The 72089-nt window shown below is 35.8% G+C and overlaps 2 long non-coding RNA genes across 2 annotated transcripts; both read right to left on the minus strand.

The window, feature by feature from the left end:
• Positions 1–8911: 8911 nt before the first annotated feature.
• On the minus strand, positions 8912–37867 carry LOC123572848 (uncharacterized). The gene is made up of 3 exons (XR_006697394.3): positions 37700–37867; positions 30358–30505; positions 8912–9023 (listed from the first exon to the last, which is right to left on the minus strand). It is a non-coding gene; the product is annotated as an uncharacterized lncRNA (long non-coding RNA).
• Positions 37868–40627: 2760 nt separating this feature from the next.
• LOC135970389 (uncharacterized) lies at positions 40628–49011 on the minus strand. Its single transcript, XR_010586066.2, has 4 exons — positions 48955–49011; positions 45420–45517; positions 44667–44770; positions 40628–42318 (listed from the first exon to the last, which is right to left on the minus strand). It is a non-coding gene; the product is annotated as an uncharacterized lncRNA (long non-coding RNA).
• Between the last annotated feature and the right edge of the window lie 23078 nt (positions 49012–72089).

The raw sequence follows: 72089 nt of genomic DNA on the forward strand, positions 1-72089 counted from the left end.
ATTCTTTTTTACTATATATTTTTTTCTTTTCGTTCCTCTAATTAGATAATTTGAAATGTTCTGCTTTAGATCTTACTGATTCTTTTGCTTAAGTCAGTTGTTAAAGCTTTCTAGTGAATTTTCTAGTCAGTTATTATAGTTTAATCTCCATGACTTGTATTTGTTTTTTATTCTATTTCATTTTCAACTTTCTCATTTTTGTTCTAAATTGTTTTCCAAATTTTATTTAATTTTCTATTTGTATTTTCTTATAGTTTCTTAAACTTCTTTAAGAGGATTATTCTAAATTATTTGTCATTTTATAGATCTTCATTTTCTTGGTCCATTACTGGAGATTTATTATTTCCTTTTGGTAGTATTATTTTTCCCTGAGTTTTCATAATCTTCGTGTCCTTAAATTTATGCCTGTACATTTGATAAATGGTTGTCTTTTCTGGCCTTTGCAGATGTTCTTTGGTGGTGATAGGCCTTTACTATTCAGTCTAGCCTGAGATTTTGTATGGGCTGGCTAGTAGCAACCATGAAAAAGTAGACTTTGGTGTCAGGTTTTCTAGTTGGTCTGGATCACTTCTGTGCTCTGAGGTTAAATGGTATTGCTGGTTGTGCTCCATGGTCCAGTGAAACCACTGACTGAACTTTCTTGTCAGATGAGAACGCTGGCTGGTCTCTAATCATCTCTACCTGAGCAGGGTTGCAGGCTGTCTTCCTTGAATAGGTGGCATTGTTGTTTAGAATCTGTACTTGGACATTTCTATGTGATGGATTCTGAGGCTGGATGAGATCTCTGGGTTGCTGCTTGGCCACACAACATGAGCAGGGCCAGAGGCTATACTCCACAGGTACGTGTAGACTTGGGCTTGCCTCCTGGCCTAGGGTATACCCATGCAGAGCACCAAGATTTGGTCAAGCCACCACACTGTGGTTGGCGTTGAGTGGGGCCAGATACTCCCTCTGTGGGTAATTACTGACCTGCAATTGTCCCCATGCTTTGAATACTTAATAGAAACATTTGAACTTAGATGGACCACCCTCTTGAGTTAAGTGGGGTCAGATGTTCCCTTTATGGGTAATTGCTTACCTACAGCTACCTCTTGCTCTAGGGAAGACCTAATGAGAATACCCAGGCTCTGTGGGAAAATTGGTTAGGGGTTTAATCCTAAAAGACCCCTGAACAATGTTTCCTGCAGTGCAGTGCTATTGGCTACTTCTTTGGGGTGGCATTGCTATTGGCTGAAATGTAGAAAAATCACCAAGAACAGTGCATCGGGCACGGTGAGCCCCACTTTCATTTTTTTTCTAATTGACCCCAGGGAGTCTAGCCCCGCTAGTATTTCCAATGCTTCTTTTGGAATGAGACAGGAGTTAGCCTCCTGTGAACAGTCCTAAAACAATGGGGAAGCAGAACGTCTGCCTTCAACTTACTTTTCACCTTGTAGAAACCGTGAGTCCACAGGAATTATCTGGTGCTGTGCCAGCTTGGAAGAGGGGTAGCACAGTCAAAGAGAGCCATTCATTTTATCATTCAAGAGCAGCTTTCTTGGTTTTTTAATTAATTAATTAATTAATTAATTAATTTATTATTATACTTTAAGTTGTAGGGTACATGTGCATAACGTGCAGGTTTGTTACATATGTATACTTGTGCCTTGTTGGTGTGCTGCACCCATCAACTCATCATTTACATCAGGTATAACTCCCAATGCAATCCCTCCCCCCTCCCCCCTCCCCCCTCCCCATGATAGGCCCCGGTGTGTGATGTTCCCCTTCCTGAGTCCAAGTGATCTCATTGTTCAGTTCCCACCTATGAGTGAGAACATGCGGTGTTTGGTTTTCTGTTCTTGTGATAGTTTGCTAAGAATGATGGTTTCCAGCTGCATCCATGTCCCTACAAAGGACACGAACTCATCCTTTTTTATGGCTGCATAGTATTCCATGGTGTATATGTGCCACATTTTCTTAATCCAATCTGTCACTGATGGACATTTGGGTTGATTCCAAGTCTTTGCTATTGTGAATAGTGCCGCAATAAACATACGTGTGCATGTGTCTTTATAGCAGCATAATTTATAATCCTTTGGGTATATACCCAGTAATGGGATGGCTGGGTCATATGGTACATCTAGTTCTAGATCCTTGAGGAATCGCCATACTGTTTTCCATAATGGTTGAACTAGTTTACAATCCCACCAACAGTGTAAGAAACTACCATCAGAGTGAACAGGCAACCTACAGAATGGGAGAAAATTTTTGCAATCTACTCATCTGACAAAGGGCTAATATCCAGAACCTACAAAGAACTCAAACAAATTTACAAGAAAAAAACAAACAACCCCATCAAAAAGTGGGCAAAGGATATGAACAGACATTTCTCAAAAGAAGACATTCATACAGCCAACAGACACATGAAAAAATGCTCATCATCACTGGCCATCAGAGAAATGCAAATCAAAACCACAATGAGATACCATCTCACACCAGTTAGAATGGCGATCATTAAAAAGTCAGGAAACAACAGGTGCTGGAGAGGATGTGGAGAAACAGGAACGCTTTCTTGGTTTTATAGTCTAAGAGAGTGTATCAGTCTGATTTCTAAGATCTGGGGTATTTACAATGATAGTCTTGACTGTGGATAGTTGCTAGTTGGATTTCTGTTGTTGCAGGGTGAAGCCAAAGAACTCCTATTCCACCATCTTCTTGGCATCACTAGTAGATGAGATTTCTTTAGAATGGGTTTTGGAGTATGTTACAAAGGTGGCAAAGGATAAAATCTAAGGGAACATTTAAGAGTTAGGTAGAAGAAAAGGAAGCTATAAAATCACTATGCTTCAGTAGGACTCCTTTATTAAGTTAAGAAGGTTTTTATCTGGGAAGTCTTTTTCTTTCTTTCTCTCTCTTTCTCTCTCTCTCTTTCTCTCTCTCTCTTTCTCTCTCTCTCTTTCTCTCTCTCTCTTTCTCTCTCTCTCTTTCTTTCTTTTCTTTCTTTCTTTCTTTCTTTCTTTCTTTCTTTCTTTCTTTCTTTCTTTCTTTCTTTCTTTCTTCTTTCTCTTCCTTCTTTTTTTAATATCAGTAGCTATTGATGCACAAATTAAAAAGTATTCCATCAAGTCATTTAGGGAAAATATTACATCTTGTCTTCTTAGATGTTATTTTACATATTTCTCCAAAGTGACTCAATTTGGGCCTCTATTTGGGCCTCTAGTCCAGCTAATTGTGGAAAGTCTTATATTGACAATTCATAAACCCAATGACTTCCAGGTTAAAAATGAAAATTCAAGTTAAATTAATTTGTACTTTTTCTCTTCCTTTATTTCCCCGCCCCCCTAGAGGTGATATAAATTCTAATGGGGGAGGTACTTAACATATTCTGTTACCCGGGCAGGGTCTTCAACGAGTGCCATCCTCCATTTTTAGTGGCTTCCACCAAGATGTTATTGATCTTGCCTGGTCTTCAGCATCGGCTTGTGTTTTCACTTTCCCAGCCTTAGCCTCTACTAGTCAAATTCCCATGTGCTATGGGTCCCTGTCCTCACTCTCAGTCCCTACAGATTTGTCAGCCAGCTGATTGTTTTAGAGAATGCATTAGAACTCTCAGGTGCTTTTCCACCACTGATTCTGGTGCATGCACCTAGGCACTTCCATCAGCTGTAGTTCTTGACAATTTCAACCTCCTGTGGCACAAGGGGGTTCTCTATAAGGATTTCATTTTCTCCAGGGATGTGGGTCTCTCTGCTTCTCAGAAACCTAGACAGTATCACATTACATTTCCCTCTATCTTCCTCCTTCCCTCTGCAATCATACTTTTTCTCCTTTTAGGTGAGTAAAACTAATGTATTTCACTAATCTCTGATGCATGATTCATAGCCTGTGTCTTGAACCTCACAACTTTGCTCTTGATATGCAAAGGCCAGTTATCTATAATTCTCAGAGTAACATTTTTCACTTAATAAAGGCTGCATATTGCACATCAAAAGCACATTAACTTTAAAACTACTGTCTGCATTTAATTTAAAAAATCTATTTAGCTTGGCTCAAAATCAAGCTTTGTGCTTGAGGCCACCACATATAGAAAGTGAGAGATGTTACCTGAATTATGAGGGAAAGGAAGGACTACATAAAAAGCTGTAAAACAGCTAGCTCTTAATATATATCACCATATTATCCCATTATTATTTGATACCTATTTATGTATTAGCCAAAATAGACTTTCTTCTGTAACAAAGGTTTCAAAAATCTAATGCAATAAAGGTTTATTTCTTGCCCATTCCCAGAGCAATGCAAGAAGTTGGGGGATGGGAGAATAGATGGTAGCGATACTCATTTAGGGACCTATGGTCCTTCCATCTGGTGGGTCCACTCTCTTTCAAGGCCTCAGAAGATTCCACTGGATTTCTGCATCTGCCAGAAGGCAGGAAAGAGAAAGTGAATGGAAGGCCCATGAAATATTTTATGGATTAGTTAGTTTGGTAGGTAGAATTCTGAGATGGTGTCCAAGATTCCCCACTCCCTTCTATACACACTTTTTGATTATGAGATATTTGATTCCTGTGCTTAGGCTATGCTATTTGGCACAGTTGAGTTTTAGAAAGAGAGCTTATCCACGTGGGCCTGATCCAGTTAAATAAGACTTGGTCAGAGACTGGAAATCAGAGACCCAAGACGAGAGACAATTGATGTGAATTAATTCACATCAAGATTTAAGATAAAATAGTTACATGTAAAACCCAAAACTATAAAAACTCTGGAAGACAACGTAGGCAATACCATCCTGGAAATAGGAATGGGCAAAGATTTCATGACAAAGACACCAAAAGCAATTGCAACAAAAGCAGAAAATGACAAATGGGATCTCATTAAATTTAAGAACTTCTGGATAGCTGGAAAAAAAAAAAAAATCAACAGAGTGAATAGACCACCCACAGAATAGGAGAAAATATTTGCAGACTATGCATCTAACAGAGGCATCTAATATCCGACATCTATAAGGAACTTAAATTTATAAGAGTAAAACAAATAACCGTGTTAAATGTGAGCGAAGGACAGGAACAGACACTTTTTCATGAGAAGACATACATGTGGCCAATAAGCATATTTTATAAAGCTCAGGATCACTGCACATTAGAGAAATGCAAATTGAAACCACAGTGAGATGTCATCTCACAGTAGTCAGAATGGCTACTATTAAAAAGTCAAAGAGTAACAGATGCTGGCAAGGTTGCAAAGAAAAGGGAGCACTTATATACTGTTCGTGTGAGTCTAAATTAGTTTAACCATTGTGGAAAGCAGTATGGTGATTCCTCAAAGAGCTAAAAACAGAACTACCATTTGACCCAGCAATCTCATTACTGAGTATATACCCAAAGGACTATAAATCACTCTACTATAAAGACACATGCCCACATATGTTTACTGCAGCACTATTCACAATAGCAAATGCATGGAATCAACCTAAATGCCCATCAATGATAGACTGGATAAAGAAAATGTAGTACATAAATAGCATGGAATACTATGCAGCCACAAAAAAGAATGAGGTCTTGTCTTTTATGGGAACATGGATCGAGCTGGAGGTGATTATCCTTAGCAAACTCACAAGAACAGAAAATCAAATACAATATGTGCTCAATTATAAGTCGGAGCTAAGTGATGAGAACTCATTAAAACAAAGAAGGGAACAACAAACACTAGGGCCTAATTGAGGATGGAGAGGGAAAGGGGCAGAAAAAATAACTATTGAGTATCAGGCTTCATAACTGGTTGATGAAATAATCTGTACAACAAACCCTCATGACAAGAGTTTACCTATATAAGAAACCTTCACATATACCCTGAACCTAAAATTAAGGTTTAAAAAAAAAAAAAAAGAATTAAGGTAGAACAATGAAAATTAAGAATTGAAGCTAGAGGAGCTACATGACAAAGACCTGAGAGCAATCTGAAGCAGACAGACAGCTTGTAGGGAAATTAGGATCTCAACCTACAGCTTCAGGAAATGAATTTTGCCAACAACCAATGAACGTGAAACATCCTGGACCCCCATATAAGAACAATAGACACCACCTCCCTAACCTGTCAATATCCTGTGACAGACATAATGAGCAGAGTACCCAGTCATGCCATATCCCAAAATCTGACCTAAAGAAACTGTGAGATAACTAATTTGTTTTTGTTTTGAGACGGAATCTTGCTGTGTCACCCAAGCTGGAGTGCAATGGCACAATCTTGGCTCACTGCAACCTCTGCCTCCCGGGTTCAAGTGATTCTCCTGTCTCAGCCTCCTGAGTAGCTGGGACTACAGGTATGCACCACTGCATCTGGCTAATTTTTTTATTTTTAGTAGAGATGAGGTTTTACCATATTGGTCAGGCTGGTCTCGAACTCCTGACCTCGTGATCTGTTACAGGCATGAGCCACTGCACCCAGCCTAATTTGTATTTTTTTTGAGACAGAATTTTGTTCTGTCACCAGGCTGGAGTGCAGTGGTGTGAACTCTGCTCACTGCAACCTCCACCTCCCAGGTTCAAGGGATTCTCCTGCCTCACCCTCCCGAGTAGCTGGGACTACAGGTGTGCACGACCATGCTCAGATAATTTTTGTATTTTTAGTAGAGATGGGTTTTCATCATATTGGCCAGGATGGTCTTGATCTCTTGACCTCGTGATCCACCCACCTCGGCCTCCCAAAGTGCTGGGATTACAGGCATGAGCCACCGCGCCTGGAATAATTTGTATTTTTTTAATGTTGTTAAGCTTGTGGCAATTTCTTATGCAGCAACAGGCAACTAATATCACTTGGAAGTGACTTACCTCACTTTCGCCTACACTACATTAAACAAAATTAATCATTCAAGCCCATCTAACTGAAAGAGACACTGGAAAATGTAGATCAATTTGTTCCTAGGAACAAAAGGAAATGAATTGTTGAGCACATAGTAGTGACTTTGCCATTGTTATTTATTTTAGCCAAAGGTAACCAAGTCATATTCTCTGGGGCCTTTAAAATATACATCCTGATACATTGCAGTACTTAATATGATTCACTCATTTTGTTTTCTCACAAAAATGATAAATGTAATGTCAGCTATATTTAATGTTTAGGCTTGATTTTCATCTGAATGTATTAGGTGAACTTCAACAAGTTATTTTGCCACTCCATTTCACTTCTGCTTCTATATAAAATAGCAGATGGGTAATAATCCAAATCACACATAAAAGGACAGATACTGAACCTTTAATAGAACATCTGAAAAGGAGAGCTCAGGTACTGGCTTAACAGACATGGAAATTAAAACTATTCCCTCTTGGGTCGTGTCAATGACCATATCAATGCATTCTGACATTCTCAATAGGAAAATCAATATAACTAATGCTTGGGTTCATTATTCTCTCTCTGCTTTTCTTTTAAGAAATGTTTCTGACATAAATTTAATGTATAGTTGACACATTGAAATGTAATATGTTGGTGGCTTTTTGCTTATTTTGTTCTGAATATTCTCACACAGATCTTATCCACAAAAATATTTTTTATCAATTACAGATGCTCTCCCTCCAACCGAGGTTTTTGTCTTCAGTTCTAGACCTGAATTTTCAGTTTCTTAATCAACATTTTTACCTAGTTATATGAAACTGTTTCAGACCTAATAAGATTTCAAAAATTGTACTCACCATATTTCAACCCAAACTCACTTCCAAATCTTGTATTTCTTATCTTAATGAATCATATCACATTCATTCAGTTCCAAGTTGGAAATTTGAGGGTAATCTTTAACTCTTTTTCTCTTATGTCATTCAATCTGTCACCTAGTCCTATCTTCTCTATGTTCCACAAAGCATTCAGATCTTTACTCTGCTCCCTATTTCAACTAGATTTCATTAGCTCAGACCTGCCTTAATTATCTAGAATACTAGAATAGCTTTTTAATCAATTTCCCCACCCCAATCGAATTATCTGCCACATAGTTGTGAGAGTGATATTTCTAAAATGCAAGTATTATTAACACATGCTTAAAATCATTTAGTGGCTCCTTTTTGCAGTTAGGTAAAAGTCCAAAGTTTTAGATATTTACCAGGATCCTTATTATCTGTACCCTACTTACATTTCCATCTAATCTTTTGCTACAACCTCAAGAGATCACTCTTAACCAGCTTTATAGAAATTCTTGTAGTTTTCTGATGAGGCATACTCTCTGGCACCTTTGAGTCATTTCAGTATCTTTTTCTTAATTTACATTTCAAACTTATTGAATAATAATTGCTATTTTTTTTTTTTTTTTTTTTTTGAGACGGAGTCTCGCGCTGTGTCACCTAGGCTGGAGTGCAGTGGCGCGATCTCGGCTCACTGCAAGCTCCGCCTCCCAGGTTCACGCCATTCTCCTGCCTCAGCCTCCGAGTAGCTGGGACTACAGGCGCCCGCCACCACGCCCGGCTAGTTTTTTGTATTTTTAGTAGAGACGGGGTTTCACCATGTTAGCCAGGATGGTCTCGATCTCCTGACCTCGTGATCCACCGGCCTCGGCCTCCCAAAGTGCTGGGATTACAGGCTTGAGCCACCGCGCCCGGCCAATAATTGCTATTAAAGACTTTAAATAATATCTTTTCTTTGAAGACTTTGTTAACTTTCTTGGATAAAGTGAGGTCCTCTTGAGAAATTTTGTAACTATGGGCCTCTACCATAATCATCTTTCCAATTATGTTCTTATTGCCAATTTTTAAATGTCTCCTACAGTTGCTAGATGTTTTGGGGGGTGAGGCCTACCACTCATTTAATCTCCATGTACTCAGACCACAGCTTAACATATAAAACATGGGAGATACTCAAAATTGTTCTGTGAATGGACAAATAAATGAACCACAGGGAGGGAGTTAATTTGAGAGGAAGTTGTGGGATATAATTCAAAACACATAGTAACGAAATGTTTGAGAGAAAGAATTGTGGTGGTTTATTCCACTTTCCTTTTTTTGGTCTTGACTTTCAGAATGATGTTTTCTTCTTTATACTTCCCCAGAGACAACGTGTAATAGGCGATTCTGTATTGAATAATAACCAGAATGCAAAATTATTATATTACTTTTTAAAAAATTGCTGTTCATAACATAAAAATAACAGACAAAGATTTCAATGAATCTTTTGAAATTTTATGTAATTTCTATTTAGACTGATTTATATATAAAGAAGGGAGTAAGTAATTTTTTTTCATTCAAAATAACTAAATATTTCAAGCAAACAATTTAGGATAAATGATCAACATCTGAAATTCCTTTAAAAAGTGAAATATGTAACGCAATTCTTCAAGAGGGGCTTTTTTTTTTCCTTATATTTAATTTCACTCAGGAAGATATGGTAAATTATTGTCAGGTTTAGTTAAATTTTGTGAAAGACCTTTTTCAGGAAGACAGGCATTATAACAAGCTTGCGTTTCTTCCTTAATTCTGGAAATTGATACACTGAAAGCAGTTCATAACAGTAAAGCTGTATCTAAGTTTATGTTTTCACCAAACTCAACCCTCTGTAACATAGCTCCCTAAACAAAGAATAGGGAAAATAGTTTATAAACAATGAAATATTCAAGACTGAGGCAATCATGGTTTTCACTGGAATTCATGAAAGCTACAGTTTCAATAGTTCTAAGATTCATTATACAGGTTTTAGACATAGACAAAGAGAGAGAGAGAGAGAGAGACAGAGACAGACAGAGAGAGGGGGAGGGGAAGAGAGAGAGAAAGAGAGAGAGAGGAGGGTGGGGAGAGGGAGAGAACGACTAAAATGTGCACTTCTATGTATGTGTTTATGCCTAATTGCCTTATCTTCGGATGAATTATCTATAAAGTCAAGCTTATCATTTCAGTGAGTCCTTAAATCATGTACAATATCACTTAAATAAAAATTTGGCCTTTCCCCTTTCCTTTCCCTTTAGTTTCTATATATAGAATTTGAGCTGTATAAAAGTGAAATTTTACTCAAGGATTAACCAATTAAATATCTATCTTCTTCATTCGAACAGATTCAATATACCAAAATTGGAAGAAGCCTGAAAATCCCTTCATGGCCTTTGTTATTGTTTCAGGCCTTTTGATTTTATAAGCTCTGGATTTTTATCTTAAGTTTGAATACAAAGAGCAACTTAGATTCGTAATGTGCCCTGTGAAATCCCATATGTGTTTTCCTTCTCTGTGCCTCATTTTCCTGCATTCCTAGTATATGATGAATCCTGTTCTCAGTTTACAGGGATGTGGACTATTTTGGGTCATGTCCAAGCATTTAACATTCTGGAAAAGGCAGCAGTGTTTTAAAGGGCCTCTTCATCAGAAGACCTCTGAGATTTCATAGTTACACAAAAATGAAAGTTATTCTCACTCAAAGTAAATTACTTCACATTGAATTTCTCATTTATCTAAAAGTTCCATTCATCTTTAACAATGTTATTTGTTCATTTTGTCCTTTCTTCGAATGTAGAAAAATATATTTATGATCTCTCAGTCAAAAATATATGTTTAAACAAGTATCTCTTAATATATTATATGTGAGCACATGTGAACAAGTTTTAATATTAATTGAAAGTTATTTCTGTTTAGTTAATCTTACATTACGATGACTTAAAATTATCAGTGATAAATTGCTCTTTATTGATAATTTACGTATCAAATTTTTCCAACTCTAGAGTAATGATTTTTGTTTTTTAATAACACCAATAAGTACAATTTTTTGAGGCATATTTTACATAAAGTTTTCATGTTTACATACTATGTAATATGGCATTTGCCTGGAAAAGTGTGTTAAGGGAGTTAGGAAATACCTATATAAATAAAAAATTCTATGATCTTCATGAAGTCTATCTGTAAAGCTAATGATTACTACAAATAATACCATTAATCTTGACTAATACCTAAATAGAAAAATGATTTAAACATTGAGGGGAAGAGAGATTTACTTGCTTTAAATGGACATACTCCAAAGTTACTAAGTTGTTTCATGCTGAAGGATTGGGTAAACGATTATATGCCTCTGGTAACATTCTTGACAAATAATCTTATGAGATAATGGGTATTTAATGAACACCTGTGTCCTTTGCATTGACCTAGGTGCTACAGACTTCACTTTATAGCTTATAGTCTCTGGCCCACATTGGAAATACAGTATTTTGGGTGAGGAAAGACATATCCACAAGGAAACATCATTATATGTGGCAGTTTATTTGATACTCAAATGTAAAAGTGTGATGCATTATTTGGTACAGAAAAATAGATAATGGATCTGCATGTAATAAAATGGTATATGTAGTACAATTACAAAATGCAACAGAAGACAAGCTAAAGGACACTTTCATCATCATCATCATCAATAGGAGTCAACTGTGAAGAAAGAACAATAAACTGGATTTTCAAATAGCTCTGCCTGAAAAAAATGCTATATCCATTAAGATGCAAAATACAGGATATTTTAAAATTAGGGTAAGAGACATTATACTTCAGTTGTAACTTATTGGCCTTCACTATTTCTACTTTAAAAAGCGATAATATTACCTAGATCACTGAATTGTTTTAAGACGTAATGTGGTAATATATTGAAAACTTCTAGCAAAATACCTGATAATGGCTACCACTCAGTAAATGATGAAGTTTATCATTATTTTGTGTTTAATTTAAAAAATAAGGTAGACTAAATATGCATGACTGAGACTTCCTAAGTTTTTCATGACATCTCAAGATAAAACACTTTATGGTTTTTATGTAAGTATAGATTATTTACATGATACTATATTTTTATTTCATCTATGATTATATATGTATATTTATATTTGCATGTATATCCGGACTAATAAAAATATGAATGACTAATTTCAATATAAATTCACATGATGTATTCATGTGCATATATATGTGTGTATGCATACATAAATATGTTTTTGTACTTATACATATAGAGATACTTATTCATTATTCTCTCCCTCAAATTGAAGCAATAGGCAGTGCTTTAAATCCAGTTACTTCTATTCAGGCTCATTTATCAAACTTTCTTTTTTGATGTGAAAGTTCTCTACTTTGTCTTTATTTTAGTATGACTTCTTGACTCATAATGTAAACAAAAACTAGGAGAATCTTATTTTTACAAAGGAAAAAAAAAAACCTTAGCAAAAATAATTTGGAGAAATAAAAGTGGATAAGTATTTTCAAAATAAACGTACTAAACATGATTAATACACTAAAATATAATAGTTTTGTAACTCAAAATATTTCAATTAGTGAAACACTCACAGAACTAGAGGATCATTCTAGGTATGCAGATTGTATTCCCAGTGTAAGGAGCTTCGAGAACAATTAGCATACTAAATGGATGGCGAAAACAATGTCGCCAATAGTGCTAACAAGTGCTGGCTTATCCTTAAAGAATGATGAAGCAGTACCAACATTCTTCTACAGTTTTTTTTTTTAACTAAAAACATTATAATTTTGGAAACAAATTGATACAAATCAGCCCCTTCCAATTGTTAATGCACCTTTTACATAAACAAACCTACATTTTTTTTCCTGAAAATATTTCTCCAAATGGAAATGTCAGTGAGTAACCATCCTCCTTTCTTATCTTGCTTCCTTTCTTTTTCAAATGCCTACATAATGCTAACTATGTAGAAACTGTTTTATAAGCATAAACTTGCCCAATACTCAGAACAAGCCTATGATACAGGTATTACTATCCCTATTTTAGAAATTGCATAGTCATCATTTTTGGTTTTAATTATATTGGATAAAGTGTAGTAACCAAGCTTTTAAAGGATATATACATCGCTTATGATTTTGAGAAGCTCTTTGGTTCCATATAGGCAAATGCGAGCATGCATTTAAGTAATTCACCAAAAAATTGGTAAAAGAAAAGGTTATTTAATTAAGTTAGTACAGACCTTTTTGGCCTTAAAATAATAGACTCATTTACAAAATTTCCTTTCTTTTTTTCCTCTTTTCTTTCTCCTTCTCCCTCCCTTTCTTCATTCCCTTCCTTAATTCCTTCTTCCCTTCTGTCTCTCTTCTCTCACTCTCCTTCTCTCTCTCACTTTTGTGTTTTTTGGTTTTAGAAAATTAGGTGTTTTTTTTTTTTAATTAAAGTTAGTGTAATATAAAGTACTACCAGACAGAATTGTAATTTTAGTCTCTGATTCCATGAATTATGGTATATCCATTCAAACTTACACGCAGCCATGAACATTAGGTCTATGTGACTTTTGCATAAAGCAGAACAATGATATAGCCTTTATTTCAACCTAGTTGAGAAAGGAATAATACGTATAGTTAATACAGATGTCATTTATGCAAGTATTTTTTTGTCAGGGTTGATTTCTAGTTTTTACTACACAAACTCTTTTGTGCATATTTTATTTCTTAAAATTAGTTTGCATTACTTTTGTTGTAAAATTATAATTAATGACTCTGAATATTACATATTTTAAAAATAATTTTAAATAACATTTTACTATATCAAATAATTTTCATGATTAGACAAAAGGGCAGGTTAAAAATTGGATCTATAATTAATGTACAAATACAAGCAAAGAAAATTATCCTATATTTGTTTTGTCAATTCTTCCCCCAAAATAACTCTATACTCTTTCCATCGTTCCCCATATTCACTGCCACACATTTATCTAAGGCATCACTTTGCTTCTCCAGATAATTAAAATATTTTCCTGACCAATATTTCTGTTTTTTAATCTCACTTCATTTCAAAATGATCTTTGAAAAATGCGTACCACATAACTCTTTTAACTAAATCCTTTACTATCTTCCCATTGCTTTTAGATTAAATTTAAATTTATAGCACAGCCTACAAAATTTTCATCATGCATGTCACACCTAGCTTTCTAAAAATCTTTCATAGTCCTTTCTTTGTTATATGCAACAGTGATATTAGGCTCTGGTTTATTTTTCTGTGTCAGAGCTGGAGAGTCAATAAGAATAATGTTGTCTTTCTCAAATATTATTGACTCCAAAAAAATTAAGTTACCTTTTACATTACCCTCATGCACATATTTTACTGAAACAAAAGTTTTACCAAACAATATTTTTTAGCTATAATGCACTCGAATATTTATATCCTTTTCTTTCTACTATATTTACAAAAAAAAAAAAAAAACACTTGACAATTGGTTCACTAAATTGATTTCATGACCTTCTAATGAATCAGAACCCACAGTTTGAAAAACACTGGTGTAGTTAGTGGTTAAGAGTTCATGCTCTAAAGTTGACAAAAATGAATTTATATCTTGAGACAACCATCGACTGACTGTATAATTTTGGCAAACTTGACCTCTGAATCACAGTTTCTTCATTTAAAATGGCAAGTAATAATAGTATTTTCTTTACATCATTGATATAACGGTGAAATTACAAAATGCATATGAAGTACTTAGACCAGTGCCTGAGACTGATAAAAATGATTTTTATTATTGAGACTATTGTGAATATTATTTGCTGTACATATAGGTCTTTTTTTTTTACTAGAATATTATTTTCCAATGTTCCACACCCATATTTTATTGGTAATTCCACCTCAATCTTAAAGTGTTACATCTGCAATATCTTCTTGGACTCACTAGGTCTGGACTCCCAACTCAGCTGCCTTCAGAGGCTGAGTAGGCAACTGAAATTCATGAAGTCATTCTATGTCATATAATGCCATGATCATACCTGGGGCAAAATAGGGACATGGGACAGTATATATATATATACACATACACACACATACCCCCCACATGCATACACAATCACACACTCACACATGACAGCTGATTTGCAGTTTACGCCTGACATTAGATCCTCTCTCTATAGCTTCACATAGCAGCCTATACTTGGCTTTCTACAACATTATCAATACTGTAAATATTTGTTTACCATCTCTCTTCCCGCCAAAAAATATAATTAACTCCATGTGGATAAAGCTATAACTACTTTATTTACTTTGTATTCCTAGCCCCAAGCCCAGTGCTTGGCATATGGTGTTCCTGAGTGGAATACAACAGAATGGAGGGAAATCTACCTTTATTAATGTCCTGGTATGAGCCTAACGTGTGCTTACTTGAGAGGTCCGATAGGTCTTGCCTTTGTTGAAAGACTGCCTGGCATCAAATTGCCTGAACTGGAAAAGAGGCTCAAGGACAGTGGGCCATGCTGGAGGGAAGGGCTACTTCTGTATATAGCACCACTGATGATGACTAGCTTGGTCATCAGTATCATCACCAACACTATTATTCTCAATGCTATTAGCCCTATCTTTATGGATCTGTGCTTAATCTTGGAAGAGGAATGTAGAATCCCAGCCACTTTACTAAAATCCCTCTGGAAGATTCAGAGTGCAAATCAGCATGAGTGGATTCAGCAACGTTGATGCCAGAAACTTTGACAGCAATAGCAGGAAGCATTGTCAGCTATAGGATGATGCTGTATTTTTCTGCTTCAGCTATTGGCAGGCTTGGAACAGGCTCAATGGCAATAGTGTCAACGTGAGAGGGGAATGGTGCATTTCTAAAGCAGCCATCTCACAGACAAGGAACTGTTGTGTCTATGGAATCCCTCCTGGTTACCCAAATTTGGGGATTGAGAATATTTGTAAGACCTCTTGGATGGTTTCAAAGATAAGTTGAGAAGGCTTTAGTAATTTAAGTTGGGCTAAAATTCTAGAACATGTGTATGAGGGCACAGCAGAAAAAATACAGTTTGGAGACATTGAGATCCAAGTTTTAGTCTCAGATTGGAGAAACATAAAAATTATTATAATGGTTGGTCCATGGAAATTATGGGTAATTTTTTAATGTTATCTTTTCTGAAATGTTTATAATGCAGTTTGTTATTTCCAAAATGAAAACTAATACTTCAAAAGAATACTAGTAACACTAATAGTCTAATTTTAAAAAATTATGTATGTTAATAAATTTGCTGTGATATATGGAATGTGTGTGTGTGCAAGCCTGTAACAGAGTTCAAGATATGTAACTTAGCAACTGAGTTGCTAAACTCAATTCATAAAAGAGAAACCTGAAACTTGTGACTTGTTCAGATTTTTCCGTAAAAATAAGAATTAAATATGCATTAGAACCACCAGCTCACATAAATATTATTTAGCCTCCTTTGATTGAATACTTCAAATTAAGTAGTAAAGTAAAATAAAATTCTCAAGATAGGAGGAGGCTGGTATTTGTGTGTGCATGTGTGTGTGTGTGACAGTGAAAGGCTGAAAGTAATTGTTGAGCTCGTTGGGAGGAGCTGAAATAACAGGGTATATAGTAATCTTTATTTTTTCCCTCCTAAATAAATTATTCAAGTATGTTTTACATTTATATTGATTTTTATTTTCTCTAAAATTATTACTTAGTGACAGGCAAACCCTACTAGCATTATTTTATGTATAACTAAATGATAGAAATGAGAGATTTATATGTAGCCCAGAAGCTTCAGGGAGATGAAGCAGATACTATCCACACAAGTGTCATAGACTCGCTTAGCAAATGATTTTGCATTTAAAATGGAATTAAAGTGCTTATTTACCTCAGAGGAGTTAAACCATAAATCCACTAATAGTAATTTTGTGAATATTAAAACTGTGTTCAATTTTGATAAAATATGCTTTAGTGAATCCTCCTGCATTCACTCATTACAGAAGGCATGCATGTGTTCTCCTATGTGCCAACAGAAAAACTTTCACTGCAAGAAGAGAAAAAAAAAACCATGACATTTAAATTCAGCATAAAATTTTTTCTTTTAGTCCTGAGATTGGAAAACTATTAGTGTTGGGTTAATGTACTGACCAGTGTAGAAATAGGATCTGAAAATGGTTCTAATTCTCTCTTTTATTTATGTACTTATGTGCATATACACTTCTATGATAACTATCTGTTTTATAAACTCTCAGAAGAAATGAAAAGCAAATCAAATAAAGCTGGTTTGAATAATTTCAGACTGAAATAATGCAGTAATTATAACTTGTGTATGGATGGAATGTATCTCCCAAATAATAACCTCCAAACCTATGTGGCCAACTATTGGAAAATCACTGTCATGCACCATAAGACATCAGCCATTAGTTCCTGCTCATGTGCCATTTGCCATTCCTTTGGGTTATGCAGTGTAGTAATGCTGAGCATACTCTTTGATGTTATCTCTCTGAATCCTGTTTGTTGCAAGCTCATCACACTTCTGACTGACTCTGAAAAATGGCAGCTAGCTTTGGGGTCGACGGTGGGAGGGAAGGGTGCTTAGCTACTTTTAAGCTACAAAGAATATGCTAAATCATGCTTCAGTGTGGCATGAAATCAGAGTGTTACTGGAGATAACAAAAAACAAAAAAGTAGAAAATAAATAAGCTGTCATAAACTGCTCTAGAATAATTCAATTTTTCTACTTACAAATGCAATCTATAAGAGATAAAATATAAAGTACATAGTAAGCCTTTCATCCTGCATATATTGGTAATGAAGAAAAATGCTATGTTGCGTGTAATGGAGGGCTGGAACATTAATGTTCAAGTGTCAGGCTGCTTTCATTGCTTGCTCCAAAATATAAATGAGTGATATACAAGAGAGTATAGTTAAAAAATACTGTAGTGCTAGTCATGTGAAAATCAAGAATTGCTTTGACTTATTAAATGTAATTTTAATAGCATATTAATTATGTAATTAATAGCATCACTGGGCACTTACACATATATTTATTTGATGCTTTCATCAACCCTATTTTGTAGGCATTACTCTTGTTTTCAGATGAGGAGGTCAATTAGTAGGCTAAATGACTTGCCTAAGATTACACAGACAACAAGCAGGAGCCATGGGTTAAGGATCAGAGCTTTGACTTCAATAACATGACCCTGTGCTTGTAATCGGGTAGTTGAGGCCAGAAGACCAACTGAGTGTGCTCAGTTGTTTAAGACCCTTTGGCCTTTGGAATGCTTCAAATCCATTATTTTATTTATTTGTTTTATTTTTATTTTTAGAGATGGGATCTCACTCTTTTTGTCCAATCTAAAGTGCAGTGGTGCAATCATAGCTTACTGCAGCCACCAGCTCCTGGGCTCAAGAGATCCTCTTGCTTCAGCCTCCAGAGCAGTTGGGACTACAGGTGTGTGCCACCATGCTTGGCTATTTTTTTGTAGAGTTGGGGGTCTCACTTTGTTGGCAAGGGTGGTCTCTGACCTCAAGCAATCCTCCCACCTCGGCCTCCCAAAGTGTTGGAATTACAGGCGTGAGTCATGGCACCAAACCCTGAATCCATTTTATGGTAAGTGGTTGACTTATCCAATTCTAGTGTTAGCATAATGCTCTGGCTGTTTGCACATTATGCCAAACATGCTTGTTCAGAAAGGAATGCCATTTTGGAATAACACGGTTCAATATGTGAATTATTAAAAATAAAATAATATTTTTAAAAATTCACTTTATATATTCAACTGCCCTAAGACTTAACGCAAATCTTCTACTTTTTTCCCTTTTTTTCCATGAGATCCATGAGGTATGATTGCTCATGGATCTTCAAAACATGCCTACCAGCATTCTTTCACAGAGACGTGAGACATACCTTTCTCTTCTTTAAAAGTCCTTATTGAGCACCAATTCCTCCAGAAAGTTTACACCATCTCCTAGTCAAAGCAGCCTTGGACCACGAAGTCTACCATATTCTGCATTTTCCCATAGGTAAATAATTATTTCTGCAAATCAAATATGTTACTAAGTCTCTGTTGCTTCAGTTTTGAGGTATAAAATATCTGGGTCTATTTTTGATGTTTTCTCAAGCCTTCTTGAAAAAATTCCAGCTATGCTGAATTTCTTAGAAATTAGTTTTTCATTTTCAGACACAAAATAATTTTAGCAGCTAGCTTTTACTGTATCTAGATATTTATCTAAATTTTACTAGATTTACATATATCTGCAGGCTTTGAGGATCTGAAACCATAATGTGTCTCTCTTTTTTACTTTTGCTGACCCAGAAATATGAATCTTTTAAGTTCCACTTCAAATGCTATATCTCTTTTTGGAAAACAAACAAAAATCCTAGTTTGAAGGAAGTTTACCTCCCAGGTACCAATATGTTTGGAACACTAAGAAACTAAAAAAATAAATACTATTTTTATATTTTCCATTGTCACCCATATATTAATGTATTTTGTTCACATTTTTTTGGCTTTTCTAGATTAATAAGGAATTTAGCCATCAAAAATTCTCCATGAAAAGAGGGAGATTTCAGACACAAATTCAAGTAAATAAATGAACTCTCAACAATTGGAATTCTCAAGCCATAGTGAAGTGAATATTGCATTGATAAGAATATAAATTCTGGTTCCCAACTCAAGAGAATCTGATTTCAGTAGTGATTGGAACAAAATGTCTATTTTTAAAACACGTACTTCTAACTATCACTCTTCTGTAAATACTGAACTGGAAGAGGAGGTTTATGCCTGGCTTCTTCGTATATTCACAAGGAAATTCTTGTGTCCTAGGAGAATGTTAGGGGGCAAAGATTGGGCAAGTAAATGGAGGTGGTGGTGCTACAGTTGCCTGCAGAAATAGAGGCAGAGTTAGCTGAAGTGTTGCTCAGCCCTGGCCCCGAGTGGCTTGGCCTCCCAGTTCCCTGGTCAGAGCCTGTGTGTAGATGAGAGCTTCCCTGGCCTGAGTGTCATGGAGCTCACTCTCATCATCATGGCTGCCCTCCCTGAAAAAGGGGACACCTATCTCATCCGTACCCCAACCCATCATAGCCCACATTGTCCTATCCCCTGATAAACCTTATTGCTTTGTGGGGAATAATCTCCCCCCAAAAACAAAAAAATCATCCCATGGACTCTCCTGCTTGTCGGCTACTCCCATATCTGACCATCAGCAGGTGAGAAGCCAGAAGAATGAAGATGGAGTCACGAATCTGGACTTTGTATTCAAATGGGAAATTGATGAAAGAGAGACAGATGGAAGTGCAGGTTGAAAACAGATTAAGATGGAAGGCGGTGATGTAGAATACCTTATGTGAAGACAGGGTGTTTACCATAGCACTAGTGTTAAGTACACTCTACATTTTAGAATCATCAATGTAACACAATGAGGTTAGTGTCATAAATTACAAAGTAATTTGTTGAGGTGATATTCAGACTTATTTTACATTTGTATAGATTCTTATTTCAATGATTTGTATTTAAGGAAGATAAAATATAGACTAGTAGTAATTGATATTGGGTATAAATTTCCTCCAGTATATTTGAATTTTATATCCCTGTCCTTGCAATAACGAGCAACATTTTGGAGTACATTACTTCATTAAGTGCATTGTTTTACCCAAAGTTAAAAATATCTATATCTTTATACTGAGCTATATAAATGACTGAATTTAAAAATGTGTTCATTTATAATCAGACTTGTAGATTTTAACTGCTATCTTTATATGTGTATATATACAAAAAAACACAAATAAATGATAAGTGGAATTGCAAAGTCTAAGTAGATTTTATAGTTGATGTGTTATAAATCTATAAATATATTATCTATATTTATAGATTATAGTTATACATAAGTTATAATTACATATTGATATGTAAATATATTAAGATATTTGTATATGATAAATACATATTTATAGATTCTATTATATATAGTATCTAATATATATCTATAAATATATAATCTATAAATTATAGAATATATCAAATATACTCTTGAGTAATAGCTAAGATCAATATATGTCCCATTATGATCCAAGTCCTGCCCATCTCTTCAAACTCCCTCTCACCACTTTTCACTTTATCGTTAACTTTCATAAACCTGGCCAGCTTTCTTTTGTTTACTAGAAGACAACACGCCCTGCATTTTCTCAGCATTTTATGCTTTCTACTCTGTCAGAAGCAGTTCCTCTGCTCTTCTTGTATCTCGTCCTTTCTCTGATCATCCATTCTTAAGTAGATTCTTCTTGCTATACTCTAGGACAGCACATTTTCTTCTTCTTAGCACTTATGACAAACTGTAATGATTTCCATTATTTGTTTCATCACATACCATTTCCCCAATTAGAATGTAAGTTTCTTAAGGATAGTCACCTGGCATGTCTTGTTCACTGTGTATTTAATAAAGTACTGGGTGTACAGTAATAGTTTTTGAATGACTGAAAGAGCACACTTATTTCATAAGTATAGTTTTCTCTTATTTTGTATTCTTGGAAATATGAATACAAATTTCCTGAACCCTCCAGGTCCTAAGTTTGAATTATATACATATTGAGTAATAGGACTATAAACAAAGCTTAGTTTCTTTCTTCTTGGAGCCTTTATTTGCACTTTCTCTACAGTATTTCTGGAGTATTTTAGGTGTTTACTAACACATACTCTAAAAACACCAGAAACACTGTTGATAATGTCCATACTTATGATTAATAGGGTTGTGCTAAGTTTGTTGCTTTAAAAACTGTGAAAATCTACAATTTATGCCAAAAAACTACAAAGTATATTATAAAAACTTTTATGCAATGTGCAGCTGTACAAAATATCTAAACATAAGCAGAGGAATAGAATTCAGAAGGAAATGTGCTATATGTCGAAAGTGTTTATCCAAGGGTAATGGGATAACGGGCAATTTTGATTTTTTTTTTGTATTTTTCAATATTTGCAATCTCTATATTGCATATAGATATATAGAGCTATATCTTACTCTTAAAGGTAATTTGTTTTCCCAACTGCTCAGTGATTTTCAAACATTAAAAAACAAATATCCAGAAAATCATTGAGCAGTTGGGAAAACAAATTACCTTTAAGAGCAAGATATAGCTTCAGAGAGTGGAATGATTCATTCCTTTTATAACTACTTATTTAGAGTTTTATATGTTTGTGGAACTATTGCAGGTTGTGTCATGTTTTCACAAAAGTGAAATCGAGTTTCTACCATTAACTGTGTAATATATGTTTACATTTTACTGTAATTGAAGACAGAATGTTGCAAATTATTACGAAGAATATTAGAGAGATGGGAAGGTTATTTCCTGGGGTATGATTAAAGTACTTCGTGGCATTGGCCATCAGCAAGAAAGTTGACAATGAGAAGAAGACTGTCCAGATCAAGGGACCGACATCCAGAAAGGAGGAGAGACAAGGAGACACACAGTGTTCTGGGAAAAGGAAGTAGATAAATGTGTGTTAAATATGAGATATCGAAAAAAAAGTTCAGTTAAAAAAATAAATAAATAAAGGATTCATGGGCCCAGCTTATGGAATGACTAGAAGGGTAGTCCACTGAGTAAACCAGGAGTCAATGATAGAATTTACATAGGGTAGACTTTTAGATAGAGCAGGTTATCAGGGCATTAGAAGAGTCAGGGAGATATATGTAATTTTAAACAAGTTGGGTTTGTAGTACCTTTGTATATCCTTTGCGAGATATGCATTAAGCAGTGAACTATACGAGTCTGAACCTCAGGAGAGAGATATGGCTTGGACATAAAAAGGGGTGAGTTGTCTTTGTCAAGGTGGTGATTGAAGTCACTGGCCTGGATTAGATCTTCTGAAGAGTCACTCCAGAGTAAGGACTGAGGCTTAGCGACCTGGGTATTTTAACTGCCAAACAGAGAGAATAGAGAAAAGGAAGACAGGAGGCTCCTGTGGAAGTTAGGGCAAGTGCCAGCCAGATGTAGTGTCATGGCAATAGAAATGGGAGGAAGCGGAAAAATATCAGGGATTACTCTGTTGTTCTTTTAGCATTCTGTTTTGATACCAAACAAGATTAGTTAGCGTGACTAGTATTATTTTATACAGGCCAGAGATTCCTAAATCTGGGGGCATATCAGAATTATTTACAGAGTTGTCTAATAATTTAATACACAGAATATACATCAATTGAGTGAATGAATAAATTAATGTTTAACATATGTCTTGATCATCTTTACCAATACCCTTTTTATTTATATTAACATATGAAATTAGAGGGCAAAAATTACTTTGGGTCTAATACAATTCAATATACTCTATGATGCAAAATTAATAAGTTTTTATTGGGGGCGATTGTAACATTCAAAAAGAAAGAATGACATTTAACTCATCAGTAGCTAGGAAGGCTGAAAATTCCCAGATTTGGAAAATTCAAGGTTCTTAATATCCCTTATCTGGTGCTCTCCTTTCCTGTACTGGAAAAATAGTTATTTCTTAGCAATTGTGAAAAAAACCGTAATATGACCATAACGTCATAGTTAGCTAATTGTTGAATTATATTTACCTCTCTTCATATTTCCCCAGTTTTGCACCTAGTCTTGGGTATTTTCATTATACAAAGTGCAAAATCATATTCTCTCCTTATCTTTCTAATCTAGCAAAAGAATGAGTTAGCTTTTTAAAAATTTTCTCTTCTCACCAATGTCACTGAATCCCCCTTTCACTGCTTTCCACTGAATTAATTATTAATGCTTACTTAAAAGAGAATAAAAGCAATGACCTGAAAAAGGTGCCTCCATAGCTCTTGTTAATAATTATTGTTTCAAAATAAATCAGAAAAAAATGTTTCTTTGAAATTAATTAGAAAGGTTGTACCAATAGTAAATAAAAATGTACCAAGTTCAACATCTGTACATTTCCATGAGCATAATCACTCTAAAATCAACCTAGATAAACTGTCGGATGGCTAATATTAAAATGAAAACTATTAAGTTTGTATTTGTTTATTTTTCACCACAACACAAACACACTTTGATATGTAATTAGTAATGGACAGATCCAGATCGTTCCACGTTTGCTAACAGTACCTGATTACAATTTTTTCCCTCTATACTCAGTATTCAAATATACTACAGTGCTCTTATGATATGGTTGTTATTACAATTTTATTCTACTTCCAAAGGATATATATTGTATGATTTAATATGGAATCACTGTCAAATTCTTAAAAGAACAGCTTTAAAACTGTAAAGAGATCTTCAAAGAGAAGAATTTTAAAGTAAGGCCACCTCTTCCATCATGTCTTATCTTCTTCACAGACAATCTGCTTCTCTTTCCATATCAACTCATTCTGTATGGGTTTAATTTAGAAAAATCCCAATATGTTGGAATTTGGAAGAAGTTTAGAGAGCATTTAAATCTGACCCTTTAGCCTATTCATATGTAACGCTATTTTACAATATTGCTGCAAATGGTGACTGAGTTGGGATGTGTCTACACTTTATAGAAGTACTTCTTATTATTTTGGCCATCTGAATTGTCAGGAAGTGGTTTCTCATAAGCAGGTAAATTCCTATCACTGATTTTAATTATACTCTCTAGAATCATGTGGAATAAGATAAAGTATATCTGATCTAACCAATTTTGCTCAAGTATATCCAGTTCGAATAGCAAAAACACAAAAACCATGAAGATTAGTGAATCTTCAGCTTATCTATGACTTACTAACTGTTTTATGCTGGTGTGAACTTTTGAAGTGGTTAGTGTAATTCTTTATATTTTGGCACATAATAAAAATTTATCCTCTAACCAAGTCTATGAAATCATATCAAAGGGTAAGTATATGCAGAACTTTTGCCATCAATATTTTGTGTTTTTTTCAAGATGATATTGTAGAATGCATGCTTTCAGTGAGAATAACATAAAAGTACATTATATAGTAGGGCCAAATAGCTGTATGTGACAGAATAGAACATGGAGCCAGGTTGAAGTAAACTTTCTAAGTGCTGGGTTTTTTCAATGAGAAAAAAAAATACTGGTCCTAGAACAAGAAGGTTGATATCAAAAATAAACTAGACTGTCACTTTTTAACTGGCTGACCTTCTGCAAGTTGATCTCCTTGCACTCATCTATATGATAGGGATATTAATGCCCTTCCTATTTGGCTGCTGTGAGGACCGTAAACGAGTTAAGTAATGGCACCAAATGCTGTCTCGGGCACACAGACACTGTGGCATATTGGTTAAAAGCAGTCTTTGAATCAAAGTTGTTCTCTCATCTAGCCTGTCACTGAATATTCCTGTGCTGGCAAAGTGGCTAATTGTTAGTGTTGAAAGTTGTGGGCAAAAGCTGTAAGATGTGTATGACCATAATGTCACAGTCAGTTAATTGTTAAATTGCATTTAACTCTTTTCATATTTCTCCAGTTTTACACTGCCATGGGATATACCTGTGGTATAAAGGCCTGTGGCCAAGTAATTTGACTTCCCTGAGTCTCAGTTTCTCCATTTATAACATGAAACAACATAGGCTTCATAACTGACTTTTTTTTTTTAGTGTTGAAATAGCACTCTTAGAAACCTTACACAATGCCTTTTCTGTATGTGTGCACAGAGAATATTTAAAATCTACTCTCTTAACAATTTCAAGTACACAGTACAGTAGTACTAGCCATAGTCATCATATTGTGCATTCAATCCCCAGAACATATTCATTTTAAAACTGAAAATTTTTACCCTTTGACCAACATCTCCCCATTTTCTCTCTCTCTCCAGACCCTGGTAATCGCCATTCTGATTCTACTTCACATATTTGTGTTTCTCTGTCTGCCTTGTTTCACTTAGCATAATGTCTTCATGGTTCATCCATGTTGTCACAAATGACAGGATTTTCTTCTTTTTTATGGCTGAATTATATTTTATTATATGAATATACCACAATATTTTTATTAATCTATCCATCTAAAGACACTTGAGTTGCTTCTATGTCTTGGCTCTTGTAAATACTGCTACAATGAGATTAGGTGCTGCGACTCACCTCTATAATCCTAGTAGCACTTTGGGAGGCTGAGATGGGAGGATTGCTTGAGTTCAGGCATTTGAGATCAGCCAGGGAAAAATAGTAAGACCTCATCTAAATTAGTTGGGCATGATGTTGTGTGGCTGTAGTCTCAGCTACTCAGGTGGCTGACATGGGAGGAGCCAAGGAGTTCAAGGCTACAGTGAGCTGTGACTGCACTCCACACTTGGTGACAAAGCAAAGCCCTGTTTCTAAATAAATTTTACCAACAATCTACAATAAACGTTTGACTACAGATATTTCTTTGAGATACTAATTTTGTTTGCCTCAAATATACATCCTGAAGTGAGATTGCTGAATCCTATGATAATTGTATTTTCAATTTTTTGAGGAACCTCCATACTGTCTTCCATAGCAGCTTTGCTAATTTTCATTCCCACCAACAGTGCACAAGAGTTCCCTTTTGTTTACTTATTTCTGCCACTTTTTATCACTTGTCTTTTTGATAATAGCCATCCCAGGTGTGAGGTCTGTTTCATAAACAACTTTGAGAAAACTGGATATCCACATGCAAAATAATAAAATTGAACCCCTATCTTACACCAATCAAAAAAGTTAACTTCAAATGTAAGACTCAAAACCATGAAACTCTTTGAAGAAAACATTGAGAAAATCCTCCATAACACTGATCTTAGCAATGATATTTTGGATGTGACCCCCAAAGCACAAGCAACAAGAAAAATAAATAAGTAAGTGGGACTACATCAAATTAATATGCTTCTGTACAGCAAAGAAAATGATCAACAAAATGACATTGAAACCTATGAAATGGGAGAAAATATTTGCAAATCATAATCTGATAAAATGTTAATATTCAAACTATACAAGGAATTCATGCAATTGAATAGCAATAAAGCAATCTGATTTTAAAATGGCCAAAGGACCTGTATAGTCATATCTCCAAAGAAGACATACAAATGGCCAACAGGTACATGAAAAAGTGTTCAAATTCACTAATTGTTGGGATTTTAAAATTTTTCATAAAAATTTCAAATATTCATAAAGTTAATGATAACAGTGTAATGAACCTCAATATTCCCATCACTCAAATTCAACCATGAGATTTTGCCACACTTACTATCTTTTTCATTTATTATTGTTAATTTTATGAGAACTAAATGAAACTGAATGCATGCAATACTTAGTAGAGTTCCTGATACAGAGCGAATGCATAATATTCAGTTTCCATTTCAAGTTATTCATCCATAAAATGGGATAATATTACCTAATATGGAGTATTTTTTGAAAAATTAAATCCCAAAAAAAGTAGAGGTGACAGTTCTTTTTGAGAAGTGAAATAAGATTGCACAGATAAATAGTATGATTAAAGAGGATCCCTGTTAATCACAGAAATGGAGAAACAAATAATAGTATATCCCTATCCCTGTGACAAAGAGGAGAGTGTTCTACTTACTAGTGCACATAGGGGAAAAGAAAATTGATGTAAACACAGAAAGGTTGGTAGTTGCCAAAGACAAATTACCCAAGGCCTATTGTTGAGTAGAATTGACCCTAAGAGGCAGAACTTAATAAGTGTCCTCTCTTTTAGGATAGGTAAATCTCACCATTGGGACACCTTGGGAAATATACATGGGAGACAAGTGTTCAATGTCCTGACTTCCCCTGATCCTTTTCCTTTACTGTGATACCTGGAGAAGCACAGCCCACTGAAGATTACTGTGCCATTGCCTTTCACAGTTCACCTTACCCAGGTTCCCTGCAGGACATAGCAATGCCAATGGCTTATTTTCTGAAAACCTCACCTTCTTGCCTATCCCAACATAACATTGCCTAGATGGCCCTCCTGCCACTATGGCTTTTCGTTTCAGGCCTTGACCCACTTTTCCTCTTCCCACCCCAAATGAGGGCATCACAGCTCCTCTCTTGGTCTGTCTTTCTCTATTCTCTACATCTTCTCCACTGGCATTATCCATCTATTTTCCAGCTTCCAAAAATTATAACCAAACAAATGATTCTCAAATCTACCTAAGTCTACTCAAGCTTCACTCCTATAGTCCCCAAGGCCACCTAGACTATTCCATTTGGAAATTTCTGTGATACTTCAAATAAACTCCATAACTCTCCATCAGAAATTATTAGTGTTCTTCTCCCAACTTTCTTAAGTGTGAATTCAGATTTTTAAAAATTGTATGCTAAACTCATATTTTAAAATAATAATCCTTTCTAGAAGGTGCTTTAAATGAGATAGATCTAAGTTTAAATCACATTTAACCACTTGTATCAAAAGGCTATGAGGAAGTTCTGGATTTAATGAACCTAAGTTTCTCCACATATAAAGCAGAGGGGATATATATCTGGAAAAGTTGTGAAGACTAGGCATAACATATATAAGCATGTAGAGCAATGTTTGACATATAATGGTACATGATGAATAAATAAATAATTTGAAGCTACTTGTTTAAATTAGTTATAAATTTCAGTTTCATTTTAAGTTACTGGGTAGTTAGAACCATGGTTCTTAAAATAGAATATTCTATTTATAAATGGTTAGTTGATATTTTTCCTCAGTAACCATACTGAATGGTGCTACATGAGTAAACATCTCTGCAGAAATCACGTGAATGTTGCTACACTGAAAAATTTAGCAAAATGCTTGCTGTTGAATCATAGCAAAAATTTATGAGCCTAAGAATTATGTTTTCTCACCCATGACAACTATAACCTTTGTACATCTCCTTGCTGCTCACGCAGATCCATCCAAGATCATTAGAAAAAGTAGTGGAACCACTTGGAAGAAGATAGCATGCACCAATAGTAAGGTGCCAATGAGATGTGTGCTTGACAGGAAAGAAGTTACAAATGTAATTGAACCACTACTCTCTGAAATGCCCTCTTAGAGAAAAAAAAAGTAGGTAATGAAGGGAGTGGTGAGGATGGTGGTGGTGAGGAGGGTAGAAGACGTGGTGGGAGGGATGAGTGGCTAGGGTGGCGAAAGAGGGGGAGATTTGTGGAGGAGGGACAAGTGAGGGAGAGTAAGAAGAGGGAGATGGTGAAGAATAGGGTAGAGGAGGGGGTTTTCAATGAAGGGGAGATTACGGAGGGAGAAGAGATATGGAAGAAAAGAAGGCTATGTAGATTAGTCTGGAGAGGGTGATGGTAGATCTAGAAGGTATCAAAAGCTACAAAAATTAAATAACAGCTTATTTCTTGATAGACACATCAGGTATGGCATTCTATAAATAGATCATCTTTGAAGAAAACACCACCTTAGACCCCTTAATCATACCATTCTTGAACTGGTTAATATGTAAGCACAGTGATTTGTATTATCATTTGTCTTTTAGAGGTGATTTCTCTCCTATCCATATTCTATGCATGGGATGTATTTTTGAACATACTGTATCTTTTAAAGGACAAAACAAATAGCAAACAAAATTGTTTAAATGTAAATATTTATTATGGTTGGAAAATGAAAAGTGTTTAGAATTTTTAGTCCGGATTTTGTGTTTATGGGACAAGTTAGTATTTTAAGTGACTCCTAATCAAGAAGCAGAATATTAGATATTCTTCTTATGCTTGATACTCATGCTGAAAAGGATAGAAAAACTCCGCTCTTGGGGTTTCCTTCGGTTAAAGTTTCCTAACTCCAGAAAACTTCTAATTTATTTTTAGTGTATATATATATATATGTGCTTCAAATATTTTATAGGATGTACCTATACTAAAATATGATTTGCTGTTGATCTCAATTTTAAACTTAACTGCAGTTCTATATTTTATTTGGCAACCCTATTCTGGGCAAGTCACTTAATTTGCATTTCATCGGGCCTTCACTACAAAAGTGATGTGGGAGTTTTCTATTAATCTTTCAAAAGCACAATGCTACATTTTTTTCTGTGAATATGGAAAAAAGAAATAAAAATGGAGCACTTATTTAGAATTTCAGCCCCAAAAATCTGGTATTCAGGTGCTCTCAGGCTCATGGGTTATATTTATATCCCCTCATGAATCATGTAGTATGGATTTAGAAATTTAAATTCTGTATTTTTAAGATTGATACTATGATACATATTCCATTGAGCCAATTTTGGATTATTTTAATTTAATAACAAAAATAGCTGGCATGTATTGAGTATAACCTGTGAAATTCAGTACTTTAAATACATTATCTAATTTGAATCTCAAAACAATCTTATGTGTTAAGTAATATAATTTTATCCCTCAATTTTTTAGGCCAGGAAACTGAGAGACAGAGTAATTGAGTAACTTGCTAGTGGTCACACAACTAGTAACAGATAGGGCTGGGATTTGAATGCAGACTCTCTGACTTAATAGTTTTTTCTCTTGATCACTTCTCTATTATACCTCTAAGCCCTGAGATAAAAAGTCTCACAGACACAAAGATTAGCTTGAACATTTTAGGATATATTATAGAGATTTGCTTATTAGGCCAAAAAAGAAATAGAAATGATGTAACCATAGAGTTAGTCCAGCTGGTTATTGAAGCTCAATATTCCTCCTTATTCTCCTTTACCCATGTTCCCTGACCTGTGAAAGCAAGCAAAGAATTACAATGATCACAAAAGATCCCTACCTCATTTCATGCTACAGATTGAAAATAAGACCTGTGAAGCTGTGGCCAAAAGCAAAAAGTGCTAAATAAGTTCATCTTACTTTAATTGGCATTTGTAGGTGGATACAAGAGTCAGCACAACTCCTTGTCTTCTTTCAGTTCCTTCTAGACTTAGACGATGACTTCCTGTCCTAGGCAGGGACCAGCTCAGTCAGCTCCTGGGACAGTGCCATTTCTCAGGCTATTTCACTGTAAAACCAAATTACAGATCAGCAGAGGAAATGGCAAAGTAATCTCTCTCTGCACAGAGACAGCAGAAAATGCATGAATAAAGTGGTCATTTAGTCTGACTACTTTATGAAAAAAGTAACCATTTTTCTTGATGGACCTTAGTCAAAAGTAATATCAACCCAGAAAACAGTCTTTTTTTAAAGAAAAGAATATATATTATCAGATAAACTCCTTTGTGTTGGTGGGTTAGTCCTTTCTTGGTTGATTTGAAAGAAAATGTTCGAAAGTTTACTGCAAAGCATGAACATGAAGAATTGTTTACCTCGTAGCATCCTGAAAAAGATCTAGACTTTCTATTTTCATTAAATAATAAAAAGAAATTTAAACCTTGTTTAGAAAAAGTTTTACTACAATATTATTTTATTACTCCTTGGTGATATCTAGCATGCATATCCAGTAGAGATGCATCCAGTGCATACCACCAAGGAATAATAAAATAATAGTGTATACATCTCAAGTTATAAACTATAATATTATTATATATTTATAACAAATATATTTTATAACTTAGTTATACATTAGTTATAAACTAATAACAAAATAATAGATTATAACCCTCAAGTTTTATAGTTTATAAATCTCAAGTTACAGGATTAAAGGGATGATGCTATTTCAAAAATCCTTTTCTTAAGAAAGTGATTTATTTCTACAGTACCTACAATTATCCTTGGCCCCTTTAATTGCTGAGTATACAGAATGATTATTTACAACACAAAAGCGAGAGAACAATCATGGAGATTACCACAGAACTTTTTCTTTAATTTGCCGCAGGTCTGTGAAGCATGTTGGAGAAAAGGAAAAGCATAAGAAATGGTTGAGAATGCCATTGTGATCAGTGTTCACAGAGGCTTTCTTTTAAGAAGAAGGAAATTTGGTCTCCTTAGACTTTAGAGAAGTAGTTCCCACTTTACTTAAATAACACCATTCAATATAGTTATTGAGTACACGTATCAAACTACCATTTATAAATAGAGTATTCTATTTTAGGAATCATGATTGAAATAATCACTTAAAGTAGAACTTAAAATTTATGACTAATTTAAACAACTAGCTTCAAATAAATGTATTTATTTATTAATTATGTACCTTCTATTTATCAGAGTCAGCCCTGATGCTTTATATATGTTATATTTAATCTTCACAACAACTTTTCCAGATGTATAATATTAACCTCTCTTTTATATGTGGGAAAATTTAGGCTCATTAAATTGAGAACTTGCTCATTGCCATTTGATACGAGTGGCTCAAGTGGGATTTAAATTCAGTTCTATCTCATTTTAAGTACCTTCTAAAAGGATCATTATTTTAAAATATGAGTTGAACATACAATTTTTAAAATTAAAAAAAAGTCTGAATTTCTATTCAGGGAAGTTGGAAAACGTGCAAGCTTGCAAACAGTTTCCCCCAAATTTAATTTTATACATAGGTATAAGAATACCTATGTATAATTTTATACATTTCTGTGTATGTATACACACAAAACAAAAAACTACTAACATTTTGGGGACAATATCCCCACTTGTTGAGACCAGGGTATAATGCAGCCTCATACAAGAAACTTGGTCGATAATCTTCCAGTTTTGATGCAGTTTTGGTAAACTGGGAAGAGTCCTAGATTTGACACAGTTGTTTTCCTTGAAGGCATAATTATAATGAAAAGCTGAGAGTGAACACTAATGTAGCTTAATGTGGGGGTGAAAAGATGGACCCCTACTGGAGATGCTGGGAAATGCTCCATTCAGAACCCTTCCACTGCTGCTTGTCAGTACTCCAAAGCCTCAGCAAGGGGGCTGGAAGGAAAGTGGGAATTTACACCTCATCATTTCTTTTATCTTAAACTTGAGTTTCTCATAGTGGCTCAACTTACTTCTACCATTGAAAGAAACTCCTGATCTGAAGAAGTTAGGCACAAGTAGCTGAGGAAAAAAAGAAAGATGAAAGAAAAAGAGAGGGACCAAGGAGAGAGACAGAAAGGAAGGAAGGAAAGAAAGGAGGGAGGAAGGGAAAGAGAAAAGATTGAGGAACAATTTCTTGCAACTAATTTTATCAGAAGGTATAATAGCCAAATTAAATAAAAAGCTGCTCCTTTCATTGACTTTCCTACAGAGTGCCTGATAAGGTAGCGTACCCGAGGGCCACACTTATAAGTGAGAAATGACACACTCCCTCTTCAGCAGAACTGGCCCTTGAAAAAGGGACTGCAAGAATTACAGAGAAAAATCACACAGAGACTTTTCAAATGGCAAATGCTCATGGCCTTAACATTCTTTACTTCCTCCTCAAGCACCCGAATGACTAAATAGATAATATTGATATCAAGTCTTCCTGTTCAAGTTATAAAGAAAGAAATCAAACATTACCTGGATATATAGAAGGAGTTATCTCAAGCAAAATTTAGTCACATTATTTTGAAGCCAATTGAAAATCCAGAACATGGAATGGCATCCACATTAAGCACCAGAAATAAAGAAAATATAGCCTAACAAAACCACTAAAGAGCATAGTTTGAAAGACTTTTTTTCAAGGAAAACATAAGAAAATTTTATTTTACCTGCTCAAGGAAAAAAATATACACACATAGTATATATATAAAATATATCCATGTATGCATATAGATTTGTATGTATCTATATACACACCTTTATATGGAGAGAGAGAGAATAAATGTAAGGTTTTTAAAAGAAGAATAAAAAATGGTCCCAGGCTTTTTCTCAAAATATTACCATCGTCCCCCTTTATCCAGGGAGGATACATTTCAGGACGTTCACTGGAGGCCTAAAACTGCAGATAGTACCTAATTCTGTATATATTGTTTTTCCTATACATACATGCAATAATTGACCTATGATAAATGTACTTAATTTAATTTATAAATTAGGCACAGTAGGAGATTAAAAATTTACTTTTGACATATGTTTGGCTTCTTTTTGGCATATCCAAGTTTTTTTGCATTACTACTCTTGTGCTTTGGGGCCATTATTAAATACGGGTAACTTGAATACAAGCTGTGTGATACTGAAAGAGTTGATCTGATAACTGAGGTAACTATTAAGTAACTAAAGGTCAGGTAGAGTAGACAGCATGGAAACACCGGACAAAGGGATGATTCACATCCTGGGAGGAACAGAGTGGGACAGTGTGATATTTTATCATGCTACTCAGAATAGCACACAGTTAAAAGCTTATAAATTGCTTATTTCTGGAATTTTCTGTTTAATATTTTTAGACCACTGTTGACCTCAGGTAACTAAAACTGCCTAAAGCAAAACTGCAGATGAGAGGGAACTATAGTATTTGCAACAACACAATTTTTGCAGATTTTTGAGGAAAAGTGTCATAATTCATCTAGAGGGCTGGAGTATCATGTAGCATTCTTAGTATATGGGTTTCCAAATCAAGGGATAGATTTTGAAAACTGCTTATTGCGTTAATTACTTAAGTTGATTGAGATGCAAACTCCCTAACCACTGTTGATTACCTCTAAAACAACTCCAAACCAGTTTTAATTGAACTCTTAAATATGTAGGATTCACTAAAACCTACACAGAAATAGCAATTGAGCCAACATGTATTGTTTTGGTTAAATGCCTAGGTATTCTAAAAATAATGAAAAATGGTCTAAGAACCAGTTTTTTTTTTTTTTTCATCCTTGGGTGGAAATGTTGACTACTGATTTATGCTTATGAATAAGAGAAATGAGACTTTGAGAATTTTCATTTGCTATTAGTCAAATGTAGGGCGAATTTAGAAAGCTTACCGATGTTTTTTCTACAACAATCATTTTTAAGAAGGAATTAATATCCATATCATGTTTGATTACGAAGCCAGGAAATGCAAGGAAGCAAATAAGAACTGCTGTGAAAACTGACCTAACTCCCTGCTAACCCCAAACATTCAATCTGTAGAGTCACATATGTATGCGTGTGTGTGTGTGTGTGTGTGTGTGTGTGCATATGTATTCTATAGGAACTGTAGCTGTGAAGAAGCTGCTGGCATAGAATGGGCCTGGGGAATCAATGTGATCCATAGGATAATTTGTGAAGAATAATCTCTTACTTAAAAACAGGGAACAAGTACCAAGACAGAGACAGAGAACAACTTCCCAAGTGGAAGCAGAGGAATTCTGCTGTTGGTCAAAGTTGAGACTCTGGGGATCAATACTAGCATGGATGCTGTCCAGATGTCAGGCCTTAATTATGTCCAATGTCAATCTCCCAAGAGGCACCTGTAGAGAAGCAGAGGAGGGGGACAGAAGAACAAGGAATGTAGAGGACTGCCATTCCAGTCCATGGGTAACCTCCAAATTAGAGGAAGTGAGAAAATCTAAGAATCAGATTCACTCTTCATAGTGACCAGGGAGAATGCCATGCATACAACAAAACTATAATTTATGTTTCTGAATTATGTAGGGAGTTGTCCTTAGAATATGTCTTGTACCATTACGTATATGAGTATCTGTCTTTGTTAAGTAAACGTTTGCCCCTTTCCATAATGCTTGAAGACAGGTATTAGAAGAAACAATGTATTTTTTTTCAGGAAAATATTTTTATTAAGACACAGGTTGCCCTTCTAGGAAGAATTAGTGTAATAGATAAAATTTATGCCTTTCATCTGTTTTAGTGGAACAGATGCCATTTCCTTTGATAGATAACTGGGATATAAAATATTTGAAGTGCTGATTGCAACTATGCGTTTCCTAGTGTAATAGATATAAATTTTCAAACCACAAACTCAGGTGTACAAAAATGTAACTACCTTTGCCTTTTTCCTTAGTTTAACTGGATCTTTACTTGGAGTTATTATGTTTGGTAGTAAAATATTTAAATTTTTTAAACTTTAGGTAGATGTATACATTGTAGGGTATCATTAATCTTTTCAGGTTTAAATTTACTCATTTCCAGATTTTCCTTTCCCCGTGTCTTCTCCCCAGCTTGAAGCATTCCAAGCACCTATATGCCATCATAACATGGGGCAGACATCCGCTTGGTGGCTCCCATGCCCCATCAAAGTGGCCTTCACTGAGCTTTACCTTGTCCTGTTTGGCATTTGAATGTGATCTTTATTTTAGTGTCTACCAAGAGGCTGGCGTTCCTAACGGGTGTACTTCAAAATAACCGCATCTTCATCTTGCACAGCTCGACCAGAAAGTCCTTCCGTGTTTGCTTTCCCGTGGCACTCTAGGGTCATGGCAACTTGGTGGTTCTTCCTCAGGCCCTCTCTGCCCCTGACATGTCTTCATGGTCTATGTCTTCTCTCTAACCCTACCAAGGTGGCAGAGACAATTACTTGAGACTGTTATTAATACTTCCAAACTTGTTTGGGGATATAGTTTTTATGTAGACATTATTATTGTTGTTGTTAAGAGGATACAGTTTGTATTTGGAAAGCCATCAACATTTATCTGGAGTCTCTATCAGTTTTGCTTCCTTCAAACTCATTTCAGAAATGGAACAGACATTATAGGATCCTTTTCTCAGGGATGCATGACAACTTGACTCCTCCAATCCTCATCAAGCCCCTGTACTTGTCAAGACTGGCCCTGCCTGGGGACAATATGCCTTACATGGCTCAGTTTCATGGTTTGGTTTTCATGGAGCAAAGGCCAAGAGATTTTAAAAAGGGAAAGATTACACCACAACATCTGTATCGTACAGTGACTACCAGTATAATTCTACTTAAAATAAAGCAAAACAAAAGAAGATAATAGTGATCCATGCTGTGTCCACTGTAAAGCAAAATAAGAATTTTCACCCTTTATGAAATATTCGAATAATTTTATGCCATCTTTCTTAACATGAAATGTAACTTGAAACCATAACAGAGTTGGTTCAGCTGTTTCCTGGAGAAAGGCCTGGCACAGTGTTTGAATTCTCTAGCATGAAGATACCTTCCAGAAGGCCGAGTAGGAGTGGATTGCCAAGGTTCTGCTTCACGCCTTGATGAACATAAACCTACATTTCTCACCAGCGAAGACTCAGATTATGGTGCTGAAAATATGTTTCATCACAAGATGACAGGTGGCCCAGCAGCAGCAGTTACTGCCTGTTCATGAACTATTTTATCACAGAATAGAACCACGTACATATTGACAAAGACACCTTTGCTGTTATTGTGGGAGTCATGGAGTCCTACAACTTCCCTGTATCTGACGCTTTACCAATTATATGAATCACCAGTTTTTTCTAAGAAATAGTTTATACTTTTAATTATAGAGTCATTTACATAAATTTTTTGGCTAGATGTTTACAGGTACATGTTAGTTGCCAGTCTTTTTTTTGTTTGTTTGTTTGTTTTTTTTTTTTTTGAGACAGAGTCTCACTCTATCACCCAGGCCAGAGTACAGTGGCATGATCTCCACTCACTGCTGCAACCTCCGCCTCCCGGGTTCAAGCGAATCTTGTTACAGCCTCCCAAATAGCTGGGATTACAGTTGTGTGCCACCGCACCCAGCTAATTTTTGTATTTTGTTGCGTTAGCTCTCAGTCTTGAAAAATATTTGACTGCAGATTCTAAGATGATGTTTCCTTCTCATTGAGACCTACCCCAACTAACCTTTTAAAAATTGCAACCCTCTTTTCAATGCTCTGCTTTTTATTATTTTTTCCCTTGGCACTTAATCACTTTTTCATATATTGTGTACATCATTTATTATGTTTATTGTTTATTGTCCATTTCCCTTCACTAAGAGGTAAGAGCAGAGCTCTATTTTCATTCACTAGTGTATCAAAAATATCTGACACATAGTTGATGCTCATTAATATTTGTTGAATGAGTGAGTTTGCTTGTAGATATCCTCCCAGATTAAGTTGCAAGATTAACTCAGTAGAGTATGCTTATGTCATTCTTTCTGTGAAAAATAATTACTTTGATCACATCTCATCACCTATGAGATTCGGTCCAACTCTTCAGTTTCATAATTCACCCTCAAACTGTTTTCCAGCTCCTACTTTTCTTTTATAGTCACTCAATGTGTAATCATAGTGTAACCACAGGAAAGTAATAGCTACTTTCCTTCACATGGTATTCGTCTTTCTATGCAGCAAAGCTTTCCCTGTGTATTATTTAGCTATATGGAATAATAAGGCAGAAAAATCTGCCTCAAAACCCAAGACAGTGTCTTAAGGCAACACACATTTTTGGTTTTTCACTTACGCATTGTGTGGGGCAGCTTTGATTCAGGCTGGGCTCAGCTGGGATCTGCTGGGCTTGGCTCCAGGCGGTAGGTTGGAATTAGGTCAGCTTTGTGTGCTTCCTCATTCTTCCTGGACCAGCAGCTATTCAGAGTATATTCTCTTTCTGGCAGATTGCCCAATGCAAGGGGCCACACTAAACCATGCTAGCACATTTATGGGCTCTGCTTGCATCATGACTGCTCACTTCCATTGGCTAAAGCAAGATGCATAGTCAAGCCCAATATCAATATAGTGGAGAAATATGTTCTACCCAAAGGATAAGAGATAGGTAAGTGGTAGATACGTTCTACCAAAAGATAAAAGAAGTAGATCAGAATATTTTCTGATCAACACAGTGTATATCTCACACATTATTCCTTGTTGGCATATCCATCATGACCTAGAACAAATGTTGCCTACTTTATGAACCTTCTCCATTGCAGTAGGTAGTCAGGTCTGAATTTTCAAATTCAGTGCAATCTGCTGATAGGTATGTCATTACACCATAGGCTTGTCTCTTCTCCTGGACTCTAAAGATCCTAGACAATTTCCTATTAAAATCTCTATTCTCAATATCTACCATACAACCTAGCAAGTTATATACTTAATAGATGTCATTTGTATAAGAATGTAGATAATCCCATTAAAGAAAACCAACGCCATTCAGATTCCATCAATGTCAGCTTTGTGTCTATCTGAAATGGGAAAACTACCATATGAAACTAAGTAGATATTGCATTAAATGTAGCACATTTAGGAAATGTTCCCATTTAAAACTGACTAGAAGCAGGTGATTTGAAATTAATTCCATAATGAAATACTATATAGCATGCTAAAGTGTTCAGTAAATTTGCCAAGGGTTTTTCCACAGAAAGTGATGGAAATATTCTTCAGCAGAAATTGACATTGAATGTTTAGAACCTTGACAGAAAGAACTTCTTAGCAGTCAAAAACGCAGAATATTCTTAGCTTTCTCTCAAAGTTCTGCGACAAAAATTTCAATGTTGCTTCAGTTTTCTTCAATGACACATATAATGTCAATTGACAAATGCCTGAATTTGTTCTAGATGATAATTATTCCACTCATTTACTCATCCTTCCTTCCAACCAACTATCTATTCGTTAGTCCATCTCTTTATTTGTGTATTCTACTTATCTCAACCAATTAAGCTTAGTTTTATTTAACTTCACTCATAATCCAGTTTAGAATCCATGATTTATGATTTCAATTACATCTTTGCCAGTATCCTGACCTGTTATTTCCCTTGGCTTTTTCAGTGCTTTCATTTGAATGAAGACTGGATGAGCCCAAGTACTCATTTCCATTGTATCTCCTTGAACCACCTAAACACCATTTTGTTAAACTAAAAAAGTCAATTCCCATTCCACTGTCTCCATCACAAATACACTATTGACTTTTAAGATTTATATTTTCAATATTCAATTAATTTTAAAATCACCTCATACAACAGTTGTCAAATAAGTTTGATCTATGAAGAAAATAATTAGAACTTAGGATGGCAATCCATAACATTAGTAGCACGCTGCTTAACCGTATCAGCTGCATTCTTGACAATTATAAAATGAGTACCAGCTGAAATAATTTTATATTTAATTTATTTTGGATATTCAGGTTTGCTTATTTTTATGATGAAATTTAAGTTTTGTTCTCTCTATGGAATCCAGGCATGATGTTTTCAGTTCATTCATATTCTTACCTTCCAATCTGTATATGTCTTATCTGGATGGAACAACAAAACATACATTATTACCAGCTGACATATTCAGATGGATTAATGTACCACAAAAAAAAAAAAGTTTTCACCTTGGAAAGAAGAGTCATGTCTTGGTGCACTGGGGAGTAAAATGGGTATGCTTTAAAGGAGAAGCAGGATGACCAGAAAATTTATAGGACAGGAATGATAAAACCAAATGCCTTAAAGGTCAGGAAAAGCCATGCAGGCAAGGTGTTAAAAAATGCTTGTGAGGAACTGTGGATAAATAGAGTCCCTATGCCACCTAAAAGCATTCCAGTCCTGTATATTATATCAACCAAATAAAACAGCCCAGAATCCCCATTGTGAGGCTACGGGTCCAGAGAATTGAGTTCAGTGAAGTAAAAGAGCCCCGAGCAATAAGGCATAGAAGTCAGCAAGTATATGTGGTGAGAGGTAAGCCCTCCAGCACAAAGGCATGCCTTTAGTGTTGTCTTATCAACACTGAGAGTTACCACTTAGAGAATTATGTGCTTAAGGCTTTACATCTTTTATAAATATAAGCTATATTTCAAAGGATAATTTGTCATAATTCTGTGCATTATCCAAGATAGAACTAAAATTTCCATAAGCAACAGGGACAACAACAACAACAAAAAAGGAATATCTGTTGCAACCAGCCTTAGGGATTGAAATTGGAGATTTAGTGCTGTCAGGAGATTTTCTCTTTTGCCTTTCTCTTTTTTCCCCCCACCCCCGCCCTTCTCTCTATCCATTTATTTTTCATTCTCTTTGCATGTATGTTCCATTCTCTTCTGTAAATGGGGTTTTCCTATGTCCAGCAGCCTCATCCTATTGATAATCATGAAAGAGAGAGAGAGAGAGAGAGAAAGAGAAATGGAGAGAGAGAGAGAGAGAGACAGAGAGACAGAGAGAGACAGAAAGATTCCCTTTATTCTATTATTCATATATTAATCCTATAGCGGTAATCTAATTTACTTTATTTGTGTCACATATACTCTGCATGGACCAATAACTATTACTTGGTTATAGTTTACCATGAGTGACCATACTGGCCAGACATAGGTTTTATTTCTATTCCAAGTGACCAAAGGATAGGTCTATAACCAGGGAAAATGAATAAAATGAATAAGAATGCTTGATAGGCAAGAAAACCAATACCCACAGTTCGCTACATATTGATGCTAATTAGACAGTTATACCTCAGTGGAAATAAATTAATTAAGATCTTTCTTGAGAAAGAGAGAAACAAAGAGCATAAAGGCAGGAGACTCAGAACCATATACTTGTTATGATTATTGACAGTAAAGCCTGATTTCCTATCTGGAATCCTAGGAAAACATTTACTAGATTTTGTGATCTTGGAGAACTTCCCTAAACTTCTTAAATCTCAGTTTCCTCTTCCATAAATGGGAATAATTTTTCATGGTATATCACCTACATCTAAAATGGTCACCATATCACGATTCCAAGCACTTACCACAGAATAAGTACTCAGTAAACATACATAAAATACTTAGCACAGAACTAAACAGTATTTCTTTTTCAATAGAAAGTATTCAATACATTAAAGATATAATGCATTGATCAACTAACGAGAGAATGAAAAGGAGATCTCACTAGGAGGCCAGGGAAAAATAAATGAAAGCCCAAGACTTGCGGGTCAAGAGATGAGCTTTGTCATACTGTTCTTTCAAGGTTAACTACAATGGTATTAAAATTTATTCTTTTGTTCATCTACATTTTCAAAATTATCTGTCTAATTACAGTACAGCCTATAAGTGCAAAAACAGAAAACTATGAAAACAAAACAAAACAAAAACAGTTGTATTTGTTCTTGGCTACATTATGTCATTCAAGCTGTAATTTCCATATGTTAGCTATGTTGCTGTCACTCCAAACAAAGTGATGAAATTTAGAAAGTACTTAAAGTAACTTATGGTTATTCCCAGACATCTGGATATTTATCATCATGAAGGCAAAATATCCACTTATTTTCATCAAGAAGCTTTGAGATTAAGCAGCAATATGTAGGGAATATGTAATAGGGGTTTCCTTTTTAATTTGTCTCTAGTGGTCATAATGGTTTTGGTCTGGCATAATCCTGAAATTGTGTTTGTTTTGTTGTTCAATATGAAGATGTCCTGTGCTCTGAATATATGCCATAACGTTTTCCATAAACTTGGGATGAGTTGATATGGTTCTATCCTAGTGCTGTCTGTGGCAGGGGGTGTGCATTTCACGATGGTGTCCATGGAGAAACAATGAAGCTACCAACTACCAAAAACAAAGATGGCTACCGTGCAGGAGCTCTGTAAATATCAGGTTTTTCACACCTGGTTCCACAGTAGTTGAGATAAATAGATTACCCTAAGGACCCAGGTAAAGATGAACAAGTTCATAAATTCAATGGTTTTGCTTGCCTTGGATATTTTTTCTCATAACGAAGCTAAAATGTTATATTTTTCTTCTAAGATTTTTTTTTCATTCTCATTTACTAAATGTCTTTAAAATTATGATTCTTAATAAGATCCTGCCCACTTCAGCATAAACAATTAAATTTTGAGCAAATACATTTGACTGTTGCATCCATGTGAAGACCTCTCCATGCCACTCCTGGGCTGACTTTTCCTCAGATTCATTCCCTACTTTCTTCTGCTAAGCTCTGTGTCACAGAGACTGAATTCTACGTATTGCATTCCTAGCCTCCTGAATTAGTTGGCTTTTCTTGTGTTTGCCCAACAGAAGTTACTGGCAGGAGACTGGAGGATGGAAGAAAAGGAGAGGCCAGGGTATTTATTTTTGTGCCTTCCTCCCACAGGAAGCATCTCCAGCAGCTTTATCTTCTTTATGGCTCCAGCTCCTATTAGGAATAAAAAAAAAATTACCACTATTTCAACTGCTATTGAGTCACTCCAGCTGCTGAACTACAGTAAAATCTCTTCCAGCCTAAGACTAGGAGTGGAGGTATGTTTTTATTGCTAATCTTCAGGTTACCTCACCAAACTCAGAATTAATAGTTCTTCCATCATCAATTTGCTACATCAAATTATCTCAGTTTTAAATAGTTTATATTTTCCTGGCTGGACTCAGACCGCAACACCTATTACCATCACTTGTCTAGTTGTTAAATAGAGAATATACCATTTCTAAACAAGTAACTCTAAAATATTCCAAATAGTTACCAATTTTTGTCATTAAAAGTAATTTTTTTGTACTTGTACAAACTTAATAAGACGAAAATGGGAAAATGCAGTTTTAAAATGCGAACACATGTCCTCAAGCCACAATCATGGCCCCATTAAATAATTCTGCTCCCCTGATTTAGCTACAAAACATTGTATTGAAAGTTCAATTGCATAACTTACTGTGTTTATACGTATAAACTAGAATAAGTGTGTGGCATTTTCTCCCATATTGTTAGAGATCAGTGTCATATAATGGCCTAATGAAATCCAAAGACGCACTTTTTTTTTTCCTGGAATTTTTGCACAAACCAAAAAAAAAAAAAAGGACAAGTTTAACTGTCAAATTCTCATGAAGGAGGAAAGTTGGAGTGATGAAGGCACTACATGCAGGAATTCCAAACTCATGCCTTGAGTCTCTTCTATATCTCCTTGAATAGACATTAATAAGGATGCATCTTATTGGCCCATTCTACTTAAATTTGTATAATTGGGCCACTTTAACATTTTCAGACTTCCAATCCTTTGGATTGTTGATCTAAAAACTAACCATTTTATTCTTTTATATAGAAAAGTTATTATTCTATTGAAATGGGATTCCCAGTTAAATCGATGCAGAGAATAAGCCAGGAGACAGTCATGACTGTGGTATGATTTGGTTAATTTATTGGACTTCTATCTCTCTGATAAGCTGTAAGTGCCATGAGTATCTGCTCTAAGGAAAATACAAACATGAACAATTCAACTATGGCAGCAGGCTTGCCAAAAATCAACCTACTAACACACTTACCAAAACCCTTCTAATTAGCCATGTAGTTACTCATAACCGACATTTGTTTAATATTTTAGAAAGGATGCATTTTTATTTATCTAACTTCATTGACACATTTCTGAGGAGATAAGGTATGTATTTTTAGCTCCATTGTACAGATAGGAACTGAGACTCAGAGAGGTTTGGTAACTGCCTCTATTCACATCTATTAGTTTTTTCTACAGCCTTAGTTACATTTGTTATTTTGGCTCTAGAACTATTCTCAAATTCGCTGCAGCCCTGATTCAACCACACATTTTTGCATTATTAGAAAACCTTTACTTATAGGTAATGACCTACACATTGGAAACACTAAAGCCTGATTTAAAGCCAGGTTTTCAGGGCTCCAAACTCTGAGTTTCTCATACTCCACCACATTGTATCTTAGAATTTAGCCTTCATGTAAACGTACCTTGCCCTACCAAACTATGAAACTGAGGAACTCCACTAAAATCTTACCAAAATAAGTTAATGGCTGCAGAAGACTGCATAGAGCTGATCTAATACACTTTGCCCGTCAATGCTTGCTTCACACTGTGATGGCCTTCCTCTTTTTGAGCCTTTTCTGAACATTTCTCTAGTATTGAAGCTTAGTTGCTTTGGATGCTAACATAGTGCACCTTGGGAAAACTTTGATTGCTGCAAAGTGCATTCTTATCTTGAGTCAAATTCTGTCTTTCTAATCGCAATTTATTTGCCCTAGCTCCACCTTTTGGGCTTAAATAAAGCAAAGATTCTCTCTCTTTCTATTTTAAAAAATACTTGCAAAAAACTATCATTCATTTAGTGGCTTATTCTCTGAGCAAAATATTGCCCGTCCATTCACCCAGTCCTAATAGAAGAAAGTTTTCAGTTCCTTCTCAACCTCAGATGGTTTCCTCTGTATAGACTTTGCTGAATCTACATAGCTCCTATTTTAAGGTTTCCAGCTCTAAGCACAATATTTCTGGTATGGTTACATTGAAAAAAAAAAAAAAAAGAGCAAAGCCTTTTCTGGACACACTGGTATCTGTTTCTCTTTTCTAACATCTCATCTCTCTCATGTCATGCATCACTCACACAGAGCTCATGGCAAGCACAGGTTCCTGCTGGTTCCCTCATGCCCTGCTGTAAAGTCATGTTTTCCCCTATTCTTCTACTGGCATGTTGATTTTGAACTTAAATAAGTTTTCATTTATGAAAATTCGTCTTGTTTAGCAACATCATAGAACATACATTTTGAAGCAGATTTGGTATGGAAGCAACCGCTCAACATTCAACAAAATCGATTTCCTCTTCTTCCTGGGCACACATATAGGTCACATGGATGTTTCCTAGAGCTGCCATACAAAGAAGCATGCATTAGGTGGTTTGAAACAGAAATTTATTCTCTCACAGTTCTGGCGGTCTGAAGTCTGCAATCAAGGTGTTGGGAGGTTTGGTTCATTCTGAGGACTATGAAGGGGAAGGTATTCCATGCCCCTCTCCTTGCTTCTGGTGGTTGCCAGCAGTCTTTGGCATTTCTGACCTTGTAGGTGCATCTCTCCGATCTCTGCCTCTGTGATCATGTCATGTTCCATTTGTGTGTTTACATGGCCATCTTCTAAGGATACCAATCATACTGGACTAGGGACCAACCTTACTCCTCTTGTATGATCTCACCCTAACTTAACTATAATAGTAACATCTGCAATAACCCTATTATGTCCAAACAAGGTCATATTTTAAAGTGTTGTATGTTAGGATTTCAATGTTATTTTTTTGCAAGGCACAATTTATTTTTTATTTATGTTTTTTACTTACTATGTGTTTAGTTTTTCTTCAACTTTTATTTAATTCTGGGGTACATTTGTTGGATGTGCAGGTTTCTTACGTAGGTAAACATGTGTCATGGTGGTTTGCTGCACAGATCAACTCATCACCTAGGTATTAAGCCCAGCATCCATTAGCTAATTTTTCTGATGCTCTCCCTCCCGCTAGTGTCCTTACCATTCAGTTCCCACTTGTAAGTGAGAACATGCGGTGTTTGGTTTTCTGTTCCTGTGTTAGTTTGCTGAGGATAACAGCTTCCAGTTCCATCCATGTGCCTGCAAAGGACATGATTTAGCTCCTTTTTATGGCTGCATAGTATTCCATGGTGTATATATACCACATTTTCTTTATCCAGTCTATCATTGATGGGCATTTGGATGGATTCCATGCCTTTGCTATTGTGAATAATGCTGCAATGAACATACACGTGCATGTGTCTCTATAATAGAATGATTTATATTCTCTTGGATATTCATACAGTCAGTAATGGGATTGCTGGATCTAATGGTATTTCTGTTTCTAGATCTTTCAGGAATCACCACACTATCTTCTAAATGATTGAACTAATTTACATTCCCATCAACTGTGTAAAAGCATTCCTTTTTCTCTGCGGCCTCTCCAGCAACTGTTGTTTCTTGACTTTTTAATAATAGCCCTTCTGACTGGTGGGAGATGGTATCTCATTGTGATTTTGACTTGCATTTCTCTAATGATCAGTGATGTAGAGCTTCTTTTTTCATATTTTTTGGCCACATAAATGTCTTCTTTTGAGAAGTGTCTGTTCATGTCTTATGTCCAATTTTTAATGGGGTTGTTTTTTTCTTGTGTATTTGTTTAAGTTCTTTGTAGACTTTGGATATTAGACCTTTCTCACATGAATAGATTGCAAAATTTTTCTCCCATTCTGTAGGTTGTCTGGATGATTGTTTCTTTTGCTGTGCAGAAGCTCTTTAGTTTAATTAGATCCCATTTGTCAATGTTTGCTTTTGTTGCAATTGCTTTTGGCATTTTCATCATGAAATCTTTGCCTTCAAGGCACAATTTAACTCATAACACCATACTACCCAACTTTCCTGCAGTTACATGTAGTTATATAAATTATATGACTGAGTTCTAGGGTGGGAATGTGAGTGTATGTAACACTTCCACACTTGATTCATAAAAATAGCCCATGCTCTTTTTTCCATTTTTTTTTTGGTCCAGATACAGCAATGAGAATGGAGAACCACAGATGGAAAGGACCTGGGTCTCTGACTTGCATTTTGAGGAGTGCCACCTCTTAGAGACCAATACTTGCCTTAGTTAAATAAGCTGAACATAGCTGTATTTTATATTGAGCCATTATGCTTTAAAAAATTATAGACTTTCCAAGTCCTAACTAAACACTTGGATTGACTTTAGTTCTATCATTAACTAGATGTGTGAACTTGGGTGTTATTTAAACTTTCAAAGCCTGTATACTTTTCATAAGAAGAGATGCAATACCTATCATTCAATCAGTTATGCTTAGTCCCTATTAGGTATCAGGACCATGGTTCAGTACAATGAAAATAAAGATCCCTTTCCTCAGGTAACCTACATTCTTCTGAGGAAGATGAATGCTAAACATGTAATCAAATACATAAATATAGAATGTCCGTAGAGATACAGACTATTAAAATGGTCAATATTTACACAGACTAACTGGGAGTGACGCTCTAATAAAGTTCAGTAGTCAAGAAACCTCTCAGACATGGCAAGGGGCTGGATCTGAGACAAATGATGAGCAAAAGCCATCCATGTAAAGGGTGCTCTAGGGACAAGCTTTGGCAAGTTCAGGAAATTAAAGCAAAACTAGTGTGATTAAAGCAAATGATAAAATGTCTGGAGCATAGGAAATAAGAAAGAGGAGAAATATGAGATGAAGTCAAAATGTAGGTAGGATATATGTTATATAGGCTTATAGCTCATTACAAGATTTTGGTTCTATTCTAAGAGATTGGCAAACCAATTGGAGCATTTTATGATCTGATTTTTATTTTTAAAAGATTATTCTGATAACCATGTTTTCACTGGATAATAGGAAAAGCGTGGAAGCATTTACTAGGCATTTGGAGTAATCCAGGTGAGAAATAATGGGGACTTAGACTAGGATGGCAACAGAGGACACAGTGAAAAGTAGTTAGGTTGTCTCATAGCAAATAAATATGTACCTGAAATAATGATGATGATAATGAGAGCAATTGCAATAAAAATAGCAATAATAATAATAATACCTGACAATGAATTTAGCCTTTACAATTGACTTTTATTCTTCGACTTTCCTTTTCAATTTCATGCACTATAAACACTTAAATCTTATCTTATTAATATCCTTTCCTGGGTCATTAATAAAGTTGTTAACTTCTAATTCAAGAGTGAACACTTTTATTTCCTATCCATTGATAGCCATTATAATGATGTTAAATGAATGAAAATGATATAATCCTACAACCATAACCATAATAGAAAGTGAGACATCAGCGGACACTTAAAATATCTCCAAAAGATGAAAAATAGATGAGCTGATGGAGTCCAGAGACAGCTACAATCAAAGAGGGAACTAGGCTGCCCCTGGCAATAAGGCAAGTGACCTCAGATGATTGAAGTGAAAAGTGGGTTCAAAAGAGAAAGAATAACTAAGTTCCCATGTGTGTAATAATTCTCCATCTCTAATCCAGAAGCCATGTATTAACTACCAAAGCAAATATATACAACAAAGTAAACAGCCAAAGGAAAATCAGTCTCACAATAAATTTAGCTGCCTAATGAGAAATGGGGCAACTAGCATGTTCTAGCATTTAGAAAATTTTAGGCACAGTGACTGACACTCAGCCCTGTATCCTGCTTGGCAAAAGCAACCTGTCAATAAAACCCATTTATGAGCAGAGTGGTATCAACCAAATATATTATTGTGTCATTTTAAGATAGGAAAGAAAACAAAAGTAAAGTAAGAAGTAGAAGAGTAATTTATTCTTAGAAAGATTTATATGTGTATGTGTATATATATACAAATATATGTAATTCATAAAATAAAAGAATAGCATTACTCACCAAATTAAGGATCAAAGGAAGAGAAAACATTATTTGACATTTAAAATGCTCTTGACAAAATTAGTAATTGAAAAATTGTTAGAAGATGAAGTCAAAGGAATTCCTCAAATATATATTAAAACACATGATCATAGGATAAAGATAACAATGACAAGGTATTCATTTAAGACACTCAGCACTGAATTAGTGTTCTGAGAAGGGAACATACACAAAATGGAGATAAAATTATTTTTTTAAAAATACAAGAATATTTCCAGAGTTTGGTAGATATGCTCAAACTAAAAGAGCTTGTCAAATATTGAAGAAAATGAGTAATACTTTAAAAAATTGAGCCAAAATTGAATACTTTAAAATATTGAACAAAATGAATAATACTTTAAAAATGCTCTCTAGATGTATCATTTTATCTTAGAAAACAGTGTTCCATTTATCCAGTACTGTGTGGCAGACCAATTCAAAATTTCAAAACTTCATTAATATATGAAACAGCCTGATGTAGCCATTCCACAATGTATACATATATCAAAACATCATGTGTGCCTCATGTTGTGCACTAATAGATACAATTTTTGTTTGTCAGTGTAAAAACTAATTTTTAAAAAACATGGCTTCAAACAACAGCAACATAAATTTTAGTCACAAATCTGCAGGTGGGACAAAGCTCAGCTCATCTCTGTTCTAATTCATGTCAGCTCTGGCAGCTCAAAGGCTGGGGTTAAAGTCCTTGGAAAGCTCACTCACTCGCATGCCTGGGCAACGGGAAAACTACAAAACATCTGTGCTGAACAGTTGGGTTTCCTCAGGCATCTCTGTATCTCTTTTTTTTTTAAATTTTTTATTTTATTATACTTTAAGTTCTAGGGTACATGTGCACAACGTGCAGGTTTGTTACATATGTATACTTGTGCCATGTTGGTGTGCTGCACCCATCAACTCGTCAGCACCCATCAACTCGTCATTTACGTCAGGTATAACTCCCAATGCCATCCCTCCCCCCTTCCCCCTCCCCATAATAGGCCCCAGTGTGTGATGTTCCCCTTCCAGAGTCTGAGTGATCTGATTGTTCAATTCCCACCTATGAGTGAGAACATGCAGTGTTTGGTGTTCTGTTCTTGCGATAGTTTGCTGAGAATGATGGTTTCCAGCTGCATCCATGTCCCTACAAAGGACACGAACTCATCCTTTTTTATGGCTGCATAGTATTCCATGGTGTATATGTGCCACATTTTCTTAATCCAGTCTGTCACTGAAGGACTTTTGGGTTGATTCCAAGTCTTTGCTATTGTGAATAGTGCCACAATAAACATATGTGTGCATGTGTCTTTGTAGCAGCATGATTTATAATCCTTTGGGTATATGCCCAGTAATGGGATGGCTGGGTCATATGGTATTTCTAGTTCTAGATCCTTGAGGAATTGCCATACTGTTTTCCATAATGGTTGAACCAGTTTACAATCCCACCAACAGTGTAAAAGTGTTCCTATTTCTCCACATCCTTTCCAGCACCTGTTGTTTCCTGACTTTTTAATGATTGCCGTTCTAACTGGTGTGAGATGGTATCTCATTGTGGTTTTGATTTGCATTTCTCTGATGGCCAGTGATGATGAGCATTTTTTCATGTGTCTGTTGGCTGTATGCATGTCTTTTTTTTGAGAAATGTCTGTGCATATTCTTTGCCTACTTTTTGATGGGGTTGTTTGTTTTTTTCTCATAAATTTATTTGAGTTCTTTGTAGGTTCTGGATATTAGCCCTTTGTCTGATGAGTAGATTGCAAAAATTTTCTCCCATTCTGTAGGTTGCCTGTTCACTCTGATGGTAGTTTCTTTTGCTGTGCAGAAGCTCTTTAGTTTCATTAGATGCCATTTGTCAATTATGGCTTTTGATGCCGTTGCTTTTGGTGTTTTAGACATGAAGTCCTTGCCCGTGCCCATGTCCTGAATGGTATTACCTAGGTTTTCTTCTAGAGTTTTTATGGTTTTAGGTCTAACATTTAAGTCTGTAAGCCATCTTGAATTAATTTTTGTGTAAGGAGTAAGGAAAGGATCCAATTTCAGCTTTCTACTTATGGCTAGCCAATTTTCCCAGCATCATTTATTAAATAGGGAATCCTTTCCCCATTTCTTGTTTTTCTCAGGTTTGTCAAAGATCAGATGGCTGTCGATGTGTGGTATTATTTCTGAGGGCTCTGTTCTGTTCCATTGATCCATATCTCTGTTTTGGTACCAGTACCATGCTGTTTTGGTTACTGTAGCCTTGTAGTACAGTTTGAAGTCAAGTAGCATGGTGCCTCCAGCTTTGTTCTTTTGACTTAGGATTGTCTTGGCAATGTGGGGTCTTTTTTGGTTCCATATGAACTTTAAAGCAGTTTTTTCCAATTCTGTGAAGAAATTCATTGGTAGCTTAATGGGGATGGCATTGAATCTATAGATTACCTTGGGCAGTATGGCCATTTTCATGATATTGATTCTTCCTATCATGAGCATGGTATGTTCTTCCATTTGTTTGTGTCCTCTTTTATTTCACTGAGCAGTGGTTTGTAGTTCTCCGTGGAAAGGTCCTTTTCATCCCTTGTAAGTTGGATTCCTAGGTATTCTATTCTCTTTAAAGCAATTGTGAATGGAAGTTCATTCATGATTTGGCTCTCTGTTTGTTTGTTATTGATGTATAAGAATGCTTGTGATTTTTGCACATTGATTTTGTATCCTGAGACTTTGCTGAAGTTGCTTATCAGCTTAAGGAGATTTTGGGCTGAGATCATGGGGATTTCTAAATATACAATCATGTCATCTGCAAACAGGGACAATTTGACTTCTTCTTTTCCTAACTGATTGCCCTTTATTTCTTTCTCTTGCCTGATTGCCCTGGCCAGAACTTCCAGCACTATGTTGAATAGGAGTGGTGAAAGAAGGCATCCCTGTCTTGTGCCAGTTTTCAAAGGGAATGCTTCCAGTTTTTGCCCATTCACTATGATATTGGCTGTGGGTATGTCATAAATAGCTCTTATTATTTTGAGATACGTTCCATCAATACCAAATTTATTGAGAGATTTTAGCATGAAGGAGTGTTGAATTTTGTCAAAGGCCTTTTCTGCATCTATTGAGATAATCATGTGGTTTTTGTCTTTGGTTCTGTTTTTTTGCTGGATTATGTTTATTGATTTGCATATGTTCAACCAGCCTTGCATCCCAGGGATGAAGCCCACTTGATCATGGTGGATAAACTTTTTGAAGTGCTGCTGGATTCAGTTTGCCAGTATTTTATTGAGGATTTTTGCACCGATGTTCATCAGGGATATTGACCTAAAATTGTCTTCTTTTGTTGTGTCTCTGCCAGGCTTTGGTATCAGGATGATATTTGCCTCATAAAATGAGTTAGGGAGGATTCCTTCTTTTTCTATTGATTGGAATAGTTTCAGAAGGAATGGTACCAGCTCCTCCTTGTACCTCCAGTAGAATTTGACTGTGAATCTGTCTGGTCCTGGACTTTTTTTGGTTGGTAGGCTATTAATTATTGCTTCAATTTCAGAGCCTGCTATTGGTCTATTCAGGGATTCAACTTCTTCCTGGTTTAGTCTTGGGAGAGTGTAAGTGTCCAGGAAATTATCCATTTCTTCTAGGTTTTCTAGTTTATTTGCATAGAGGTGTTTATAGTATTTTCTGATGGTAGTTTGTATTTCTGTGGGGTCCGTGGTGATATCCCCTTTATCAATTTTTATTGCGTCTATTTGATCCTTCTCTCTTTTCTTCTTTATCAGTCTTGCTAGCAGTCAATTTTGTTGATCTTTTCAAAAAACCAGCTCCTGGAGTCATTGATTTTTTGGAGGGTTTTTTGTGTCTCTATCTCCTTCAGTTCTGCTCTGATCTTAGTTACTTCTTGCTTCTGCTAGCTTTTGATTGTGTTTGCTCTTGCTTCTCTAGTTCTTTTAATTGTGATGTTAGGGTGTCAATTTTAGATCTTTCCAGCTTTCTCTTATGGGCTTTTAGTGCTATAAATTTCCCTCTACACACTGCTTTAAATGTGTCCCAGAGATTCTGGTATGTTGTATCTTTGTTCTCATTGGTTTCAAAGAACATCTTTATTTCTGCCTTCATTTCATTATGTACCCAGTAGTTATTCAGGAGCAGGTTGTTCAGTTTCCATGTAGTTGAGCGGTTTTGATTGATTTTCTTAGTCCTGAGTTCTAGTTTGATTGCACAGTGGTCTGAGAGACAGGTTGTTATAATTTCTGTTGTTCTACATTTGCTGAGGAGTGCTTTACTTCCAACTATGTGGTCAATTTTCAAATAATTGCAATGTGGTGCTGAGAAGAATGTATATTCTGTTGATTTGGGGTGGAGAGTTCTGTAGATGTCTATTAGGTCCACTTCGTGCAGAGTTGAGTTCAATTCCTGGATATCCTTGTTAACTTTCTGTCTCGTTGATCTGTCTAATGTTGACAGTGGGGTGTTGAAGTCTCCCATTATTATTGTATGGGAGTCTAAGTCTCTTTGTAAGTCTCTAAGGGCTTGCTTTATGAATCTGGGTGCTCCTGTATTGGGTGCATATATATTTAGGATAGTTATGTCTTCCTGTTGAATTGATCCCTTTACCATTATGTAATGGCCTTCTTTGTCTCTTTTGATCTTTGATGGTTTAAAGTCTGTTTTATCAGAGACAAGTATTGCAACCCCTGCTTTTTTTTGTTCTCCATTTGCTTGGTAGATTTTCCTCCATCCCTTTATTTTGAGCCTGTGTGTGTCTCTGCACGTGAGATGGGTCTCCTGCCTACAGCAAACTGATGGGTCTTGACTCTTTATCCAATTTGCCAGTCTGTTCCTTTTAATTGGACCATTTAGTCCATTTACATTTAAGGTTAATATGTTATGTCTGAACTTGATCCTGTCGTTGTGGTATTAGCTGGTTATTTTGCTTGTTAGTTGATGCAGTTTCTTCCTAGCTTCGATGGTCTTTACATTTTGGCATGTTTTTGCAATGGCTGGTACCAGTTGTTCCTTTCCATGATTAGTGTTTCCTTCAGGATCTCTTATATGGCAGGCCTGGTGGTGACAAAATCTCTAAGCATTTGCTTGTCTGTAAAGGATTTTATTTCTCCTTCACTGATGAAACTTAGTTTGGCTGGATATGAAATTCTTGGTTGAAAATTCTTTTCTTTAAGAATGTTGAATATTGGCCCCCATTCTCTTCTGTCTTGTAGAGTTTCTGCCAAGAGATCTGCTGTTAGTCTGATGGGCTTCCCTTTGTGTATAACCCGACCTTTCTCTCTGGCTGCCCTTAACATTTTTTCCTTCATTTCAACTTTGGTGAATCTGACAATTATGTGTCTTGGAGTTGCTCTTCTCAAGTGGTATCTTTGTGGCGCTCTTTGTATTTCCTGAATTTGAATGTTGGCCTGCCTTACTAGGTTGGGGAAGTTCTCCTGGATGATATCCTGAAGAGTGTTTTCCAACTTGGTGCCATTTTCCCCCTCACTTTCAGGCACACCAATCAGACGTAGATTTGGTCTTTTCACATAATCCCATATTTCTTGGAGGCTTTGTTCATTTCTTTTTCCCTTTTTTTATCTAGACTTCTCTTCTCGCTTCATTTTATTCATTTGATCTTCAATCATTGATACTCTTTCATCCAGTTGATCGAGTCGGTTTCTGAAGCTTGTGCATTTGTCATGTATTTCTCATGTTATGGTTTTTATCTCTGTCAGTTCGTTTATGGCCTTCTCTGCATTGATTATTCTAGTTATCCATTCTTCCATTCTTCTTTCAAGATTTTTAGTTTCTTTGCACTGGGTATGTAGTTCCTCCTTTAGCTCTGAGAAGTTTGATCGACTGAGCCTTCTTCTCTCAACTCATCAAAGTCATTCTGCATCCAGCTTTGATCCATTGCTGGTGATGAGCTGTGTTCCTTTGGAGGGGGAGATGCGCTCTGAGTTTTTGAATTTTTTGAATTTCCAGCTTTTCTGCCCTGCTTTTTCCCCATATTTGTGGTTTTATCTGCCTTTTGTCTTTGATGCTGGTGACGTACTGATGGGGTTTTGGTGTGGGTGTCCTTTCCGTTTGTTAGTTTTCCTTCTAACAGTCAGGACCCTCAGCTGTAGGTCTGCTGGAGATTGCTTGAGGTCCGCTCCAGACCCTGTTTGCCTGGGTATCAGCAGCGGAGGCTGCAGAAGATAGAATATGGCTGAACAGCGAGTGCTGCTGTCTGATTCTTGCTCTGGAAGCTTCGTCTCAGGGGTGTACCCCGCTGTATGAGGTGTGAGGTGTCAGTCTGCACCTAGTGGGGGATGTCCCCCAGTTAGGCTACTCACTTGAGCAGGCAGACTGTCCATTCTCAGATCTCAACCTCCATGCTGGGAGATCCACTGCTCTCTTCAAAGCTGTCAGACAGGGTCATTAACATCTGCAGAGGTTTCTGCTGCCTTTTTTTTTTTTTTTTTTTTTGCTATGCTGTGTCCCCAGAGGTGAAGTCTACAAAGACAGGCAGGTCTCCTTGAGCTGCAGTGGGCTCCACCCAGTTCCAGCTTCCTGGAGGCTTTGTCTACCTACTTAAGTCTCAGCAATGGCGGACACCCCTCCCCCAGCCTCGCTGCTGCCTTGCAGTTAGATCTCAGACTGCTGTGCTAGCAATGAGGGAGGCCCAGTGGGCGTGGGACCCTCCCAATCAGGTGTGGGATATAATCTCCTGGTATGCCGTTTGCTAAGACCCTTGGTAAAGCGCAGTATTAGGGTGGGAGTTATCCGATTTTCCAGGTGTTGTGTGTCTCAGTTTCTAAAGGGATTCCCTTCCCCCTTGCACTTCCCAGGTGAGGCAATGCCTTGCCCTGCTTCAGCTCTGGCTGGTTGGGCTGCACTAGCTGACCAGCACTGATTGTCCAGCACTCCCCAGTGAGATGAACCCAGTACCTCAGTTGAAAATGCAGAAATCACCTGTCTTCTGTGTCACTCGCGCTGGGAGCTGGAGGCTGGAGCTGTTCCTATTTGGCCATCTTGCTCGCACCCACCATATCTCTGTGTCTCTATGCGGTCTCTCCATGTGATCCGTCCAGCATAGTAGCTTTGGGATAGTTAGACATCTTACATGTTAGCTCAGGCCTCCTAAAGTATACATCGACAGAGAGAGAGAGAGAGAGAGAGAGAGAGAGAGAAACTCTACCACTGTTCTTTTTTTTTTTTTTTTTTTTTTTTTTGAGACAGAGTCTCGCTCTGTCGCCCAGGCTGGAGTGCAGTGGCAGCATCTCAGCTCACTGCAAGCTCCGCCTCCCGGGTCTACGCCATTCTCCTGCCTCAGCCTCCCGAGTAGCTGGGACTACAGGCGCCCGCCACCTTGCCCGGCTAGTTTTTTGTATTTTTTAGTAGAGACGGGGTTTCACCGTATTAGCCAGGCTGGTCTCGATCTCCTGACATTGTGATCCGCCCGTCTCGGCCTCCCAAAGTGCTGGGATTACAGGCTTGAGCCACCGCGCCCGGCCACCACTTTTCTTTTCTAATAAACATTTTATCTTAGAACTAAGATGAACAGAAAAGTTAGAAAGATAGTACAGAGTCCCTGTAGTACCCTGTATTCATTTACCCCATTCCTAACATCTTAAATTAATCCATTTATTCATCATAACTTCTCGACCTTTATTGATATATTATTATTAAAGAAACACTATCATTTATTTATATTGTATTCCTTTTTCCCTAACATCTTCTGAGGATTACTGGTAGTGTTTTGCAGAATGTCCTTAAACTTGAGTTTGTCTGATATTTTTCTCATGATAAGACGAGGGTTATGTTTGTGTAGAGAAGAAGACCACAGAGATGAAGTGCCGTTCACAATATAATATAGCAGGAGAACTTATCTTCTCACTGATGATGTTAACCTCGTTCACCTCGCTGAAGTATTGTTTTCCAGATTTCTTTATTGTAAAGTTATTTTATTTCCCTCCTTTCTATATTATATTATGTGGATACAAGATACTAAGCACAGCCCACACGTGAGGAAGGAGTCACACTCTGCTTCCTTGAGGGTGCAGTATCTATCTAAATTATTTGGCATTTTCCCTATGGAAGATTTCTGTCTTCTCTATCATTTAATTTTCAAATGTAGCAGTACAGACTCACAGATTTTTATTTTATACTTTGGGTTATAATTCAATATCTTATTCATTTTGTTGCTCACATTGTTTCAGCTTTGCTCATTAAACATTTTTTCAGTTAGAAAGGTTTCCTTTGAATTACTCCCATTGTTTTGCTTTTTGAGAAATACCCTAAATTTTAGCACATCAACATACTCGAAGTTCATCTTGTACACTTTCTCTCTCAGCTCTAGAACCAACCATTTCTCAAAGGAGCCATGCTTACTTTTATTGGAGGATGGAGTTAAAAACTATCTGAACACTGGAGTACTCATTGCTTTTAGGCTTTCTCAGCAAATGGAGCAAGGAAATATATGTATGCATACTAACACGTGTATTATATATACATATATGTATGTATACACACACATATATAATTATGCTTTTATATATCTATCAATATCTATATTAAGCTAGACACAAGTCCCTACAAATATCTCTGATTCTAATCTGGTTTGTTATGCTTCATTCCAGCCTTTTCTCCTTGCTTCTCTGTAACTGCTCACTCCAACAGAAAAAACCTGACATCCACCACCTGCCATCTATTTACTTATTGTTCAATTCTAGTATATACGTGCAGAATTTCAGAATTGTTAGCCTGTGCTTGCATGACAAACAACTTTAGCAACGAGAATCCCATGCTTATGTATAATTTCCTGGTCTTTATTCTTCCATTTCTCAATCATTTCCAAAGTTATTTAGCTGAATACTTATTTTCTCCATCCTTTTCAGTGAGATTATATCACATATTTGTAATACAGTTAAGAGTATTTTGTCACAGTCTGCATTCTATCCTGGGATCTCCTGTATTCCTGGTTGATTTTTTTAAATCATCTATTAAGTTTTATTCTTATTCCTTGAAGTCCTATGGATTTTGAGAAAAAGAGAGGTCAAACAGTATCATTTTGAATCATTTCTTAGTCCTAAAAACATCTTCAGTTCTTCAACTCATCTTAGTCAACCCTCTCTCTTCCTAAAGGCCCTGGTGCCATTGATAGATTTTTCATCTCTGTGGTTTTCCCTTTTCCAGAATATCATTTCAGTGCAATCATATTGGATGTAGCCTCACAGAACTGATCTTTTTTATTCACTTGGGAATATGTACTTAAGATTCATCCATGTTGTTGTATGGATTAATTAATAGCTTATTTGATTTGATCATGAAACAACATTCCAAAGTATAAATCTGAACTTTTTATCCATTTTCCTGCTGAAAGACATTTCGGCTATTTCTGCTTTTTGACATCTATCACTTTTTAAACCTAGCCTTGAAAGTCACACAGCATCACTTATGTTACATTAAATTCATTAGGAGCAAGTCACGAACATCAGCCCATATTCAAGTGGAGAGAAATTAAATCCAACCTTTGTAGGATGAGTATCAAAGTGTTTGTGGTCATGTCTTAAGACGACCTCAAAAGGATAAAGAAAAATATCCTGGCTGACTTCAGGGATTCTTCAGTTCTCCAAACTCAGTTCATGAGTGTTGGAATAGTTATCTATTGCTATGTAACAAATTATCACAAACTCTGCTTCTTAAAACACTATTCATTTATTATCTCACAGTTCTGTGGGTGAGATATCTGGAACAGGGTAAGTTCTTTGCTCAGGATATCACAAGACTAAAATCAAGGTGTCAGTAGAACTAAGTTCTTGTTTGGAGGCCTTAGGGGAGAATGCCCTTCCAAGCTTATTCAAGTTTTTTTTTGTTTATTTTGTTATTTATTTGTTTGTTTTTTCCAAGCTAAATTTGTTTATTTGTGCTTGTAAGACTGAGGTCCCTGTTTTCTTATTGGCTGTTAACTGTCAGCAGGGAATAGCTCTCAGTCCCTAGAGGATGCCCCTCCTCACTGGCCCTTCACAATGTAGCTGTTTGCTTTTTCCTAGGTCAGCAGGAACACATGTCTCTGATTTCTTGCTTTGCTTCTTCTGTATCTGAAATCAAAATCTAGATTTAAGGAGCTCATGATAAAGTCAAGTCCATCCAATAATTTCCCTTTCTTAACATCAATTGTGCCATATAACATAATTTAATCACAGAACTGACAGCCATCACACTCATTGTCTTGGGGATTATTCAAAGTCTGTACACCAGGACCTGAGGATCTTGGGGGTCATCTTAGAATAATATCTACAATAATCATGGATTATACTTAAAGAAAATGGCACACCTTTGACCAGCTATTGGAATGTCACAAAGAAGAATCTATTTGCACATGCTTCCTTGAGTGGCAGAGTACAAATCTCATTGAAGTATGTATTGAAGTATGTATCTACTGAAGTATGTATGGGGCATTATGCACACAATAATAATGTAAAAAAGTATTAGTTTCTAACTTTTAGTCTCAATTCATGGATGAATTATGAAGCTTTGTCATAATAATTGAGTCAAATTTAAATCTCATCAATCTTGACAATACAAAAGTCAAAGTATGACTCATACAAGTTGGTGGGTGGAAGAAGTATGAGAGGTAAAGAAATGATTATGGGTATTGATATACTTATCTAGCAATAAAGGGATGGTATATACTGTCTAAAATTGAAAAACAAACAAAAACTTAAAAAAACAGAAGTTTAAATGAGAGGTTAGCAAAATTTTTCCTTTAGACGGCCAGATAATAAATACTGTAGGCTTCGTAAGTGATATGGTTTCTGTTGCAACTACTCAGGCCAGGCATTGTGGTATGAATTTATTCATACAGAACCCTAAACAGATGGATATGGCTGTGTTTCAATAAAACTCTATTTACAAAAACTGGCAGCAAGCTGGATTTGGCCTACAGGCCATAGTTTGTCAATTCTTGGTTTAAAGAATATTCTTTAAAGACATAAAAAGTAAAGCAGTGCTGTAACTTTATTAAGAAGAGGTGAGGATGAAGCAGATTTTAAAGTAAGCTAAATTGTTACAGCCACAGCATGATAAGCAATAAATGATGTCTGAAGTTAAAACATCAAGAAGTGGTACTATGAACAATCATTTAGAGAAAATCGCGGCAATTAATTTAAGTACTGAAATCACAGATTATTTCTTCTGTGGAGTGTGTTTGCAGTGGGGAGAGATGGGGTGGGAGCTACTGCTTGTAAGCCTAAACTACTTTGTACTATGATAACTTAAATATTTGCAAATTACTTTGATGACAATTTTAAAGAATAAACTATTGAATAAAACAAATTTGTAGACAGACCCTCCATTTACTAAATTAATTGACTCATTAATTATCTGTTTTGATTACTATTCTTATTAAAATCTAATTATTCCAAAGAATATAATATTTCTTATTATTTGCAAGGCTGCAGCAAGAGTTTTTATAAATTCCATGGTAAAATTTAGAGATTGTATGTAACTATATTGATAGAATTTCCTTGAATGACCAAATTTTGCCTTATTTTTTAAATAAAAGACTAGTAGACAATGATCTGACATTAGTAAATCTATGCAGTTTTCTCTTCTAAAACCTAAAGAACCATTCTTTGGATACAACTTTGTAGAAAAAAATAGTGTATATTTCAATTTTATGGTGAAAATTTATATTTGTCCATTATTAAGATTTATGGTGATTTTCCTGTTCTATATGTTCGTTAGATATTCTTGGCAGTGGTTCAGCTATCTCATATGTGAATCTCCTTGAGACCACAGAAATTTTCCATTACACCATTTGTTCTAGTTAGAGATTACATTTTAGCCCAACAGCCTGTACTTTATAATATTCTTATCTTTAAGGACTTCCATTCCATGTTACTAATGCTTATTTTCCATTTTTTAATGCAAATGCTATTTTTCTTTATATAAGAAGTGAAATAAAAATGAGACAAGTGGTTTCATTTTTCCTTTGGTGTTTGTTATGATTCGCTGTAGGCAACAAATAAATATTGTATTTGTTGCACATCCAAACATATAAAATATGAATTCCACAAAAGTTTTTCATTGAGTTATAGCATACCAGTTGATTTGAAATCAAAAGAAAATGCCAGTGTGTTTTCTGAGCATTACATTATTTTCATAAAATTAGAGGCAATGTGTTACTATCCATTGGAGAGTATTTTATTAAAAACTATTAATAATAAAATCAGCACATCATCAAATTAACAATTTTTATGGGTACTATTAATTTGGTTAACACTCAGATTGTTCTTTCTATGACCGTATGATTATGAGAAATGAAAACATAATAAAAATACTCATGGGAATTAGAAAACTGGTTCAAATTAACCTATTACAGTTTTGTTTTTACAAGTGTTTTACTATTTAAAGAAATATAATATGTCACTTATTTTGAGCAAACGCAAACAAATGTTAATCTTAAAATGAAAAATGAAAAAGTACTCTCTCTTAAGATTATCAGTCTAAACTATACCTAAGCGTAGCAAACAGAAAATTTCCTAATTATTTGACTTGAACTGTCTAGTAATATTTATAACAATAATTGTAATAAGACTAACATATATGGCCTACTTACCACTTGTCAGGAACTATACTAAGTGCTTTATATGTGCAGCGTTTCCTTTAATTCTCTCAACACTCTACAAATATGTGTTATCCCCTTTTAAATACAGCAGAAAACTTGGGTCTGAGGTATTAAACATTGTGCCTTGCAGCATAAATGTTTGAAAAAAGTTAGGCTCAGCAGAGGCCGAATTTGAATTAAGAAATTTGAATTCATTTCTTTACTTCATAAATTTTTCTGTGAATAAAGAGATAGAGGAACAGAGAGGAAAGATAAAACCCTGAAATATGTTCATACCAAAAAAGGGGAAGGAGGGGAAGTTGGAAACCTGTAAAGCTTTAGATAAAAAAAAAAAGAGACGCCTGTTAGTGTTTCATCAGCTGAAAGTATAAATGCCCTGAGTTGGGAAAATATTTCTGTCCTTTTAACTGATATTATTTGACTATCATGAAAGGAGAACCAGGAGAAATTTGGAAAGAGGAATTTGAAATGGTTGACAAGAAAGGGTTAGGTGAAACAACAGAGACGTGCAGGATTGGAAGAGATAACTTTATCATACACAGATGGTTCTGAATTGCGAGGCATATAGGCTATCCTAGATACAGGATGAAATAATGAGGGAACTCTTCCTGGTATGGGAGTGGAAGGGGTGTGTTTAATTTGGAGCTTAAAAGCTATCAAAACCATATACATTGTACAAAAAAAGTTGAAGTCATGAAAACCATTTAACTATGTTTTAAGATTTACTTATATCTTGTATCCACACCCTCCAACAAAGGTACACACACACACACACACACACACAAATGCTTCTAAATCTGCATTATTTCTCTCTGTAATAGCACCACCATGTACCCCGTTACCTCATGCGTGAACCTAGGAGTCATTTCATACTTCCTTTTCTATTCTACCCACATCTGTGCAATCAACAAGTCCTTTCAATTCGACCTTCTAAACATGTCTATTATCCTGCTCTTGAAAACTATAATGGCCTCGATGCAACTCACCCTGTGCATAATCTTGCCACTCCTACAACTCCCCAACCCATTCTCTGCATTGCCTCCCAGCTGGTATTTTTAAAGCACACATACCCACTTACACAGAGTGATTATAAAATATCTATGCTCACAGCTCTGCAAGAATTACTTATATCCATGGGAGCAGTCGTTTGAAATGCAAGGCTCTTCAAACATCATTTCCAGCCTCAATGCATACCATGACCACCCCTTGCCCCCAGCAAAATTGAGCTAACTTTATTTGCTTAAACATATCTTGCTCCCTCCTACTTTACACCGACTGCTCCATTTGCTTAGAATATTCCTTCTAACTGCTGCATGGACTAGTCCACTTGGAGACCTTCTGAAAGTTATAATCCCTTCTCCAGTCTGAAAACTCTGACTCTAAGGCAGGCTTATATGCTTGTCCTCCATGCTCTCTCCAAGTGCTCCAGACATATCTTCACTCCTGTAGTTATACTGGGCCATCATTTGTTTTCTTATGTGTCTCCTTTTCCTATGTACACTTTAATCTCCTTAAAAGTTAGACTAGCTCTTTAAATGTTATAATTCCTATGTCTAGTATAGTGCCTGGGACACAATGATAGTTTTATAAATAGTTGTGAATAATAGATGAATTAAAGTAGTTTATTTTTAATTAAAATTTCTTTCCTCTAGTGATGACCTCCAGCTATTACACTGAGTACATGACACATTTTTGTGTGTACATATAAGGAGGCGTATTAGAATGTTTTCTATTTCAAATTTGTTTGAAAATATTTGTAATTAAAATGATTGGATTTACTTTCATCCAGAACCTGAAATAAAACACGCTTTGCAAAATAAGTTTTTTATCTTTCTTCTAACAATCACATAAAAGCCTATAGAGAAATATAAACAGAATCTGTACTTGATGTTAATGCTGTGAGACTGGAATCAAGAGGCAGTGATGAAAGGATGATTCTTCATAGCACCGGCACCTTTTCTAAAGTAAAAGTATTTGGGGCTACAAAGAACTCATCTCCTCATGCTGCCTACAACAATGTTTTAAATGTTTTAATATTGGAGGAAATGTTTCCAGTACACCACCTTGTTAATTTTTAAACAGAAGAAAATTTATTGCAATACTTTACAAGAAATCAGTATCAGCCGCTCTGTCAAGTTTATCATCATGTGAATAGCATAAGAATATATACCCTAAAATAGTTTTATTCTATACAGAGTATTGTTTTGCAATAGGAAAAATATTGTTACCAAAGTGTTTACAGCAACTGAAACAATCATGAAAAAATTTACTCAACTTAACAACTGTTGAATTCAACTACTGCTGACTGCACACTTACTAAATACTCATTTTTTTAAAAAAAGAAAAGTTATGACACATCCATACTATGAGTACTTCTTTTGCAACTTAGAAAATTAAAGTGTAATACTAAATACATGAAGTAAATGAGACGAGGATATGAGGGCAGAATAGTTTAATTTTTAATATGTTAAAGTTTTCATACGTTAGATGATCCCTATCACCATGATTGTTTTTTTGTGTCTGACACAAAAGAGAGTGGAATTCTTGGTGTCCAAAGAGTGAAGATGAGTAGAGTTAGAGTGCTCCATTTCTCAGGGGCACAGGGACCTCCCTTCTGCCTAGAGAAATCTAATGATAAATTTCTTTGGTTTTGATATAACTGGTTGAGCTTATTGGAGTGGGGAGGTGGAGGGAGCAGATGTTATGGTGGGAGGGGTCTGTGGAAAAGGGAAAAAAATAAATTCCTAAAAGCAAAAGATGAGTGGTTCCTAAAAATGTATTGTTATTAAAATGTTTGTATGAGATTTTTCCTGTTCCTCTGTCTAAAAGAAAACATAGAAAAGAACATAAGGTTAGAGTTTAAAATATGCATCCACATGAGCAATGCCTCTAAATATATTTGTATTACTGAGTTATAAATCATAGGAATCATCTGTGAACTGAATAAAAAGTGGAGTTTCCAAGGCAGGTTTGGAAGGGTTTTATAGAAAGAGCAAGGGGCCTACCTTTAAGAAAATGGGTAAATAGCCTAAAACTTATTCTACACATCATTCATAATCTAAAAATTTCAAAACACTAAAAGAATATTTATCTGAGGGAGTCTAAATATGACAACTAAACTCTTAATTATTAATTAAATTTTTATTTTGTTAGATGCTGTAGAGATAACAAATTTGCAATCCTTCTGTACATAACATTCATTGATTTATAAATGCCTCTATAATTATTTAAAGATGTTTCTAATACAAAATAATTACAACATAATAAATGAAAGTGTGGTACTTTTGAATCAAAATTTTGTATGTCAGAAAAACAATTACTTATGAATCATTTCGCCTAGGACAAAATAAAGTTGTGACTTTCTAAAATTAAATATGATGAGCCAGAAAAGCTTAATTTCACTTCATTCATGGATTTATCTCATATTCCTTAACCAAATGTAATATGAATTAATTTGCCATTTTGTCAATGAATTTAGGTGGCACTACCAGTTAATGTACTAAGTGAGAACCATTGTTATTATTAACAATACTTGTGAAATAAAATACTATAAATATAACAAAGTGGTTACTGGAGATATGCCAAAGCTGGCACTGCAGATCAATTGATCATCCTAACTTTTGTGGATTCAGGTTGGTCGCCCCAGTACCAGGACACTATAGTCATCCCCCAACTGCCCACACAGTGAAGATAGCTGGCATGCATATGGAGTTTTTTTTATTTCTAAGGAAAGTCTGATAGTGGATCCTAGAATAACCACACTTCCTTTGTGCTCCCCTACTTCTGTCCAAATCTGAAAAATACCTTCATATATTTTAAATATTATAGCCTGACATATACACCTATGCAATGAAAACCTACTCTGAGCTTCCTTATCACCTCCCTCCAAGTAGATTGCCTTATATCAGAAATTACATGGAACGCATGGAATGTCTTTGCAAAAATGTAGTCCACAAACTTCACAGACAGGAATAAGCCAGTGTGAAACCTACTATTTAATTCTGGTGGCTTAAATTAGCTATTTATTCACTAAGCACTTTTTCTTTCAGTCCAGACAAATAGTGAAACTATATTTGCCAACCTCCCTTGTTATTAAGCGTGGTCATGTGGCTGAGTTTTGGCCAGTGAAATATAGGCAGACATAGTATATACCCCATAAAGCCTCCCTGTTATCATGTACTCTCTTCTTCTCACATCTGACAGCTGGATGTTGATGGCCAGTACTGTTTTGGAGTCTCATGTTAAGTTCTGTTAAAAATAAAATAAAAAATAGTCTACAGTATTTAATCTAGCTAACAGATAAGGGCTATGAGGAGACTAAGGCTTATTATGGTCAAGTGTCCTGCACAATTAAACTAGAAGCTTCCAATTTTGTATAATAGTGAATTCCACTGCCCTATAATTATTCCTATTTTACAGCTGGGGAAAACTGACAAGGTCACAGATGCCCCTTTCACCTTTTCTAATGATTGATATTAATGGCTTCTTCAAATTATGAGTATGTTCAAGACCATGTGCTTCTGTTCTTTGGGACTTGATGAGATTTGTTCATCCAACAAATTTTTTTTTTGAATACACGTTGTGTACCAAGTATTGTTCTAGATCCTTGGGAAGCACAGTGAAAAACTATAGGCAAATAATCTTGCCTTATACAGTAAGTTTCTATGCTGTAAATAACTGATGTAGAGAGAATTGATTAATTACAGTGCAATTCATTAAGCAAACATTTTTAAGCCACTGGTAATCTTGCATTTCTGCAGCATATTCAGGGAGGACCTATGATGTTTAAAATAAACACTAGAAGCTGTGAAAATATGAAATGCCAAGTCTAACCTCAAGAATGGTCTCCATGGACAGATAAGCCAGAGATACACACAATTTCTATCAGACATCTTTAAGTACTACTTTACATAACTCTCAGTATGACCTCTTTCCGCGACCTTCATCCACCTTTGATTGCCAATTGCCATGAAGTCGGCCAACTTTGAATGGGCTCAGACTAATCTCTTATGGACAGAACCTTACAGTGCTTGGGTACTGTCCTCACTGTTCCCTTTCACCTCCCATCCCTGAGCTTTCCTGTTAGTGCTAAGGTTCAAGCTGCAGAGAGAATGACTCAAATGCAACTGAGAAGAAAGAGGGCATTAGCATATCATAGAACAAACTTGTGACCAATTGAAGACAGGAGCCAGGATATAATTATTTCTCTGTTCTACACTCTGGACAGAGCATCCTGAGATGCAGCCATTTACATGGGCTCTGTGAGGATGTTTCCTCGAGAAAAACCAATCAGTTGTACTTGATAACAAGCAGAACCCATGTCAGGAATTCACCCTCTTGAGTTTAATTTCTTCTCTTTCCCTATATCTTCCTCCTTTTTCTCCTTACTTCTGCTTCTTTATGATTATCCCATCTAGTTAACTATTAGCATAAAAAAATTTGCCTCAGTCTCTGTTTTCTAGGAACACTTGTTACACATGGCAAAATATGGCAGTGATTACAAGAGATTTGTGAATGATGTGATATGAGGGTATACAAAAATAGATTTGTTTCTCAGTGTGGTTTCTAGGTATGTCAGGAAAGTCAAGGGGAAGGTGAGTTTTTAGGGCTTATTTTAAAATATAAATATATTTCTGACAGATGTAGAAGGATACAGTTGGCTTTCAAGTTTGAATAATGTTGCAAACATAAGTGTGAAGGATGTGAATTTGTGGGATGTGTCTGCAAACAGTAAACGGGGAGAAGGTTCTTTAGAAGAAAGTGGAAATTACAGCTAACATTGAAGATGGTGAATATTATAGACATACAATGCTAAAAATAATACACACTTCTTTCAGGTTACCATGTTTGATGCCAAGTCAATAGGAAGCTAGAGCCTCATGAAGGGGACAGAGAACAAGACTGAACCATGGTTGAGAAGCATCTTCTCAAATTGTATCTTGCATAAAAATTTTCTGTACAAAATTCTGGGTCCTGTCCTTTGAGATTGTGATTCAGGAGGTCTGGAGGGGGGCCTTGGGTCTTCATTTCTACTAAATTTCTAGATGCTGCTGCTATGTCTGCTAAGTGACCACATTTTGAATAGCATTGGTTTAGAAAATGTCTGCCCTTTCAACGTATCAGTCCTAGAGGTGGATTGGAACTCTGTGTTTTTCAAATTGGAATATTCCCTCTTCAGCCATCCTTTAAGTGCTTTCTGAGTAATGTGCACTTTACATGAGTTAAAAAATGTATTTAAAACAATGTATAACACATCTAATTTGTGCACAGCTCTATGGTTGATGCTGACAGAGAAACATTGCCAGCTAAGCCTGAGAGATTAACTTTTCTAATTATCTCAACACTAACCCACATTCTACATAGAAGATTGGGTTTCTGCTGTAATAGGACACAGAAAAGAAATTTTAATGGGCTGGAAGCATCCAGAGGGACATGAAAAAGGAAGATTTAGAGAGATAAGATGTCAAACATGGTCTCATCTTCCTGTTATAATTTTCCTGACTCTCTACAACTGGGTATGATTTAGCCAACGGGGTGATCCGTCTTTTAGTAGGTTTCAAACACAAAGAGGAAGCAAAACGTAGTGTATGTAATCTCGAATTTGCCCACTGATTTAACAGATTCCTGAGCCCGTTTCTGAGTGTCACACTTCAGGAGGGAACAAGACGGAATACAACAAGCATGTAGTATGAGGTACCATGAAGAGAACTGGGATACTTATGAAAAATAGATTCATTGCGTTAATGGGTGTTAACTATGACAAATATTGTTTTCTAAAAGGCTGCCATATGAAATACTAGAAGATAGAAACAAAAGAAAAGAAGGGTAATGAATGAAAGTTAAAATGAAACAAACTGGATCAATCTTTATAAAATTTGTCCACAGGAAATGTGCTACTTGGTGAGAAAGAAAGTTTGATCATTACTGGAGCTGCTCAAGGTGAGTCTAATTAGCTGACTTCTAGTTAGAAATACATTTTATAAAGGTTTAGAAAATCCTTTGCCAATAAGTCCAAGTTGATAGGAAAAAATAGCTTTTCTTTCTGTAATTGCATATTTGCACAAATTCCAGAAAACCTGAATTCATAGGCGAAAATTTCATTTTGTTCATCGTACTAAAAACTGCATAGATGAGTGATTTAAAAGATAATATGGGAACAAAAAAGTCATCCTCTGGTCAGGGCACTGGGTCTGCATTAAACGCAGCAGGGCCCTGGTGAACATTTAAAGCCCTCAGTGGGAAGTGATTATCTTTCTACTCTCTAGGTTTGCCTGAAATTACCCAGTCTTGTCCATGCTGAGTCCTGGAGTGTTAAGGGAAGTTAATTGATGGTTTAATAAGTGAGAGAAGAAAAGAGAGTTATATTCTGCTTTGCTAAATTTTAAATAGAGTTTCATTTTCTTGCAGTATCCATTAACTTATATTCACCTAGAATGCGAGTTACTTAGGTTGCAATTTGTGACCTAATAGAGTAAAACAATTTATCTTACTGCTGTTGAGAATTCTTTACTGGGTACTCTTAGTAGCATAAATTTTGAAAATGGTTAAACTAGGAAATTCTGGCAACCGGTTTATTTATATCTTAATGAGAGCGAGGAAAGAGAGACAAAGAAGAGAGAGGCAGAAAGGGAACGAGAGAAATAACACCACAAATTTTAACACATAGAAAGAGAAAAGCGGGACACATAAAATATCAATCATGAAAGATCTATGGAGTTCTTTTTTAAATGTCTACTCCTAAATTTTTCATGCAAAAGCTTAAGAGTCAGCACCATAAAAGCAAAGGCATAATGTGTAGTAAAGTATGGGACTTGTTTCCCTTTAGTTATAAAAGGGATACATGTTGTATTTTCCTATGTCAGAAACTATCATTTAATTATTTTTTTTAAAAAATTTAATGGCCAGAATTAGAGTTTCTAGAGAGACTCAAAGACAATAGAAAAGACAAAAACAGGAACACTCAAGGATATGTTAACTTCTAGTATCTGCAGCTACAAGCAAATAATAAACGTAGCCTAACTCCTAGCCGGGTAAACCTAAACCCTCACACTTGGGTCTATTTAACTCAGTTTCTTTCCCCCAATTCATCATGTTCAAATTTCAAAACAAAAAACAAAAAACTACAACACACACTGAAACACAAAAGACACATACTTCAAAGAGACAGAGCGAGCATCAGAGCCAGATTCAGAAATAGCAGGGATTTGGGAATTATCGGACTGGAAATGTTAAATAAATATGACTAACATGCTAAGGACTCTAATGGAAAAAATTGACAAAATGCAGGAGCAGATGAATGATATAAACAGAGAATTAAAAATTTTAAGAAAGTATAGAAATGAAACGCTAAACATTGAAAACCAAAAGGAGCAAAAGGAAACAAAACAAAACAAATGGTAACCAAAAACACTGAAATAGAAAATAAGAGTTGTTTCGAGGGAGTCATCAGTAGCCTGGACAGAGCTGATGAAAGAATCAGTGAGCTTGAAGATACCATGATGGAAACTTCTCAAATTGAAAAGCAAAGAAAAAAAAAATGGATTAGAATATCCAAGAACTGTGGGATAATTACAAAAGAGAATACACAATGAAGAAACAGAGAAAGAAGCAGAATATTTGAGGTAATAATGGCTGAGAATTTCTGAAATTAGTAACAGTTATCAAACGGCAGAAACAAAGAGCTCAGAGAACACTGAGAGAGGTAAATACCAAAAAATCTACACCTAGGCCTGTCGTTAGGAAATCTAAGACAAGGATGGGGCGCCGTGGCTCACACCTGTAATCCCAGCACTTTGGAGGCAGAAGTGGGCGGATCATGAGATCAAGAAATCGAGACCATCCTGGCTAACACGGCAAAAAAAAAAAAAAAAAAAAAAAAAAAAAAAAAAAAAAAAAAAGTTAGCCTGGCGTGGTGGCGGGCGCCTGTAGTCGCAGCTGCTGGGGAGGCTGAGGCAGGAGAATGGTGTGAACCCGGGAGGCGGAGTTTGCAGTGAGCCGAGATCGCACCACTGCCCTCCAAACTGGATGACAGAGCGAGACTCTGTCTCAATAAAATAAAAAAGGAAGGAAGGAAGGAAGGAAGGAAGGAAGGAAGGAAGGAAGGAAGGAAGGAAGGAAGGGAGGGAGGGAGGGAGGGAGGGAGGGAGGGAGGGAGGGAGGGAGGGAGGGAAGAGAAAATCTTGAAAGAAGCCGGAGAAAAGGAAAATCTTACCTCTAAAGGAATTTGCCTTCAGAAACAATACAATTAAGAAGAAAGCAGAGAGAAATATTTAACAGTTGAAAGAGAAAAAAAAGGCCACCAACCTAGAATTCTTTATCTAGTGAAGTTATTCTTTAAAAGTAAAGGGCAAATAAAGACTTTCTTAGTCAAACAAAAATTTAGGAATTTTGTTGCCAGAAAGAAATGTTTAAAGATGCTCTTCAGAGAGGAGAAAGTGATATGGGTCAGAAACTTGTATCTGCATAGAGAAAGGAATAATGTTAGGGAAAGAATAAACAAAGGTAAAATAAAATAATTAAAAAATGTGTATTGAGTGGTTCTTGCTTCTGGATAAGTGAAAGGAATGACAACAATGTTATGAGGGAAAGAGGGATGAATTAAAGTGCTCTGTTTTAAAGTACCTGCGTCACCCATAAACTGTTCTTTGAAAGTGGACTTAGATTTGTTGCAAGTGGATATGGTAAATTCTAGAGCACTGAATAATTTTTTTAATGTATAACTGATATGCTAAGAGAAAAGACAAAATGCAATTATATAAAATGTTCAATTAAAACCAGAGAAGGCAGAAAAAGAGTGGAAGACAAAAATGTTACAAAGAACAGAGATAACAGATAGAAAATAGCTGGGAATATGGTAGATATTAATCCAACTATATTATTAACCACCTCAAATGTGAGTGATCCAAATACTCCCATTAAAAGACAGATACTCTGACATTAAGTGTTCTTATCACAATAATATACAAATTTAAGAAGCTCAGCTATATGTTGTCTGCAAGGAAACTGCTTTAAATATAAAAATGAAGATAGATTAAAAGTGAACACATGGAAAAATATACCATAGTAACACTAAAAGTCAGAATTGTAGAAAATACATATTTTATTTTTATACTGAAAGAGCTGAAGACACAATTTATACACTTTTGAACAATATAAAAGACTAGTGGTATATAAATCATTACAATCAGGTACAGTATTCATTCCCTGCTCCCTGTTTGTTCCGGGGCATATGGTCCAAGACATCTCATATAGTATAATATCAAACCCGACGGCCATCAGTCAGAACTAATTTCTGTTCAGGTTTTCCACGTTTAATTCCTCTTCCTTCATAAGCATTGATCAAGTCCTGTGGCCATAACTTTTGAAGTTTGAGGTAGGAGGTAAGCTAGCATGAATTTCTTTGTACTTCTTCACAATTTCATGGATAAAAGATTCATTCTTACTGTAGATCTTAACAGTGTAAGTTTATGATTTTTTTTTTCTTTATTAAGTTGAGAGCTTTCACCTTTTCACTTAAGGGAGGCACTTTATGGCTTCTCTTTAGCACATCCAAATTGCCAGGATCATTACTCTTGCACTTTGGGCCCATTATTGAATGAAATAAGGGCTGCTTGAGCACAAGATTGTGATACCAAGAGAGTAGATCAGATAACCTAGATGCCTACCAAGTAACAGGCAGCATCTACAGTGTGGATACACCAAAGGGATGAGTCACGTCCCTAGTGGGAAGGAGAGGGACAGAGCAGGATGGTGTGACACTTCATCACGCTACTCAGAATGGCTTGAATTTTAAAACTGATGAGTTATTTCTGGGTTTTTCCCTTTAATAGTTTTGGATCATGATTGTCCATGGGTAACTGAAATCACAAAAAGTGAAACCACAGATAACGGAAGACTACTGTAATTCATTTCTTGGTGGTTCTAGGCCTCCACCTCCCAGAGATCTCCATGCCTAGAGCCCTCGTTTCTTCTTCTCCAGTGGTCTTGATGATGCCCTGAGCAAAATTCCATCATGGCCTGCTTGTAATGTTGCCCCTAGCCAACTTTTCGATCATTATGAGTTGATTATAATATAATAGGGACTAATAGGTAAAAATGACATGAGATTAATATTGAAGAAGATATTTCTCATGGTGAGATCTGTCCAAAGATAAACTATTAAGCTACTTGTTGATTTTCTAAGTCTCTTGCTCTTG

The sequence above is a fragment of the Macaca fascicularis genome, chromosome 4, assembly GCF_037993035.2.
Source record: "Macaca fascicularis isolate 582-1 chromosome 4, T2T-MFA8v1.1".
Lineage (NCBI taxonomy): Eukaryota > Metazoa > Chordata > Mammalia > Primates > Cercopithecidae > Macaca > Macaca fascicularis.